This window comes from Megalobrama amblycephala, linkage group LG24 (genome assembly GCF_018812025.1).
Source record: "Megalobrama amblycephala isolate DHTTF-2021 linkage group LG24, ASM1881202v1, whole genome shotgun sequence".
NCBI lineage: Eukaryota > Metazoa > Chordata > Actinopteri > Cypriniformes > Xenocyprididae > Megalobrama > Megalobrama amblycephala.
Genome location: NC_063067.1, coordinates 35,158,984 through 35,228,719, shown reverse-complemented (window position 1 = coordinate 35,228,719; position 69,736 = coordinate 35,158,984). Strand labels below are relative to the sequence as shown.

The window sequence follows — 69,736 nt, the reverse complement described above, 5'->3', positions numbered from 1 at the left end:
GTATTGTAAAGCAGACAGAGGGGAAATTCATTATTAATGAACTGTGCCTACTGATTGCACCATTTAACTTTACATGCTGCCTGTGTTGTTTTAGCGGCTAATTCACTACATGCCCAATTATGTGAATCATATACAATGGGTTTCAATCAGCTCCCTGCAGTCAGGACACTTGTGGAGTCGGCCATTGTAAGGACTGTCTCAATTGCAAAATCCTTCCAGTGCACTGAAACATTTGCTCCCTAAAAAGTCCCATGCACCATGTAAACCAGGGAGCAACAATGCTCACTATATATTCCCTTAATGGAAATTGCAAAACATAAATTATGCGAGCCAACTCAGTACATATAACAACACACGATAGATGTTTTGAAAATATTAACGTCTCGGTTACGTATGTAACCCTCGTTCCCTGAAGGAGGGAACGGAGACGTACGTCAGTAGTGACCGACGAATTGGGATATCGCTAGAGAGCCCTATCAGCTTCGAGTGAACTAAAACAAGCCAATGGAATTGGCGTGCGATATTTGCATAATGCGCACCGCCTCCGACAGGTGTATATAAATAGGAAGCAGATGCAGTCGCACTCTGTTTTTCGCTGAGGAGACAACTGGTGTCCGCACAACAGCGAGGGTACAGAAACTGTGGCGACGGGACGTACGTCTCCGTTCCCTCCTTCAGGGAACGAGGGTTACATACGTAACCGAGACGTTCCCTTTCAGTCGGTCACGTTCGACGTACGTCAGTAGTGACCGACGAATTGGGATCCCAAATAAAGCGCCACAGTTACGAAACCCCTTCCAGAGCCCAGTGCAAGCTCTAGCCACCCGTCGCACCAATTGGACGGTTAAGGGGGCGAGCTTACGCCGAGAGAGTCTACTGCTGTTCCGACATACCCACTAAGTAAACTAGACTACACTGGGGAAGCGAACCCGTAGGGGACGCTGCGGAGGCCACTACCTACCCAATGGGGGAGGAGTTTACGTGGAGAATACACATATGGACTGGCCCGGGGGGCAGTACGCATATGGAGTCCCTGGGATGGCTCCACCTGGGTAGGGGGAGACTCATCTGACAGGTGACAGCAGAGCTGGCTCTGCTAAGGGAAAGACACGGGCTCGCCGTAGGGAGTTTAAACCCGTGGACAATTACACATATGGGACCGCTCACGTAGAGGAGTCACGACATATGGAACCCAGCCAACAGACATCCGCCCGGGGGGCGGGAATGGCATTGCAAGCCGACACTTAGAGCGGGTTCAACGCGTCTACCGGCTAGTGGAAGCGAGTACACGGGAAGATACCGGCTCTACACGTAGGCTATAAAACCTAGCGAACGTGTTAGGTGTCGCCCAGCCCGCAGCTCTACAGATATCTGTCAGCGAGGCGCCCTGAGCCAGCGCCCAGGAAGAGGCCACTCCTCTGGTGGAGTGGGCTCTCAACCCAAGCGGGCAAGGCACGCCTTGGGAATCGTACGCCAAGGCAATGGCATCCACTATCCAGTGGGCCATCCTCTGCTTGGAGACAGCCTTTCCCTTCTGCTGGCCTCCGTAACAGACGAAGAGCTGATCTGAGGTCCTGAAGCTTCGCGTTCTGTCCACGTACACACGCAGAGCGCGGACAGGACAGAGCAAAGCTAGGGCTGGGTCTGCCTCCTCCGAAGGCAGCGCTTGCAGGTTCACTACCTGATCTCTGAAGGGAGTGGTAGGAACCTTGGGCACATATCCAGGCCGGGGTCTCAGGATGACGTGAGAATCACCGGGCCCGAATTCTAGGCACGCTTCGTCGACCGAAAATGCATGCAGATCCCCTACCCTCTTAAGGGAAGCCAATGCAACCAGAAGAACCGTTTTAAGAGACATTAGTTTCAGGTTGACTGATTGCAAGGCTCAAAGGGATGACCCCGGAGAGCTGTGAGAACCAGGGTCAGATCCCAAGAGGGTACGGAGGAAGGGCGAGGATTCAGTCTCCTTGCCCCCCTCAGGAACCTGACGATCAGATCGTGTTTCCCCAGGGACTTACCCTCAACTGCGTGGTGATGTGCAGCGATAGCGGCAACATACACCTTCAGGGTGGAGGGAGACAGCCTTCGCTCCAGCCCTTCTTGCAGGAAGGAAAGCACGGATCTGACCGAGCATAATCGGGGGTCCTCTCGGCGAGAGGCGCACCATTCAACGAATAGGTTCCACTTCAGCGCATAGAGGCTCCGAGTAGAGGGAGCTCTAGCGGAAGTGATGGTGTCTACGACCGCTTGCGGGAGATCACTCAGAACCTCCGCATCCCGTCCAGGGACCACACGTGGAGGTTCCACAGGTCGGGATGCGGGTGCCATAGGGTGCCCCGTCTCTGAGTCAGGAGGTCCTTCCTCAGAGGAATCGGCCAGGGAGGGGCTGTCGCGAGGAGTGTGAGGTCCGAGAACCAGGTCCGAGTGGGCCAGTACGGCGCCACTAACAAGACCTGCTCCCCGTCCTCCCTGACCTTGCACAAGAGTTGTGCGAGAAGGCTCACTGGGGGAAACGCATATTTGCGCAGACCCTGGGGCCAGCTGTGTGCCAGGGCATCCGTGCCGAGCGTGCCGCCGGTCAGGGAATAGAACCACTGGCAGTGGGCAGTTTCTGGGGAGGCAAACAGGTCTACCTGGGCCTCGCCGAAATGCTGCCAAATCAGCTGAACCGCCTGGGGGTGGAGCCGCCAAGACAAGAGATCCTCTGCCCGGGGGAGAGTTGCTCTTGTCCCAGTTGACCCGAAGCCCCAACCGGCTGAGGTGAGCTAAAACCATATCCCTGTGTTCGCACAACTGCGCTCGCGAGCTGGCCAGGATGAACCAGTCGTCGAGGTAGTTGAGAATACGAACGCCTTGTTCCTTGAGGGGAACAATGGCCGCCTCCGCAACCTTCGTGAAGACGCGGGGCGACAGGGCCAGCCCGAAGGGTAGGACTTTGTACTGATATGCTCGACCCTCGAACACAAACCGTAGAAAGGGTCTGTGGCGAGACAGAATCGCGACATGAAAGTACGTGTCCTTCAGGTCGATCGGTGCAAACCAATCCCGGGGACGGACGCATTTGAAAACTGAGTGTGGTCAGACTCTGCGAGGCAGCAGTGCGTATGGGAGACGGCGCACGGGGCGCGGCCTGCACCATCACACTGCCACCTGCTGGCGATGTGAGGGGGGGCTGCGCGTGACAAGGCAGGGCCTCGCACGCTGACAGCCGCAAGCAGAGTACGGGGACTTGACTCGGACGGCATGGGAGCGGCCCGGAGTGTGGTCAGACTCTGCGAGGTAGCAGTGTGAATGGGAGACGGCACATGGGGTGCGGCCTGAACCACCACACTGGAACCTGCTGGTGAAGTGAGAGAGGGCTGAGAGTGGCAAGGGGGGGCCTTGCACACTACCAGCCACACCCTCTTGGGACCTGGAGGATCAGATAACAGTTCTATTCGTGGGTACCGCTGGACTCCGGAGAGCCAGCGGCGGAACAGACCAGAAATCTCCACCCGGCCCTCCTCCGGGGAAAGAACTGTTTACTTCAGCTTCAGGTCACCATATCCCCAGGACCGCCTCCTGCTAACCAACTGGGTTGGCTGCAGGGAGAGCGGGCTGGGTTTTAGGCCAGCTTGTGAGATGAGCACATCGAGAAAGCGTACTTGACGATGACACATCCCAGCAAGACTAGCCAGGGGTGTTTCCGGACCACCATGGTGGACATTGTCTGGCCAGAGGCCTGCGCTATGACCTGCATCATGCGTAGCTCAACCCTGACTCAGAACTACCCACATGCAATGAGCGCTTTGGCCTACCACGGACTTGCCGGGGGCCAAGACCCATGCAGGGCAGAGGTGGTGTGCCCGTAGCACTGCGACCCCACCCTAAAGGGTAGTGAGAGAGAAAAAACTTGTAATGCAGATTATGGCCCCCTTGGCGTTCCATATTTAACACCAAAGAGGCTACAAAACTGCCAAGTTTTTCCATGCACGTCCGGGCACAGGGGGCGGGGCAAGGCGAGTGCGCGTCACACAACGCCCCCAGGGGCCCGGGAAAGCATGGTTGTCAAGTCTGAATCTGATTCAGCATGAGCACATCACGACTGTGGGACGCTCAGCTTCATCTTCATTTTCAGAGCCCAACAATACTCTCTCCAATGTAGCAGTCGACATCTGATCCTCTGCTGGAGCTCCGACTAAGACGCTAGGTCCCTCATGAGAAGGACCAGCAATCCAAGCAGAAGCTACCAGCCATGTTGGACAGTGAACGTGGCCGTCCAACTGGACGACACACGGCGCACTGGGCGCCGACGTGGCCATGTTTTATTAAACATGAACCACCCACGGACATAGTCACAACATGTTTGTGATGCACTAGAGGAGTAGGGGGGGGCCACGGAGAATGGCTCGGCGGGTATAGCCCCACTGTGATCCTCTGGTCACCCAGGCTTATTAACCAAAGTAGTATTTTTCTTATTCAGAAAAATAAACTAGATCGGGGAATAAGTGAGGGGACTCCACCTCATTAAAGGCGCTCGAGTCTCGACCGTGCATCTAGAGCGCCAGACAACGCGCAGGGTTGCCATGGCAACGTGCGCTGTCAGCCGGCAGCTCAACGGCACACGGCGCGCTGAACGCTCAAGCCCTTACGAGAAAGGCGAGACAAACAACGCGCCGACGTGGGCATATTCTCATAAGAGAATATGAACCACCCACAAACACAGTCTCAGCACGCTAAGCAGACATGAGAGAAAGTGATTGTGGCCGTCAGTGAGGATAGGAAACGACTGCCTCCAGAAACGCACAGACAGAATGACGTCTTGAAAAAGACGCAGTGTCTGTCTGTGAAGCTCTTTTAGAAGGGGAAGAGTCAGCTCTCTCGTGCTGAAGCACACAGGGAGTGACGCGATGTGTTCAGGTACACCACTCCCCGAACACACCGGGAGGAACCAGCCCAAATCGCAACAGACAACTGCGTTTTATATGGGAATTCAGTTGCTGTTAAAACAGCAGTTGAGAGCTTAAGCTCAGGCTCCCCGGGAAGCTCGCGACCTCGCTGTTGTGCCTTAACACCAACACAAACAGACACTGAATCTCCAAGGCTGTTTAGTTTCACTCTTGTGAAGTCTGAAGCTGGACACCAACTGTTGGCTCCGAAGCGAAAGACAGAGTGCGATTGCATCTGCTTCCTATTTATATACACCTGTCGGAGGCGGTGCGCATTATGCAAATATCGCACGCCAATTCCATTGGCTTGTTTTAGTTCACTCGAAGCTGATAGGGCTCTCTAGCGATATCCCAATTCGTCGGTCACTACTGACGTACGTCGAACGTGACCGACTGAAAGGGAACCATTGTTTAATTATATTTCAGTATAAACACACATTGTTGGACAGGTACAAGCTAACATTTTTAATTAATTTACAGCTAAATGTTTACAGCTAAAAAAATGTCAGAAAAATATCGGTTCTGCTGTTGTTCATTATGTTGCACTATGCTAATGCATAATTGAATATGTGGGAAAAGACCTGTGAAAAATCAATACAGAAACGTTCTTCATATTAAAATGCTACATTGGGCTGTATTTTTATGGACTTTTTTATACTTTAGAGTTTTGTGAATATAGTGGAATATATACTGCAATGAGCCTAATTTACACATAAATGAGGCGTGTTTACTCAAACAAAATGGACACTTTTCAAAGATATATTTTGCATTTAAACTCATGTTTTTTTCCTGATGTGTGATATATTAATTTTTTATGGGCTTTTTCGGGCTTTATCAGATAAAACAGTGGAAAACAGGAGGCACCCCGAATGGACTCTCATGAGCACAGCAGCAATGCACAATTTCCTAAATTTGCAGTATATTTTCATTGACATGGGAAACCTTCAGCTTCCATTTACCTAAATTTTTTCCACTTAAATTGTGACTATAAAATGTCAACAGCATTTTTCATTTATAAAGTCACCACAGGGGTTAGACTCAAAGCACCATAATGAAGTCTCAGGTATTGTGAATTTGAATGTGAATTAAAACATGTCAATTTGCCACTGTTTCATGCCAGTTACAAATCAAACCCAGACCCTTTCTGTCCACTGCCAGCAACCAAAATAGCCTCATCCTCAGAAAATAGCCCTCTTTCATTTCACTCCCCTTTGTTTCTCATGGCAGTGCAAGAGCCTATTTTCAAATCTATAATTTCTCAGGGCAATTTGCGATGTGCATTAATGCAGCACGTACTGTCGACGCACTTTGATTAGTGTTGGGGTTTTTTGCAGCTCCTTTCACAGTGGTGTGATTAGACACACGAGGGATGAAGTACTTCTGTTCTATCTGCTCTAATTCCCTCTCTCCTTCATGCATGCTTTTGAAGGGTCCTTTGAGACCCCGGGGCCACAATAGAATCATAAACATTTCTCCTTTGGTAGTGTGGGCTTATGTGTGCGCTTGTGTAGCCCAGGGTATAATGGAAAGAAATGGAAGATGGAGTTAACATGCTGATGTCAGGAGGCTTGGGGTCTTGACTGCTCTGTGATATGGTCGGTGATATAGTCGGTAATTGGTATTTCTCTCAGGTGTATGAAGCAGCAGGAGGTCAGCTGTCTTTGCTTTCAGAGAAAGTGGCCCTCAGATGACCCAGAGGCTAAATGAGCTTTTGAACATTCGGTACATGTGTGCCGGTAATGAGGTGGGAATCTGCAGTGAACTAGGTCAAGATGTCCATTGCTTATGGATTGTTATTATAATTCAAGTTTTGTGTTTTATGATCTGTGTCTAAGTTTGTTAAAAAAAGTTTTCATATCCCAGATTCAGTGTTTATTTTTGTTTTTTAGTTACAGTTTTGTTTTGTTTTTTAAGAGAATATATTTAGTCAATATTTTGTTATGTTATACATTTTCAGGCAATTTTACTCTGAATTTTAGTTGACGAAAAATACTGTTTAGTTTAAAGAGCAAAATTATATATTCAATATTCTATATACTGAATATTCAAACATTTTATAACATCTATCAAAAAACAACATGCAAGTTGTAAGAAAACTGGAGAAAACAATTGTTAGAGCAATGTTATTTCCATCATATTTTTGTCAACAGTAGAAATTGAAATCATTTTTTGTCCGGTCTACGTTATTGTCATATATGTCATGTGACTAATCGCTCTGGAGGAAAATGATGACATGATGACATCATAACATGATGACAACATTGATTGGCTTAAATTATTGAGAGAGAAAAAAAAAATCAAGCACTGCCAAAACATGCCAAACTGTTTGTTAAAGGGTTAATTTGCCCAAAATGAAATGTCAAGTACCTTCGTAAGACCTTTGTTCATTTTCAGAACACAAGTTAAGATATTTTTGATGAAATCCAAGGGTATCTGAACCACACATAGACAGCAACATCACTGCACATTTTGAGGTCCAGAAAGGTATTAAAGACATTGTTAAAGGTGCTAAAGAGGTTCTTTTTGTCAACTGAGTTTTTGAAATGAGCGCATGGGTAAGAACAACCCCCTCCTTCCCAGCTCATTTAGAGGGAATGCCTCCCAAAACTCGTGCACGAGTACACGAGTGTTTACCACCGGCATTCGCTGTGTTATTAAGCCGGGCACACTAGTCGTTAACTAGCTAAAACATTCTGACTGTGCTCAACATACAGCGATTGTTTTCTGCTCCTGAAACAGATTTATATACTTTCACATGGAATTTGAACACCGACTGTAATCGCAGACTGAAATCAACTGGCTCTGACTGGATGCGTTTGAGCGCGATCAGTCATAAGTATCAATTTACATTCATAATCGGCCTTACAATCGTTAAGTGTGTGCGTGACTTAAAGCCGCGCACACACTTAGTGGATTCATTATGTCGGACTCACCGCAGGTGACTCATAATCTGCAGTTGTTACTCCTGTCTCCTGACAAAAACATTGCATGCGGCGCCTGTGGAGTGTGGAAAGTTACTGGAGCGCGCAGCCGCGCGTCTCTCACATGGATCGTGATGGCAGTGATTGACAAGCCAGAGGGCCAATCCGCGCACGTCTCTCACAAGGAACGTAATGGCAGTGATTGACAAGCCAGAGGGCCAATCTGCGCACGTCTCTCACAAGGAACGTAATGGCAGTGATTGACAAGCCAGAGGGCCAATCGTTTACGCGATGATCGCGTAAACGATTGGCTGATGTTTTTAAGGCCCTACCTCGTGCACAGATGATGTATATTAATATTATTACTTTCAGTGCACCTAATAAATAGTCTTTTATCATTTAGTAAAGACAATTTCAAGTAATATTGCAAAAATGTATAAAACAAAACATCCTCTTTAGCACCTTTAATATAGTCCATATAGTGACTACAGTGGTTTAACCGGCCAATAATGAATTGGTGTTCGGACGTAAACACGGAAGCCTGCACTGCTTTCTCTACTTCAATTATGACAACAGTTCAATTTGTTAATTGTTTTGTTTTTGCGCACAAAAGTATTCTCATTACTTGATAGCAATAAGGTTGAACCACTGCAGTCACGTTGACTATTTTAACAATATTTTTAACTACCTTTCTGGACCTCAAAAGGTGCAATAACGATGCTGCCTATGTGTGGTTCAGATACCCTCGTATTTCATCTGTGTTCTGAAGATGAACGAAGGTCTTACAGGTTTGGAACAACATGAGGGTGAGTAATTATTTATAATTTTATTTTTGGGTGAACTAACCCTTTAAACAATGAAAGAAGAGGGTATGTTTGGAAAACCTGTTTGAAAATAGTCATTATTTAAGGCAACTTTGTTTGGTGAAAAAAAAATTAAGACTAGTTCTCCCTCTAATTTTTTTTATTTTTTTTTCTGTCTGTCCCTTTTTTAACTTCACAAGTTTTTTCCCAGGTGCTCTTCTCAACAGTGCAATAATAAGTGATATCTCTGGAGAATAAGCTGGAATTCTTGGAATCCTTCTTTAACACTCATCTTTAAATCATAGAGCCCAACTCCTCCTGTCGCCTCCAATCTCGTATGTCCACCTGACTGGACACTAGCTCATCCATCTGCCTCCGCTGCATCCCACTGATCATTCATCACTGTTTTACTTTCACACCTCTAAGCTTTAAAGAGATAGAGAGCTGAGGAGATGGAGAGATAGGTGGTGATAAAACTAAAAATCCCCCCAACATAATCTTGTACAGGGCCTCAGATTTTTTTTTATTTTTTTATTGTATTTATTTATTTATTTTCTGCTGGCGGGGTTTATTGGGCCCCTCACATCACAGGTTCAATACTGTCAAACATTTTTTTTTTCTTTTGTCTGAAAATATGTTCTTTATGTGGAAACATCTAACTAATTTTATTCAATTAAGTAGCCTATTATTATTTTATTATTATAATTATTAAATAATACTAAATCAACCTAAAAAAAAGTCATTCTAAGATTCAGTAAAACTGAGGTTCATGTTTTAGATGCATTTTCTCTAAATTAATAAACCAATTGCTTAATGCCCTATTAGATTCAATCACTTGCAAGTCGCCTAAAACAATAATGATACAGGTAAATTTAGTAAATTTTTGAGTGGTTGTCCCCCACTTCCTCTGACGTTGGCCCGGGTGTGATCCCAGCGAGACATGTCACCCATGATGGTGTGTTGCATATTTGCTGCTTTCATGCTGTTATAACTGATGACCATGGCATTTGATAACATTTTGTCTCTGCAGATAAAAAGCTGAAAATCAGACCAAATCACATCATCATCATTGAGCATGTGTGGATGTTTGTAAATAATCGAACAAATCCTTTTTTTCCCATTGAGTTTATGGTTTCTCAGTTCTTTATGTTATAGCAACTATGTTTTAGGGCCATGTGGATTTGCCATGGTGTTAAGAACTGCTTACAGGTTTAATAAATAGTTTGTCTTGTCTGTTAGGAGGGAGATGAAGAGGATATACAGTATTTGCTATTCAGCAGTGTACACAGGAAAACAAATGAAGTGTAGCGAACATTTTTTTTTTTTTAAATTACTTACCAGTGAACAAAGCCAAGGCTGAGTGAGACTCATGTCTGCTCATATTTTTCATCTCAGCAGTGGTAAGATTTTTCTTTTTAATTTCCCTTTTCAGTTTTATCAGTCAAATACACATACTGTTCATTCTAGTATCAGTTTGAGATGTCACTGGAAAGTAGACTTGAGATTCAGTTAATTTGAATCCAAATATTTGCTTATGTTTAAATTATTGTTTCATTATTCAAGGACTTTGGCAACAACATAGACATACTTTATTTCTTTTGTACTTTTTTTTTTTACACTTAAGAAATTGTGTTTGGGTATAAATTAATAACAAAACGTGCAAAAATTGTGAAGATGTTTGGTTGTTCTGACTATATTCCAAAGGGACATGACCCGAGCCGTGTGGAGCAGAATATAGATGTGGTGGTTCTAGAGAATACAACTGATCTCTGAACATCATTAATAAGAGTTTTGAAGAGAACTCTCACATGCAGCTCCAACATCCTGCAACTCCTTCCGCTGTAACGTCTGAAAGTAAAATGTCTTTTTTGGTCTCATTGGTGTCACTGTACAGTATTCTGCTGAAGGAGAATATGTTGAGGACACTGGACGAATTACAGGCATGAGGACACTCATGGGGACGTTCATTTGAAGGCATGTGCCAACCAACTGCCAGGTGTCTTCATTGACAATATTCCTGCTGTCAAAAATGACTTTAATTCATTATTTTTTTGTTGTTGCAATAAATAAATAAATTAAATTAAATTGATTTTTTTTTTTTAATCCTTAAATCTTGACAAATTAACTGGAGAAGCAACACTGCATGAGTTTTTATGTTTTCATCTTATCCTATCTTGAATATGACTGATTTTTGACTCATTCTGTACTGACAGATTTTTACTTTTTTAACAGACAAAATATAGTTTTCTCTGAAAAGTCTTTAGTAAACTTGCTTCTCAAGTTAATTTATCTGGATTCAAGGATTGTTAGATAACCAGAAAAAAGTCACCCTAACTTCATGCTAAAAAAAGAATAGCAGTGCCTTTTCTTTCTCCACAAAAGGCTTTGCAAGCTAAACAATATCCTGGCCAACTTCAACAACTGGTTTTATCACAGCTTCTTAAGGCAGATGCTTCATTCTGAAATGCAAATTGTAGCAGATTCTGCCAAACACCCAGGACATCTTCTTGATGCAATAAAGATTAGATCATTCCCCCATTCACCCATCACAGACTCTTTTCACTCTAACCATCTGGCAAATAATATCAGAACATCCAATCGAGAACCAGCATATTGTGAAACCACTTCTGGAAGCAAGCCCCAGCTATAGTATACCATCACTGATTAATGCAAAAATATTAAATAAATAAATAAATAAATTATATGGCTATTCAAGTCTGTTCATGTTGAATTTGATCTTTTAGCTCTTAGTGTGAGTGTTTTAGGGTTGGGTCCCATTCTCATAGACATTTTCTGATTTTAAAGGGTTAGTTCACCCAGAAATGAAATTTCTGTCATTAATTACTCTCCCTCATGTCATTCCACACCCGTAAGACCTTCATTCATCTTCAGAACACAAATTGAGATATTTTTGATGAAATCCGAGATGTATTTGAAATCCGAGATGTATATGACTTGTCCATAGACAGCAATATAATCAACACTTTCAAGGTCCAGAAAGGTACTAACAGAGGTGTCAAGTAACGAAGTACAAATACTTCATTACCTTAACTAAGCAGAAATTTCAGGTATCTATACTTTACTGGATGATGCGAAAACTTAAGACTGGAGTAATTATTTTTAAGTCGACTTTTTACTTCTACTCCTTACATTTTCATGCAATTATCTGTACTTTATACTCCTTACATTTTAAAAATAGCCTCGTTACTCCTATTTCATTTCGGCCTGTTTTCATTCCGGTTTGAAAAAAACAAACAAACAAACAAAAACTATCCAGATAAATCACGACACCCGAGGGCCGTTTCATAAAACAAGATTAGAAAACAAGCCAGGCTTATTTTACTTAGTCAAACTTGTTGTCAGTGAATTCTGTTTCATAAAACAAACTTAAATTAGTTCAAACTCAGTTACTCTGGCAAGTTATACTGGGAAACTAGCCTGGTCTGGAGCAGGCTAACTGTCAGGCTAAGCTGAGCTCCTCTAACACTGACCAATAGGAATGCAATGATATTACAGCTGACTCTCTCACATACAATTATTTGACTTTATTAAGCATTTTTTTTTTTTATTAAAAGGTAAGTATGATGAAACAAAACATTTAAAGAGAAGACATTTCTTAAAAATTAAGTGTTATATAGTCCACTGAATCATTCTCAGACTTAATGCTGACAACAATGGAAGCACTAGAGAACTGTCAGGAGACTTATTTCTCAGCACAAAAGAGGACAATAGTACAAGAGGATTACCAAATCATTGTGTTAAGTGTGAAAATATAGCAAAATTAACACAGAAATTAAAAGTCAATAGACCTGTGACAAGGCCCCTGAAACAATCAGGCCTTCATTTTTAAGCTTTCATTAAGTGATGGGTGATTTTTTGCTAGACAAAGAGCAGGAGAAATACCAAATGAGTGTTCCAGAGCCAGCAAAAGCTATGAAAAGAATGACAGAGTAAGATGCAGCCTGCGGAAGTGACATTTACGGTTGTTGTCCACACTGGAACTATACTGTAGTCAAAGCACAATAAAGTCAGCTAGCCTTTTCCAAGGCCCATTTTTAATCTATACTCTGGTCTTATACAGTGGCATGAAAAAGTATGTGAACCCCTTGCAGAATCTGTGAAAATGAGAATTATTTTAATAAAATAAGAGGGATAATACAAAAATGCATGTTATTTTTTGTTTAGTACTGTCCTGAGTAGGATATTTTACATAAAAGATGTTTGCATTTAGTTCACAAGACAAAAAAAAATAGCTGAATTTATTAAAATGGCCCCATTCAAAAGTATGTGAAAATTGATTCTCAATACTGTGTGTGGTTACCTGATGATCCACGACTGTTTGTTTGTTTTGTGATGGTTGTTCATGAGTCTCTTGTTTGTTCTGAGCAGTTAAACTGAGCTCTGTTCTTCAGAAAAATCCTCCAGCTCCTGCAGATTCATCGGTTTTCCAGCATCTTCTGCATATTTGAACCCTTTTCAGCAGTGACTGCAGGATTTTGAGATCGTCTTTTCACACTGAGGACAACTGAGGGACTCAAACTCAACTATTAAAAAAGGTTCAAACATTCACTGATGCTCCAGAAGGAAACACAACGCATTAAGAGTCGGGGGGTGAAAACCCCTTTTTGCAATGAACTAGTCATCATATCTTCCGCTCCATGAAACACGTTAATGCTCAGTAGTAAACATATATGGTGCTTTAATGTATTTGCATTGTACTAAAATGTACTAACATTGTACTAACATTTTAATATAACATTATAGTCATTAGGTCTGTCACGATATTAGATTTTTCACACCACGGTTATTGTGGCCAAAAAATATCACAATATTGATATATCGCGATATTTATAGAATCCTTTGGGGAAATTTATCAGTCTAAATAATTTTTACTTTGTTTATTTCGTTTTTCTCTTTTAGGGTTGCTGCACATTTTTTAAAGTCAAATTTAAGACCTTTTAAGACCTGAAGAAATAAAAATTAATACTAGCATAGTAACCTTTACATTATGGCTGTTACCAGTCAAATTAAATCATTATCAACAAAATCCATCTTTGCAATACAGAGTAGTGATGGGAAGTTCGGATCATTTTACCGACTCTGACTTTTGAGTCTCATTCAGCAAAATGAACGAATCTTTTTTTGAGTCATTTCGTTCATTTTAGCAAAATGTAATTAAAATGTTATGTGTTACTTCCCCAACACGTATACTACATATGCAAACGTTGATCACACTACAAACAATACAAAACTACAATGCTATAAGATTCGGAAATTATTAATTCATTCTTTACCTGGGTCTTCAGTTTATGACAAGCTGATTAAGCTCACCTCACCTCTTGTCTGACAAGTCTTCGGGTTTAAGTCATTTCTTAATCACGTGACAGACCCATACGCTAAACCAATGCATACTGAGCCGGAAAGAGAATTGATTAGTTCATTTCATGAGTCTTTCGGGTTTTGAGTCGTTCCTTAATCACGTGACAGACCCATACGCTATTTCTGACATTTCTGTCACTATGATTTTGTTACTGTTTCTTGAGGATCTGTGGTGTGTTATTATTTTATAAATAAATAAAGCCCTTTTATAAATAAAATATTGATTAATTTATCTTTTTGACTGTCTATCTGTAAATAAACACTAGGCTATATAATAATATAATAATCCAAGCCTACAATACAAAGTATTTATAGCCTAGTTTGTTCATTTTTACTCCAATTTTGAGTTTGTTGGTATAATAATTGCTTTTCCTAGGCAGACTTGACATATTGGTCTAATATATGTATAAGAAGATTGCTCAAAAAGGACATAATGACATGAATTAAAAGAAAATAACATTTTGAATTTTAATTATTAATGTTAGTTTAAAACATTAAGGTTATGATAACTTCAGCTTAACAGTTGTAACCCAAACTGAAATAAAACTGGAGAGTTAAAGTTATTTACTTAGAATTATAATGTGCTTGGGTCACACAGCCTGACTGTATTGACTGCATTGGTTTAGCGTATGGGTCTGTCACGTGATTAAGGAACGACTCAAAAACCCGAAAGACTCACGAAAAGAACTAATCAATTCTCTTTCCGCCTCAGGCTGCATTGACTGAAACAGGTGAACTACTACTAGCAGTACAGAACCTATAGAATATTGCGCATGCGCGACTGAACGAATCACCCCGCGAGACGACTCGTTCTTCCCGAGTCACATTAAAGATTCATTCAAAATGAACGAATCGTTCAAGAACGACACATCACTAATACAGAGATGACACAGAAAGAGAAGTGGCATTAATATATTTACACAGAATTTACAATTTGTCTACATAAATTTTATTCAATATTTAAATATTTAAATAAATTTTTCTAATTTTAACTTTTTAATTAAAATGTCCCTTAAATATGAAACTAAACTAAACTGCCAGTAGGTGGCAGCAAGTCACTGTCTTAATGAGTGAGTGAGTCAATGCAAAATGACTGATTCATTCAGGAGCGAAGCTCGGATTCATTCGTTCTAAACGTGGATTCAGTCAGAATAACAAAAACATTTCTGTTGCACGGGGGCTCTGTTCTGCTGTTCATCATTTTGAAATTTTCTTTGGCGAAATAAAGGGAAAAAAACAATATTAACAATACTGTGTCTAAAATGTAACTCACATTGTTCATTTAACAAGTTAAATGAACATTGCATTTGTGCTGATTTGGGGAAAACGGCACTTTTGCTCGTGTGATATTGTAAAACAACTACATCTTATAATATGATATAATGACAAAAAATTGTCGGGGCAAAAACTGCCTGTGTATCTTGAATTTTGAGGGCAAATAACTGCATGCATAGCTACATCAGGCTGAAGAAGACGAGTAAAGAAAACGAGGTACTTATTAAAGTAATCACCCTTTATTTAAATATATGAAGTATGAACACAGAAAATCGCTGTTAACAGGTAAATATAACATTTCCCATTCCATGACTAGTAAAATAATCACAACTTACTCTCTGTAAAATGGCGTAATCCACAGGGTGATGGACATGGAGGTGGGTAAGAGGTTGGTGGTGTTGCCACCCTTCGCACTGACTGTAGCTAGGCAAATCCTGCGGATTGGGCTGTCTAAGGAGCCGAAAAACTCCCATACTGTCGAGCTTACAGGTGCTGGTCATATAATTAGAATATCATGAAAAAGTTCATTTTTTAATTGTAAATTATTTAAAAAAATGAAACTTTCATTTATACTTGATTCCCTACATGTAAAGTAAAACATTTCAAAAGTCTTTTTTTAATTTTTTTTTTTTATTTGTTGATTAGAGCGTACACCTAATGAAAGTCCAAAATCCAGTATCTCAAAATATTAGAATATTTACATTTGAGTTTCATTAAATGACCATCCCTACAGTATAAATTCCGGGTATCTTTTGTTCTTTGAAACCACACTAATGGGCAGTGGGAAGACTGCTGACTTGGCAATGGTCCAGGAGACAATCATTGACACCCTCCACAAACAGAGTAAGTCACAGAAGGTCATTACCGAATGTGGTGGCTGTTTACAGAGTGATGTATCAAAGCATATTAAATGCAAAGTTGACTAGAAGGAAGAAATTGGGTAGGCAAAGGTGCACAAGCAACAGGGATGACCACAAGCTTGAGAATACTGTCAAGTAAAGCCGATTCAAACACTTGGGAGAGCTTCACAATGAGTCGAATGAAGCCGGAGTCAGCGCTTCAAGAGTCACCACACTCAGACATCTTCAGGAAAAGGACTACCAAGCCACTTCTGAAACAGAAACAACGTCAGAAGCATCTTACCTGGGCTAAGGAGAAAAAGAACTGGACAGTGAACAGTGGTCGAAAGTCCTCTTTTCAGATAAAAGAAATTTTGCATTTCATGTTGAAATCATGGTCCCAGAGTCTGAAGGAAGATTGGAGAGGCGCAGAATCCAAGCTGCTTGAAGTCTAGTGGGCAGTTTCTGAAGTCAGTAATGATTTGGGGGGGCCATGACATCTGCTGGTGTTGGTCCATTGTGTTTTTGTCACGGTTGTAGATCCGCAGTCTCATTCTGTCGTCTGTGTTTACGTTGTGCTGTCACGTTAATTGTTTCATGTGGGCGTCGCCGCTGATTGTGTGATCAGCGGCAGCTGTTTCCTATCTCTGTCAGCCTATATAACGCCTTGTCTTTCGTTTCATGTTTGTCAGATCGTTGCTTGGAGTCTCCGGTTTATGTCCTGTTGTTTCTTCGTGTGTGCTTCCGTTGGATTAAGAGTCTTCGTGTTCATGTTCCAGTTGTTGTTCTTCATTGGATTCTTCATGTCTTCACTCACTACCACGGACCCCAGCACGATCATCTAGCACTTGGACTTTCTGACACTTCCGTCTTCACTTCAGGCCCATCAAAGTCCCTGTGTCGCCGTCTCCCTGCTGCTGGTTACCTGTTGCTTTTGTTTACCTGGTGTGAAGCTCAATAAATGAGATTTTCTGACTTGCGATTGCATCTATCCTTATTTCACGTAACAGTTTTATCAAGTGCAAAGTCAATGCAGCCATCTTCTAGGAGATTTTGGAGCACTTTATGCTTCCATCTGCTGACAAGCTTTATGGAGATGCTGATTTCCTTTTCCAGCAGGACTTTAGCACCTGCCCACAGTGCAAAAACCACTTCCAAGTGGTTTGCTGACCATGATATTACTGTGTTTTGTTGGCCAGCCAACATGCCTGACCCCTGAATCTATGGGATATTTTCAAGAGAAAGATGAGAAACAGTCGATCCAACAATATACAGATGATCTGAAGGCTCAATAGTGCCTCAGCAGTGCCACAGGCTGATCACTTCCATGCCACACTTCACTGATGCTGTAATTTGTGCTAGGAGCAAGTCATTTGCTGTAATATGTGCTGCCGACCAAGTATTGAGTGTACAAATGAACATACTTTAAAGAACTTGAACTTTTCTGTTTTGAAAATCCATTTTTTGATTGATCTTAGGAAATATTCTAATATTTTGAGATACTGGATTTTGGACTTTCATGAGCTGTACACTCTAATCATCAAAATTTAAAAAAAAAAAAAAAAAACTTTTGAAATGTTTTACTTTACATGTAGGGAATCTAGAATATATGAAAGTTTCATTTTTAAAAATAATTTGGACTTAAAAATTAACTTTCACGATATTCTAATTATATGACCAGCACCTGTATTTACTTTTTTCAGGTGTGGACAGAGCCTCTCACTCTTACGTTTGGAATAGCTGCGCGCTGCGTCGTCTTCTTGTTTGACAGATGTCAGCGTTAAGGTGCAATACTGCCACCTGAGAGCTCAACCAGGTACTGGCGCTGGAGTATTTACATGTCAGGATATCTTAAGCATCCTATTCATTTTAAATATTGTGGTTATCGTCAATACCGGTATAAAGTCACACCCTAAATTAACACGATATCAATATTTCATGCTTTGAATATCACGGTTATTGTCAATACCGGTATATTGCGACACCCCTAATAGTCATTATGGCCTTTAGAAATTTTTTTTTTTGAAGAGGTGGGGTAGTGCACAATAGGCCCCTGTGGTGCGGTTTAAGCTTTTGTCCTTAATGGCATTTTTTTTCCCTGCATTACTTTTACTTTTATACTTTAAGTAGTTTTGAAACCAGTACTTTTACACTTTTACTTGAGTAAAAAGCTTGAGTTGATACTTCAACTTCTACAGAAGTATTTTTAAACCCTAGTATCTATACTTCTGCTTGAGTAATGAATGTGAATACTTTTGACACCAGTGGGTACTAAAGACATTGAGTGCATTTACATGCACGTTCTTAAGCCGGTTATGCTTAATAAGACGACAATGAACGTGGTCATGTAAACGCAGTAACCCATTTTCTTTTATCGGACTAAGGTCATAAACGGTTTAAGAATAAACCGGTCGGAACAGGTAGTTTTTTGCTGCTTACACCGAATTCGCATGGAAAGTAAACGCATTAACCTGCTTTCTGTCGGCTTATTGAAGTGCGCATGTGTGATACGTGACAGAAATGCATCTTTAGTGCAGATTTAAACGCATCCAGACAGAGCGAGCATTTTGCGGAAAAGGATTAAGGAAATATCACAAATGCAGACTCTTTCAAGACCCAGAAATTTGTAAAAATGTGTTCTCATCTCTTGTGCAGCAGAAGTAGAAGTGGTTCAGTCAAAACGCTGCATCTGTAACTGCATGAGAGAATAATTTGCTGTAAGTTTCCTGCTGACATGTTGCAAGCTGTATTTAACATCTTAACTGACATATGGAATACATATGGAGTCAGATGCGCAAATGATTATTTTTTGACGTCACTACAGGGAAATAACCCAATTTATTAATAAAGTCGTGTAAACGTGGTTTACTTGCGTTGTCAGGTTACTGGTTTGCATGTAAACGGGAAAGGCTGGTGCAGCAAATTAGCTCAAAATAAATATGAATAATTAATCATAACTAGTTATAATTAATTATTAATATTTTAATCAGTTAATAAAATTAACTTAATGTAATAAAATTAATATTACAATCAATTAACCTGTTGTTCAATGAACACACAGTGTTAATTGTTTATTAATCCTAAGAAATGTTCATTTCCAGGTTATGGGAAATAACAATCTTATTCTACTAAAAGCCTGTAGTCAGGACCGACATGAAAAGGGACTCCCGTGTATGAGCGCAAAACACAGACAACCTTACGTGTGACATGAACAAGACTTTATTAACTAGACTAAACACTTAAACTACTCTAACATTCACACACATACATGCATACAGTTTACCAAGAGAGAGAGGGCTAAATCAGAGTACAGGAAGCAAGAGGTTACAGCATTGTTGTACATTTCAGCAGATCAACAGCCTTGAGGAAACCATCAGTTTAGTTTTAACAGGCCCTTCTTTCAAAGGGTGTAAGGATACTCAATGTATCCGATAATGAGACTAAGTTTGAAACTTGCATGTCTCTCCAAGTTGAATTAAAACTGTCCTGATGCAATTTGTGGAGGCTCCCGTTGAATCTTTGCTGATATTGTCTTGATGAAAGAGAACCAGTTGGATTCAGAGGATCTTTGGTGAATGGAAGGTCTAGGCCGAGGCCTGGCACAAGCTTGGGGTTCCTTAGAAGCTTCTAGCTTCTTACAGCATCATCTTGACGTCAGCACTTGTCAGTAAAAGAAAAGAAGAGGAGGACGAGCAGGAAGAGAGGGGGTTCCTTGTGATCAGTGAATATAAGGGGTGAAGATGTCACACCCTCTTGAGGTGTCTGAGCCAATAAGGAGTTCCCCTTTCAGAGGGAAGTTTTACGAGTCTTTGTTCTGTAGCAAGATATTAGCATAAGACACTGGATTGGATGAATGAGAGGATAACCTTCTAGCTTCCTATAATTCTAACATGTCACAGAGTTAGTAACATGTAACATAAATTACCAAATAGGAAATTAAAGTTGGAGTCCGTAGATACCAAACATGCTGCCAATGTGATCTCAGTTAACTATACATTTGCAACTATGGAACATTAATACCAAAATAGTTCAAAAGAGAGAATTAATACATAGAATAAAGCCTATAAAAGGAAAGTCATGAGATGGGAAAATTGGATACATGTTTATACATTTCCCAAGTGGTTATATAGAGAATACATAGGATTAAGAGAGTTTATTTGTCCTTCTCAGGAAGAATGAGTCACTAGTCTCTCCAGAATTCTTCTGGATCATAAAAGTACCATATAACTGTAACAGGACACCTAGGTTGGCCTGTGTGCTAGCAACATTGGGATGCTGGTTACAGTTTTAGGGGGATGAGTTCAGAGAACTTTGATAGTGAGAGTGAGTTTATGGGTAATTCATTAAATACAATGAATAATTGTGTGGCTGATTGGTCCAGACGTTACATCCCCCCTTTCGGTCGTTGTTGTTCTTTCTATGGACAACAGCGAGCGACGTTGAAGGTGTAGAAAGATCAGACACACCACTGGCACACAAGGCTGGAAGGCTACCTCTGTGCTTGGCTGGGGGAGGTTCTTCTGCTGACTCCATGCGGTGAAGTGAGATGTTTCTCCTGCAGTCGTTCTGTTTGCTGCAGGTAAGAGAGTCTTAGTTCTCTTTTCTTCTGTGTCTCTATTCTGTCAGGGTCCTTGTGTCTGTCCCGAGCCTCCATCTCTAGCTGGTCTATGTGGCTTTTAGCATGCATCAGCTCCTTGTGAGTCTCTGTGATCTGGAGTTTGAGGTTGTTCACCTCCTGTTTCAAAACAGTGAGGATGTGGGCCAGGAAGAAGTTGACTTCAGTCAGATCATTGTGACCATACCTCTGGTTTGAGTCATCTGCCTTTACTTCTCTTCCATCTTTGTCCAGTTGCTTTGGCTCTGGTGCTATAATGGATCAGCAGCACTGGTTAGGAGGGTGTTCCTCACGACACCTAACCAGTCCTTTTGGTCTGCCATCTGGGCAGTTAGGCTGAGCATCTGCAACATTTAGGCACGCTTGTGGTGAGAGTAAGGGCAAGAGACTACTGCAAGATCAAACAGAATTTAGGGCTAAAGGCACAGTGAGCAGCCAGGTGTATAAAATACAGCTAGGTTTAACAAATGACTTAAGATGGTTCTTGTGGTCAAATTATTTCTTAGTATTTCTTACTGATGGCTCACGACAGGCTTGACCTCTGAACAAATGGAAAAGAGAAAGAGAGAGGAAGAGGAGAGCTTTCCTATTAGATTGTGCTTATTAGTGGTGCTCAAAACTATGCCATAGCAATCATTCAGATTCCTTTGTAACTGGCTCATAAAATTGAAGCAACTGTTGTAAATAAACAAAATCAAGAAGGAGAGTATGTCTAGTTGCTTGTGGTTATATTGGGAAATTAAACCACACAAGACTAAAAAGGAAGATGTAAATAAATCACAAAGATGAAAGAAATAATACTAGTAAAAATTAATAGCTGACTGCTATTGTAATTAAAATCAATAAAAAGATTTAAAGAAGTGACTAAAACAGCAGAATGGGTTTAGATCAGTTCACACTGCATACACACAAGCTGTAGTTAAAGGCTTCACGTAAATGATGCTAACCGCTTACTGTAGAAGCTATTAGTTAGCTTAGCCTGAGCGGAAGGGCTGCTAGGTGGGGTTAGCTTAGCCACCTAGCCTGGTTTGTTTACACCATGGCGTCACAAGGTGACGAGTTAGCACTTCCTGTGACAAGTCGTTGTCATGGGAACCAATGCACACCACAGCAATTCAAACTAGTTACGTACAGAGTTAAAATGTGACGCTTATACTTTCAGATTTTCAAAAACTTGATATTACATTCAGTAAAATGCAAATATTTTGGAATTTGCAAATTTTACTCATGTAAACCTTTCTCTCTACTTTAAACAACGTCTTGTACTTGTTTAAAGAATAATTACACAGTTTGCTGTAAGTCAAAGCTTGTTTAAGCATATATAGTTAAGTCCGTCTTGTGCATGAATACTGATATTCCTTTCAGCGAGTGAAACACAGTTTTGGTCAAAAGGTAGCTATGCTTGTAGATGCAGCCAAAGTTTAGATGAATGACATCAATCTTAACTATAAAAGGGGAGCATTACCCAAATCTACATTTATATAACACTGTACTGAGATTCATTCATCAGAAACAGGTTAAGCAATACTGCAATTGGTATTTCTCCAACCAAAGCAGAATAATCAATTCTGGTACAGTTTACATGCCGCTGAGCTGAGATTCCTTCGTCAACACAGGTTTACGCTCTAATACTGAGATTAGGATTTCTTCGCTAAAATCAGATTAACTTTACACTGATACCATTTGAACATATGCTAAAATGTGTCAAGAGTAGACTCTTTCAGTTACAGTAGAGATATCAATTCAAGCTATCACTTTTTCAGCATCTAACAAGCCAGCAATTAGTGACCAAAATGCGCATTGTCTGTCATATTCTGACTGGAATTATCAAATGCACACTTTTAAGTTGACAGTGGTTTAAGCTCATAACCTTTGTTTATTCATGCCCCAAATTCTCCACCATTTAAATGTAGCGATGTACAGTTATTAATCAATTTATGGATGACATATGAATATCATAATTCAGAAAGCTTTATGACGTTCATATATCGACCCAACGGGGAATTAAACATATATGGTGAATTAACTACAACGAATTATAATCAATCACATATATTATTAGTTCTGGTTTAATTATTATGTGGAAAACTATCAGTTCGTCCACCGAAACGGAAAATTATCCACAGATTATCACGACAGAAATGTTATTCTCGGGCCGGGAGACTAACTTTCTATCATAGCCTCCAAATATAGAGCAAGGATATTAGAATCAGAACGTTAAAGTGACTCGGTTGTTGCTAAAATGAGCAAGTGAACAAAAAAGCATGGATATAATGAGTTTAATATACGAAACGGGTAATACACAGGTTATACGGCTAAATGGACACAAGTAAATACAAATACATACAAAGTAGAAGGAAAGGCAGAAACGAAAGAGATGATCAAAGCAGGTCAAATTGCAACAGTTCACCTTTAAGAGCCAGCAAGGAAACTCAGTATTTAAAATCGTAAAAACGTTATACTTGCATAGGTTAGTCAGGGTGCTTGGAGTTTCGGAGCGCTCGGTTTGATAGTTGCTTCTTCTTCCGGAGGTTGTTTCGGCGAAGTTTCAAACGAAGGTTTAACTGTTGTAATATGACCGGAAAATAAAGAAGAGAGTCCGTCTTGACGGCAGGAACTCGTGCAGAAAACTTGTGCCTCGAAAATACGTGTGTCATGGTATTTTAAGGACAACAGGCCAGAACGCCTTCTTGATAACGTCCTCCAATGATAGCGTTGCAATTTGGCGGTTTTCCACATCCCTTTGTCCTATCCAACGAGTTAATTTATGGTATGTTGAATCAGTGCATTTTCTTCATAGTATTATTAAACATTGAACGATGCATTTGACAGAAATGTAACGTACATGAGTGAATAGCTCGGATTCACAGCTTTACGGAGAGATCAAACTCGACAGGTGTCTCTCGTCATATAAAGAAGATACACTTTCTACTCTAATACTATCGTTTAACATGAAAACTAACCTACTACAGTCAATTCTACGATTCTACATTAGCAACACATACATGCAACAAGCACCATAGTGGCAGATACATTCATATTTGCAGGTATAATATTTGTGTATACAGTCTTTATGTAGGGCTTTGTATGTGTGTGTGTGTGTGTGTGTGTGTGTCTGTGGGTGCGTGCGTGTATTTTCTTTTTATGACCGTTTGGAATTCGGCCCTGTCTCCTCGAAACCTGATCCGTGGTGTTCGCATCTCCTTTGAAGTCACAGAGGATAGTTTTGGGACTTATCGAAATAGTCATAAAAAGAGTCTCGTGATCCATTAGTGTCTGCCGGGCCGGATGAGATGTAAGATTTACAAACCGAAGTTCCGTGAATTGGGACTTAAACACAGTTTATGGTGGGACCTGCTCATCTTTGAGACTGTGCAGACCCTACACTGGTTATTTCAATAAGCTGATATTTGTGAGTTATCAGCTTACTGATGTGCATGTAAACGTGCTCATTGTTAAAACAGTCATGTGACTGCAGTGGTTCAAACTTGATGTTATGACGAGACAAGAATAATTTTTGTGTGCAAAAAAAAAAAAAAAAAATAACAACTTTACTCAACAATCTCTTCACTTCACTGTCATTATCTTACATAGGTGACGCAGTAAGGACAGTGAAGCTTTTTACGTCCAAATGCCAGCTCAGTATTGGCCAAAGCTGGTCACGTGATCTTCGCGAAGCCTGCGTGTGATGCTGACACAGGAGCCATCCAATAATGAGTCGCCGTTCTGACGATGAACCTGGAAGCGCTGGACATAAACAACTATGAGAATGACACAGAAGAGAGGAAATTGTTGAATAAAGTCGTTATTTTTGTTTTGCTTTTGCGCACAAAAAGTATTCTCGTCTCTTCATAACATTAAAGTTGAACCACTGTAGTCACATAGATTGCTGTCTATGGACGAGTCATATACCTCTCGGATTTCATCAAAAATATCTTAATTTGTGTTCTGAAGATGAACAAAGGTCTTACGGGTGTGGATCGAAATGAGGAATCAAAATCATTTTTGGGTGAACTAACTCTTTAAAATGCCTCCATTATTACTACAACAGGAGTAATAATAACAGTAACTGTCTCACTCTCAACAGCATCTTCAAATACAGAGTTTACTAGTAAAGGCTTGATCAAGACCCTGTGAATGATATATGAATGTTGATTATCTGAGTGTTTACAGATGATCTCTATTGTTCTTCATTAAGAATACTTAATACAATCACATTTGCCCTGATGGCATCTTCAACTTTAAGCAGGAAAATACACAGCCTAAATGAGCCTGCTGAGCTTTGTCAGCAATAACTGCAATGACTTAATAGTTGGAGAACGACGCATGTACAGAGAGGAAAACAACTGTTCACATGTCAAGCATTAAATACTGTAGTTGCAATTAAGATACAACTGCGTACACAACTGTGGTCATATTGTCTCATGAGTTTCAGTCTGCTGCATCATGCATGGCTTTGTAAACAGTAACTGGATTTCAAATGGCCCTTATCTTCAGAGTAAAGCATTGCAATTTATTTATTTATTTTTTTTAATTTTCCCCAGTTTCTTTTACATTGAACTTATATTGTTTATATTTGATGACATTTCATAACTACCAGAGTCTGGGTCACAATGCCACCACAGCACTGCTGCACATTAACAAAAGGGAGAAGGTTAATATATGCAGGTCAATACAAAAGGCATGTCCCTAGAAATGTATAACGGATTCCAGATTTATTCCAACAGCAGAATAAATATTTATGGAATAAATTACTCTAGAATGATCTGCTATATCTGTTATTGTAATGGATCCACTGGTAGCAAGTGACAATTATTGTAACATTCTGTTTCTTGTTTTGAAAGGCAGTTATTCTGATTAGTCTTGAATTATGGTTGAAATTTTCTTTTAGAGTCAAAACTTGTGCTCAATGTAATTTCCAGTGAAATTCTGTAATTCAGTAATTTAGTATAAATTACCCTTAACTACTTTTTTTCCTTCAAACTTGTATCTGTAACAGGTGGTGGCTGTACGAATAAAAGAACCAACTACAAAAGAAACTACAGCTGGTCCAAAACGCAGCAGCTAGAGTTCTTATTAGAACCAGGAAGTATGACCATATTAGCCCAGTTCTGTCAACACTGCATTGACTCCCTGTTAAACATGGTATAGATTTTAAAATCTTGCTACTTACCTATAAAGCACTAAATGGTTTAGCTCCCCAGTACCTGAGCGAGCTCTTAATGCATTATAGTCCTTCATTATAGTCCTATTGCGATCTCAGAATTCAGGCCAGTTGATAATACCTAGAATATCAAAATCAACCGCAGGCGGTATATATATATATATATATATATATATATATATATATATATATATATATATATATATATATATATATATATGGATATATATATATATATATATATATATATATATATATATATATATATATGGATACTGCACTGCACGTCCTGATATTGCGGAGTTAGATGCGTTCCTGGGTCAACATATTTTGTTGATCATGGAACAACATTCTAGTCTGAAAATTTAGTCTTAACCCTATTTCTACCCCTAAACCTAACCCTACCCATAAGTTATCCCAAAAATCAGAGGGAAATGATAGATGATTAACACTGATGTAGAAGCACCAATTCATGTTTTAAGCCTAAACTTGACATAATCTGTAAACTTGTCCCTCAAATCTGATTGGTTGATTTGAATGTTGTTCCAGGATCAACAAAAATGTTGACCCAGGAACATGTTGAACTCAGCAAAATCAGGTTATGCTACTGCACTTCAGAATCACAGATTCTACTTCTTGAAAGAATGACCAATATAAGAATTTTCACTGGAAAATATCATCTGAACAAGTAAGTAACATGTCTGCCACTTTTGTTCTGACCAACTGAGGAAAAAAGCATTAGGCCTACAATAAATCGTGCTGACAATGATGATTAAATCTAATGATCATTTAGCTCGGATCATGCCAAACTGTGCAAATTATTATTAATGTTATACTTTGTTCTCAAATCGTTAATGTTAACAACATCAGCATTGCGTGACTTTGTATATTTAGTGTGTATTAGCGTTACCTGTAGATTTCAATTTCTGTATCCACTCCACAGTCCAAAGTCTTTTGCTTTTTGACTACGGCTGAATCTCCAGTTGTCACTGATGATTGTCATTTGGATCTTTCTGGATTACAATCCGCCATCAAAATGATACATTTAATTATTTCAGCTGCTGTGAGAAAAGGCTATAAATGATCCGCTACCAGCAGTGTCCTCACGTGATAACGCCGACTAGCCTGGACTTCTTCCTTTCTGTTTACAGACGTGACGTAATGACGCAAAGACGAACTGCTGCATGCTTGAATTTCCCGCAAGAATGGTCGCTCTTATTATAAAACATTATTACAAGCTTACCTTTGTGAATCGAGCTAAGATAATGAGATAGTTTTGAACACTGGCTGGATATGTACTTGTTCAAAAATTGATTTTGGATCATTTTTAACCAAAAAAAGTTATGGACTGCAGCTTTAAGGTAAAGATGATGACATCAGATGAATGATTCTGTTAAGCAACATTTCCAGCAAGAGATTTCTGCCAGTTCCTGTTCTCTTTATTGCATGTCTAATGAGTCAGATTACTGAGATTCTCACCTTGTGTCTTTAATGGCTCTTGGAGCCCCTGTCCCATTTATTGAATAGTTATACTGATTGGTTTAGCACCTATGCATTTGGACATCACTGTTATACTGATTAGATCAGGGCTGGGGAAATGCCGGGAACGGGCTGATTCCTGCACTGCATTTGCATGCTTTGTTTAGATTGTCTCCACTTCTGTATGCATCCCTCCCCCTTGAATGTATATAAACTACAATGTACACTGCCTTAGTTAGACTTGGATGACTACAGCGACGCACAGCGCATTTCTCAAGATATCCCAACGTCTCCTGGTCTCTGCTTCGACGAGGAAAATGGTTCCTAATTTTACGCTAATATTAGTCTGTTTATCCTGAGGTTTTCCGTAGTCTGACAGATCCAGGCTGTATCCAGATGAGATGAAGGACATAATGACAACACAGCCCCGCAAACAAGCCTGCACTGGCCCTTTACGGGCCCATTTAGAGCTAGTGTTAGGGCCCCCAGCAGGCTGCCAGTGCTGGGCCCCCGAGAATTTGCTCATTGGCAAAACGTTGGCCCCTTAGCGCTGGCCCTGCACGGGCAGCCCTCACTTAACCCCCAGGAATCCCTCACTGGGCCCATACAGGGCCACACTATTAATCTACAACTATAAATCTGGCAGCACAGGGTGCCACACATTTACCATTAATGAACGGTTAATAATTGTTAAAAAATAAATGGTAAATGACTGGCAGGGGCATCTGCCACTCAAATATTCTCTAAATCATACTCTGTAATAGAGTTTGGGTATTCGGATTCGAGTCCAATTTTCAATGAACTCGGACTTGTCACGCACTCAGGTGAATTTGTACTCGGACATGACATGGACTTGGACATTTTGGACTCGGAAAATGTATACAGTACAGTCCAAAAGTTTGGAACCACTAAGATTTTTAATGTTTTTAAAAGAAGTTTCGTCTGCTCACCAAGGCTACATTTATTTAATTAAAGGTCCCGTTTTTCGTGTTTTTTTGAAGATTTGATTGTGTTAATAGTGTGCAATATAACATGTGTTCATGTTTCGCGTGTAAAAAAAACACAGTATTTTTCACATAATTTACTTATCTGTATACCGCTGTTTCCACTGTCATAAAAACGGGCTGATGACTTCCTTGTTCTATGAAGTCCCTCCTTCAGAAATACGTAACGAGTTCTGATTGTGCCAGCGGTTCCTGTGTTGTGATTCGACAGCAGTTTAGCGCATCTTGCCCGGAAAGGTCACGCCTCTTACCATAACGTGGAGATGCACGCGCTCAGTGTTATTGTAAACATGTCTTTAATTTTACCCTATCAATTTGAGCCGGAATCAGACCCGGTGATTGGACTGCGGGATGAAAATAACAGCGTTTCGACGACATGGCGACAAACACACTCTACAAACGCAACTCTTGTGTATTCCTGTGGGCGGAGGTTAGTCCAAAAACTGTTTTAGTGACGTCATTAAAGAAGGAAGTAGAGGGATGTAGTCCAAACTGGCCGTTCGATGTAGGCGACTTCTGTTAAATAAAATATCTCGCTTGGCATTGAACTTTGAGCTTTAAAATTTTACAGATTTTATTTATACTCTAACAACAACATTACACACTAACTAAAGTTTGAAACATGGGATCACGAAGAACGGGACCTTTAAAAATACAGTAAAAACAGTAATATTGTGAACTATTATTACAATTTAAAATAACTGTGTACTATTTGAATATATTTCACAAAGTAATTTATTCCTGTGATCAAAGCTGAATTTTCAGCATCATTACTCCAGTCTTCAGTGTCACATGATCCTTCAGAAATCATTCTAATATGCTGATTTGCTGCTCAAGAAACATTTAATGTATACAATATTTTTTTTCAGGATTATTTGATGAATAGAAAGTTCAAAAGAACAGTGTTTATCTGAAATCTAATCTTTTGTAACATTATAAATGTCTTTACTGCCACTTTTGATTGATTTAATGCATCCTTGCTGAATAAAAGTATTAATTTCTTTAATTTCTTTAAAAAAAAATAAAAATAAAAATTCTTACTGCCCCTAAACTTTTGAACGGTAGTGTATAATGCTACAGAAGCTTTGTATTTCAGATAAATGCTGTTCTTTTGAACTTTCTATTCATCAAGGAATCCTGAAAAAAAAAGTACACAACTGTTTTCAACATTGAAAATAATCATAAATGTTTATTGAGCAGCAAATCAGCATATTAGAATGATTTCTGAAGGATCATGTGACACTGAAGACTGGAGTAATGATGCTGAAAATTCAGCTTTGCATCACAGGAATAAATTATAATATAATTTAAATATATTTAAATAGTACACAGTTATTTTAAATTGTAATAATATTTCACAATATTACTGTTTTTTACTGTATTTTTAATTAAATAAATGTAGCCTTGGTGAGCAGACGAAACTTCTTTTAAAAACATTAAAAATCTTAGTGGTTCCAAACTTTTGGACTGTACTGTATATATATATATATATATAATATATATATATATATATATATATATATATATATATATATATCATTGATTTTATATCATTGTTTTTATTTAGTACTGCCCTGGGGCCCGTTTCAATAAGGATGTTCAACCAACTCTGAGTTAAAACATGAACTCTGAGTTGACTTACCCTGAAATGGGAAACTCTGAGTTTTCAGTTTCAGAAAAGCTGAATTGAGTTAGTTCAGTCGACTCTGAGTAGGTTGACTTGGAGTTAAGCGCGTGCACCACGACTATGAAAAGCCATCATCAATGGAGCTCCAATATTACGATTCACCATGGCAACAGCACGTGACAAAATGACGTCTGCATACTTCTGAGTCAATGCAAGTTTAATTCTTATCACTGTTATAATATCAAAGGTGAAAACTGGCAGAACGGTAAGTTATTGAACTAATATTTATTTTCATGGTATCCCACATGCAAAAAAATAAGAACAAAATAATAATTTAGGTGCATTTTTTTTTAAATTATTTTGCAAATTATGTTCTATTTATCATGTAGGCTAAAAGTAGCAGTTCTTAGCAGTTACATAGTAATTAGATGCTATTTATATTTTATACTGGCAGATATATATGTCACAGAACCCTTGTTTCCCTGGACTTCAATTCCCAAGATCCTCCTGTTCTCCACACCTGCACTCACTTCCCTCGTCAGTTCCTCATCATCACGGATCACCTGCACCTGGACTCTATTATCTGCACTCCCTTTATAATGCACTCACTCCCTTCACTCCTTGTCCGTTCTGAATGTTGTTTATATGTGTATGTTGGCGTTCCTTGCCCTTGTTTGATTAAAGTGTTATATTATTGTGGAAATCCGTATCTGCCTCATCTCTACACCACCATACCGTAACAGAAGAACGGACCCAAAGAACAACCGGATTTTCCACAGGAAAAAAAAAAGGATGGAAGCTTCCTTCTTCTCCCGGGCTCCAACTTCTCCCATGCCTCTCTCATCCTGGACGGCTAGTGAGCGGCTCATTGGACTCTTACAGGTGGGTCGTTCGCTGGAGAGGTATGTGGAGGAGTTCGCTGAACTTGCCTTTTTGTCTGACTGGCCTGAAGCACGTTTGATCGCCCTGTTTCTGGATGGTCTGGACGACAACACTGTCCGTTTAAACGAACCTGATTTTCGTCTCTCCTTAAGCGAAACTATCAATTTAATTTTGTTTTTGAATGAGTCCAAATTTTTCGTGGAACAGGTTCAGGATGTGTGTTTGTCTCCAGGCCATCCAGAAACACGGTTGGCCGGGCCAGTCAGTCAGCCTCCGTCCTCCTCCGCATACCCCTCCAGCGAAGGTTTCCCCTGTGTCCTGCCGGGCCCACAAATCTCCGCTGGGTCCGGTAAACCTAAGAGGAGGAAGAGGAAGAAGGGCGAGCGCTCTCCAGTCTCCTGCGAGCCAGTCTCTCCAGTCTCCTGCGAGCCAGTCTCTCCAGTCTCCTGCGAGCCAGTCTCTCCAGTCTCCTGCGAGCCAGTCTCTCCAGTCTCCTGCGAGCCAGTCTCTCCAGTCTCCTGCGAGCCAGTCTCTCCAGTCTCCTGCGAGCCAGTCTCTCCAGTCTCCTGCGAGCCAGTCTCTCCAGTCTCCTGCGAGCCAGTCTCTCCAGTCTCCTGCGAGCCAGTCTCTCCAGTCTCCTGCGGGCCAGTATCTCCAGAGCCCGCTCCAGTATCTCCAGAGCCCGCTCCAGTATCTCCAGAGCCTGCTCCAACCCTGTGCGAGCCACCTAGTGAGGTGGCCTGGCTTATAGACTTTTGGACAGAGCCAAGCTCTCCAGTCTCCGCCGAGCCAAGCTCTCCAGTCTCCGCCGAGCCAAGCTCTCCAGTCTCCGCCGAGCCAAGCTCTCCAGTCTCCGCCGAGCAAGCCGCTCCAGTCTCCGCCGAGCAAGCCGCTCCAGTCTCCGCCGAGCCAAGTGCTCCAGTCTCCGCCGAGCAAGCCGCTCCAGTCTCCGCCGAGCCAAGTGCTCCAGTCTCCGCCGAGCAAGCCGCTCCAGTCTCCGCCGAGCAAGCCGCTCCAGTCTCCGCCGAGCAAGCCGCTCCAGTCTCCGCCGAGCAAGCCGCTCCAGTCTCCGCCGAGCAAGCCGCGCCAGTCTCCGCCGCCGGGCAAGCAGCGCCAGTCTCCGCCGCCGGGCAAGCAGCGCCAGTCTCCGCCGCCGAGCAAGCAGCGCCAGTCTCCGCCGCCGAGCAAGCAGCGCCAGTCTCCGCCGCCGAGCAAGCAGCGCCAGTCTCCGCCGCCGAGCAAGCAGCGCCAGTCTCCGCCACCGAGCCCTTCATTATGAACTTTGTAAAGACTGTTTTCCCTCCCTGCCTCCCTCTCCCGCCTCCTCCAAGTCATGTCTATACTGCACCTCCACCTCAAGCCCCCTCGCCCAGATCTCCACCTTGGACCTCTGGGCGATTACCTTCACCCCGGCTCCAACCTCCCTCTGCTCCACCGTTGCCCTTCAGTCCTCCAGCTTCACCAGTATCCATCCTGCCTCCACTCACACCTTGGTCATTCATCAGCCTGCCCTCCCCTCTGGACTTCACTCCTCCGTCTCCGCTCCGTCACTCCGTCCCTCGGATTCAGTTGGCCTCCTCACTCCCCCCAGTGTTCGTTTTGTTGGCTGTCCTCCTGCTTTCACTGCGGCCTTCTGGAGCCCCGGCTGCGCTTCGGTCGGCGGTTCCGCCATCACCCGCCAGTCCTTCAGCGACGCCTGGGCTCAACGCCTCGAAGGCTTCGGCTCCTGACCCGCCATGGCTGCCCGCTGCACCTGACCCGCCATGTATGCCCGCTGCATGTCTGCCCGCTGCACCTGACCCGCCATGGCTGCCCGCTGCACCTGACCCGCCATGGCTGCCTTCAGCCCCTGACCCGCCATGGCTGCCTTCAGCCCCTGACCCGCCATGGCTGCCTTCAGCCCCTGACCCGCCATGGCTGCCTTCAGCCCCTGACCCGCCATGGCTGCCTTCAGCCCCTGACCCGCCATGGCTGCCTTCAGCCCCTGACCCGCCATGGCTGCCTTCAGCCCCTGACCCGCCATGGCTGCCTTCAGCCCCTGACCTGCCATGGCTTTTGAACCTGCCCTGGAGACCTCCACTCCAGTTTGCTCCTCCCCCTGCACCAGCTTGAGGTCTCCAGGGCGCCCGCCCCCCTCCCGGTTGTTTCATCTACGGCGCGAGGACGCGCCTACCGGGAGGGGGGGGTAATGTCACAGAACCCTTGTTTCCCTGGACTTCAATTCCCAAGATCCTCCTGTTCTCCACACCTGCACTCACTTCCCTCGTCAGTTCCTCATCATCACGGATCACCTGCACCTGGACTCTATTATCTGCACTCCCTTTATAATGCACTCACTCCCTTCACTCCTTGTCCGTTCTGAATGTTGTTTATATGTGTATGTTGGCGTTCCTTGCCCTTGTTTGATTAAAGTGTTATATTATTGTGGAAATCCGTATCTGCCTCATCTCTACACCACCATACCGTAACAATATACTGTTTGCACCTCAGTAGGCCTATAAATTATCAGGATGCAATAATATCAGAGTGTAAATTATTTTATCATTATTAAACACTCATTAGGCAATTTACTTCCACTTTTAGAACATTTTTTTCATTTTTATTGAAAATAAATGCCTTTCTGATGTGATAGGAAAAGGGAGAATAACGAGTTCAGCACATGGCGGATTCGAACCCAGTAAATCGCATCACAAGTTAATTCTCCTCACCCAACACATTACTGCCTACACCACCGGAGACACAAGAATATGCATTGATTTTAACCTGGTCTGACATTGGTGGGTGGCACTACTGTAAAAGTGCACTTAGTAATAGATACTCCGAATAAACTTGTTTTCCATTTGATTAAGATTATTTTAATTATCACACTGGCAGATATTGATAATTTTACTTAAGTAAAATGCACTTAAAGGGACAGTTCACCCAAAAATGAAAATTTGATGTTTATCTGCTTACCCCCAGCGCATCCAAAATGTAGGTGTCTTTGTTTCTTCGGTAGAACACAAATGATGAATTTTAACTCCAACCGTTGCCGTCTGTCAGTCAAATAATGGGAGTAAATGGGAACTTGGATCAATAAGAGTCGAAAAACCTTGCATAGACAAATACAAATTAAACCCTGCGGCTCGTGACGACACATTGATGTCCTAAGACACGAAACGATTGGTTTGTGCGAGAAACTGAACAGTATTTATATAATTTTTTACCTCTAATACACCTATGTCCAACTGCGTTCAGCACTCGCTTAGTGAGGTCTGATCGCGCTCTGACAGCAGCAGTGATCTCTCGCGCATATACTTTAATGAGCGCTAGACATCACTGCTGTTGTCAGTTCTGATGTTCATTCATGTTAAATTTGTGCTATAACTAGAAGAGATGATCAGTTCACATGCTGCTTGAACTTGCTTGAAGGTGCAACACATTAAACTGCCACAAAACTGTATTCATTCTTTGAATTTCTTAAAAATGACAAAATTTAAAAGCTAAAAGTAACCTGCTCTGTCTTGTATGTTGGTGCTTTGTCAGTGTCCTCTTTGCTTTGCAATGTATTTTTCACTGTTGAGAACATGATGTGTGGCGTGAGAGCGGCATGGCTTATCGGACTTAGCAACAGTAACTAAGAGGGGAGGGTCTTTGCAAAAAGTTAATTGCAATTTCAAATCATTTAAATCTTTCTGGACTCGGCCGGACTCGACTCGGTCTCGAGTCTGACTCTGCCCCTTTTGGATTTGAACTTGATTGGTTAAGGACTTGGACTCAAATCGGACACAACAAAGGTGGACTCTGACCCAACACTTCTCTGTAAAATGTAAATCTCTTTGATTTTGACCACTACATGATGATTGAATCATCAATAAGTAATCAATTTCGTCTAACCAAAATTTCTTTTGCTATTTTTGCTAAAACAAATGTGCTTCAGAAACAAACAGTTCCAGCTGCCAGAGAAACATTAAAATAAAGAAGTCAAGGGTCAAGCGCCCAACTAAAGCAAACGCTCACCTCCATAACAGTGACTTCAAAATTTACTATTGTCAATAAAACATCAACATCTAAAAGTTTTGTATGAAAGAAATAGTCAAACTGGTTTGGAATAAGTAAAGATGCTGAGATCTAGACAGATCTGTTAGCATTTAATGTTCTGTTGTTGCTGGTCATGTTACAGTGTTTTCAGCTTATTTAAATAAGGAAATTTTACTTTACTGCCAGTCATTTGACCATTTTATCATCTGATTTGTATTAATTACAGATTATTTTTGTAATTTTACATACATTTGCTACATTTACAGAAAATACTGTATATAAATAGAGCCAAACAGAGAATGGGAAACAAAAGTGGGCTGCTTACACAAAACCTGCTCTGGGCCTGAACGGGCTAACCCACACTGGGCCATCATGGGCTTAAAGGGTCATGAAACCCCTGGCCAGAACACATTTTTTGAGCTGTGAACATATATGTATAGGCTGCACATCAGTGAAAACACTAAAGGTCTAAATAAAAAAATCAGTTTATGTCTGTTATTAATTAAGAAGAATTCTCAGAGAATCATGAAAAAAAAAAAAAAACTGTCTAACACTGCATTATTATCGTTAATTACAGTTTTTCTTGATTGTTTACACACATTTTCTGAAAGCATGCCTCATACTCTCAGAACTCTACACACAAATCAAAAAACACACACACAATGGGCAAAACCCCTAAATTCTCCTGCAAAATGAAACTTTACATTCAAAACAATGTTCTTTCTTCTCAAAATGGTATTTTGTTTTCAAATGACACACACAAACCATCATATGAATAGACATTTATAAGAACCAGTTGAACACTGATGTGCTCTATGTAAAACACTATGGTGAATGGAAAACACTTCTCCATTCATCATAATGACTTTGGTCTTTATTTGGTTCAGAGTTACACTTACTACAGACAGTACATACATAAGTGTGTTGTAAAATATTTGTAGTATATATATATATATATATATATATATATATATATATATATATATATATATATATATATATATATATATATATATATATATATATATATATATATATATATATATATATATATATATATATATATATATATATATATATATATATATATATATATACACACACACATATATATATATATATATATATATATATATATACATACATACATACATACATGTAATTGTAAAAATGTGTGACAGGTGTTTGCCCATGTGATGAGTCAGTGTGCATATTTGAATGGCAGTGTGTTCCTTGTGAAAACAAGTGATTTTTCTGCCCGAAAATTGTGCCAAATGCAGAGAATTGTGTGTAGTGTTTTGAAAAAAGTGTGTTTTAGAACTGCAATGTGAGTGTAAAGCAGGAATTGTGCTTGTAGTTTAGCAGAATTGGTTCAGGGGGTTGGTGCATGAGTTACATGTTGTGGTCATTGTGTCTCAAGTACCAATAATTTGTGTGTAAACAATTGAGAAAAACTGTAAAAGACAGTTCATGGTATAATGGATAGCCCAGCATTGTATTGAATATGAATCTTCAATTGAGATACATAATAGGTAGAATGTGTGCCAATTATTCATCAAGAGAGGCTTACAGGTAGGGACTGGTTTAATCAAGCTTAGCCTTGTTTTAAAATTGTCCATGTTGGTTCACTTCTCCACATGGTATTTGGTAATGTAGCTTTGCTTCGGAAGATCCAGTGGCGCAATCGGTAAGCGCGCGGTACTTATAAGGCATTACGTAGCAGAGCAATGCCGAGATTGTGAGTTCGAGCCTGACCTGGAGCATGGTTTTAGAAAGCAAGGGCTAACTTGAAAGATTGTTATTACAAAGAATCAACCTCATGTTTATAACGCTAGTAGGTATAATACCCACATGGTTGTTGGAAGTTGACACTGTTTCAGAAGCTCCAGTGGCGCAACTGGTCAGCGCGCGGTACTTATAAGGCAGTACGTAGCAGAGCAATGCCGAGGTTGTGAGTTCGAGCCTCACCTGGAGCATGGTTTTAGAAAGCAAATGACAATGTAGTAGCAAAAGCGTTCAAAGACTGACTTGAAAAATCGGCAGAACATTGCTTTGATGTCATTAATTAGAAGAATAATTAGCGAATGTTGCAAAAGACCTTTTTAACATTAGATGACTATCTTAAAGAAGTAGAATATTCAAGGACTAACTTGAAAGATTGTTTTGACACAGAGTCAACCTCATGATTATAGCGCTAGTAGGTATAATGCCCACATGGTTGTTGGAAGTTGACTCTGTTTCAGAAGCTCCTGTGGTGCAATCGGTCAGCGTGTGGTACTTATTAGGCAGTATGTAGCAGAGCAATGCCGAGGTTGTGAGTTTGAGCCTCACCTGGAGCATGGTTTTAGAAAGCAAGGTCTAACTTGAAAGATTGTTATTACAAAGAATAAACCTCATCTTTATAGCGTTAGTAGTTGTAATACCCACATGGTTGTTGGAAGTTGACGCTGTTACAGAATCTCCAGTGGGGCAATGGGTCAGCGCGCGGTTCTTATAAGGCAGTACGTAGCAGAGCAATGCCGAGGTTGTGAGTTCGAGCCTCACCTGGAGCATGGTTTTAGAAAGCAAATGATAATGTAGTAGCAAAAGCGTTCAAAGACTAACTTGAAAAATCGGCTGAACATTGCTTTGATGTCACCTGGAGCCTGGAGCATGCTTTTAGAAAGCAAAGGCTAACTTGAAAGATTGCTATTACAAAGAATCAACCTCATGTTTATAACGCTAGTAGGTATAATACCCACATGGTTGTTGGAAGTTGCCTCTGGTTCAGAAGCTCCAGTGGCGCAATCGGTCCGCGCGCGGTACTTATAAGGCAGTACGTAGCAGAGCAATGCCGAGGTTGTGAGTTCGAGCCTCACCTGGAGCATGGTTTTAGAAAGCAAGGGCTAACTTGAAAGATTGTTATTACAAAGAATCAACCTCATCTTTATAGCGCTAGTACTTATAATACCCACATGGTTGTTGGAAGTTGACGCTGTTACAGAAGCTCCAGTGGGGCAATTGGTCAGCGCGCGGTTCTTATAAGGCAGTACGTAGCAGAGCAATGCTGAGGTTGTGAGTTTGAGCCTCACCTGGAGCATTGTTTTAGAAAGCAAATGATAATATAGTAGCAAAAGCATTCAAAGACTGACTTGAAAGATTGGCTGAACATTGCTTTGATGTCATTAATTAGAAAAATAATTAGGGAATGTTGCAAAAGACCTTTTTAATATTGGATGACTATATTAAAGAAGTAGAATTTTCAAGGACTAACTTGAAACATTGTTTTGACACAGAGTCAACCTCATGATTATAGCGCTAGTAGGTATAATGGCCACATGGTTGTTGGAAGTTGACTCTGTTTCAGAAGCTCCAGTGGTGCAATCGCTCAGCGCGCGGTATTTATAAGGCAGTACGTGGCAGAGCAATGCCGAGGTTGTGAGTTCGAGCCTCACATGGAGCATGGTTTTAGAAAGCAAGGGCTAACTTCAAAGATTATTATTACAAAGAATAAAACTCATCTTTATAGTGCTAATAGGTATAATACCCACATGGTTATTGGAAGTTGACACTGTTTCTGAAGCTCCAGTGGCGCAATCGGTCAGTGCGCGGTACTTATAAGGCAGTACATAGCAGAGCAATGCCGAGGTTGTGAGCTCGAGCCTCACCTGGAGCATGGTTTTAGAAAGCAAATGAAAACATAGTAGCAAAAGCGTTCAAAGACTGACTTGAAAGATCGGCTGAACATTGCTTTGATGTCATTAATTAGAAGAATAATTAGGGAATGTTGCAAAAGACCTTTTTAACATTAGATGACTATCTTAAAGAAGTAGAATATTCAAGGACTAACTTGAAAGATTGTTATTACAAAGAATCAACCTCATGTTTATAACGCTAGTAGGTATAATATCCACATGGTTGTTGGAAGTTGACTCGGTTTCAGAAGCTCCAGTGGCGCAATCGGTCAGTGCGCGGTACTTATAAGGCAGTACGTAGCAGAGCAATGCCGAGGTTGTGAGTTCGAGCCTCACCTGGAGCATGGTTTTAGAAAGCAAGGGCTAACTTGAAAGATTGTTATTACAAAGAATCAACCTTATCTTTATAGCGCTAGTACTTATAATACCCACATGGTTGTTGGAAGTTGACGCTGTTACAGAAGCTCCAGTGGGGCAATTGGTCAGCGCACGGTTCTTATAAGGCAGTACGTAGCAGAGCAATGCTGAGGTTGTGAGTTCGAGCCTCACCTGGAGCATGGTTTTAGAAAGCAAATGATAACATATTAGCAAAAGCATTCAAAGACTGACTTGAAAGATCGGCTGAACATTGCTTTGATGTCATTAATTAGAAGAATAATTAGGGAATGTTGCAAAAGACCTTTTTAACATTAGATGACTATCTTAAAGAAGTAGAATATTCAAGGACTAACTTGAAAGATTGTTTTGACACAGAATCAACCTCATGATTATAACGCTAGTAGGTATAATGCCCACATGGTTATTAGTATTTGTCTTTGCTTCAGAAGCTCCAGCGACACAATATTTCAGCGCATGGTACTTATAAGGCAGTACGTAGCAGAGCAATGCTGAGGTTGTGAGTTCGAGCCTCACCTGGAGCATGGTTTTAGAAAGCAAGGGCTAACTTGAAAGATTGTTATTACAAGGAATCAACCTCATCTTCATAGCGCTAGTACTTATAATACCCACATGGTTGTTGGAAGTTGACGCTGTTACAGAAGCTCCAGTGGGGCAATTGGTCAGCGCACGGTTCTTATAAGGCAGTACGTAGCAGAGCAATGCTGAGGTTGTGAGTTCGAGCCTCACCTGGAGCATGGTTTTAGAAAGCAAATGATAACATATTAGCAAAAGCGTTCAAAGACTGACTTGAAAGATCGGCTGAACATTGCTTTGATGTCATTAATTAGAAGAATAATTAGGGAATGTTGCAAAAGACCTTTTTAACATTAGATGACTATCTTAAAGAAGTAGAATATTCAAGGACTAACTTGAAAGATTGTTTTGACACAGAATCAACCTCATGATTATAACGCTAGTAGGTATAATGCCCACATGGTTATTGGTATTTGTCTTTGCTTCAGAAGCTCCAGCGACACAATATTTCAGCGCATGGTACTTATAAGGCAGTACGTAGCAGAGCAATGCTGAGGTTGGGAGTTCGAGCCTCACCTGGAGCATGGTTTTAGAAAGCAAATGATAATATAGTAGCAAAAGCATTCAAAGACTGACTTGAAAGATTGGCTGAACATTGCTTTGATGACATTAATTAGAAAAATAATTAGGGAATGTTGCAAAAGACCTTTTTAATATTGGATGACTCTCTTAAAGAAGTAGAATTTTCAAGGACTAACTTGAAAGATTGTTTTTACACAGCGTCAACCTCATGATTATAGCGCTAGTAGGTATAATGCCCACATGGTTGTTGGAAGTTGACTCTGTTTCAGAAGCTCCAGTGGCGCAATCGGTCAGTGCGCGGTACTTATAAGGCAGTACGTAGCAGAGCAATGCCGAGGTTGTGAGTTCGAGCCTCACCTGGAGCATGTTTTTAGAAAGCAAGGTCTAACTTGAAAGATTGTTATTACAAAGAATCAACCTCATTGTTATAGCGCTAGTAGGTATAATGTCCACATGGTTGTTGGAAGTTGACACTGTTAAAGAAGCTCCAGTGGCGCAATCGGTCAGCGCGCGGTACTTATAAGGCAGTACGTAGCAGAGCAATGCCGAGGTTGTGAGTTCGAGCTTCACCTGGAGCATCTTTTTAGAAAGCAAGGGCTAACTTGAAAGATTGTTATTACAAAGAATCAACCTCATTGTTATAGCGCTAGTAGGTATCATGTCCGCATGGTTGTTGGAAGTTGATGCTGTTACAGAAGCTCCAGTGGCGTAATCGGTCAGCGCGCGGTACTTATAAGGCAGTACGTAGCAGAGCAATGCCGAGGTTGTGAGTTCGAGCCTCACCTGGAGCATGGTTTTAGAAAGAAAGGGCTAACTTGAAAGATTGTTATTACAAGGAATCAACCTCATCTTCATAGCGCTAGTACTTATAATACCCACATGGTTGTTGGAAGTTGACGCTGTTACAGAAGCTCCAGTGGGGAAATTGGTCAGCGCGCGGTTCTTATAAGGCAGTACGTAGCAGAGCAATGCTGAGGTTGTGAGTTCGAGCCTCACCTGGAGCATGATTTTAGAAAGCAAATGACAATATAGTAGCAAAAGCGTTCAAAGACTGACTTGAAAGATTGGCTGAACATTGCTTTGATGTCATTAATTAAAAAAATAATTAGGGAATGTTGCAAAAGACCTTTTTAAGATTGGTTGACTATCTTAAAGAAGTAGAATTTTCAAGGACTAACTTGAAAGATTGTTATTACAAAGAATCAACCTCATGTTTATAACGCTAGTAGGTATAATATCCACATGGTTGTTGGAAGTTGACTCGGTTTCAGAAGCTCCAGTGGCGCAATCGGTCAGCGCGCGGTACTTATAAGGCAGTACGTAGCAGAGCAATGCCGAGGTTGTGAGTTCGAGCCTCACCTGGAGCATGGTTTTAGAAAGCAAGGGCTAACTTGAAAGATTGTTATTACAAAGAATCAACCTTATCTTTATAGCGCTAGTACTTATAATACCCACATGGTTGTTGGAAGTTGACGCTGTTACAGAAGCTCCAGTGGGGCAATTGGTCAGCGCGCGGTTCTTATAAGGCAGTACGTAGCAGAGCAATGCTGAGGTTGTGAGTTCGAGCCTCACCTGGAGCATGGTTTTAGAAAGCAAATGATAATATAGTAGCAAAAGCATTCAAAGACTGACTTGAAAGATTGGCTGAACATTGCTTTGATGTCATTAATTAGAAAAATAATTAGGGAATGTTGCAAAAGACCTTTTTAATATTGGATGACTATCTTAAAGAAGTAGAATTTTCAAGGACTAACTTGAAAGATTGTTTTTACACAGCGTCAACCTCATGATTATAGCGCTAGTAGGTATAATGCCCACATGGTTGTTGGAAGTTGACTCTGTTTCAGAAGCTCCAGTGGCGCAATCGGTCAGCGCGCGGTACTTATAAGGCAGTACGTAGCAGAGCAATGCCGAGGTTGTGAGTTCGAGCCTCACCTGGAGCATGTTTTTAGAAAGCAAGGGCTAACTTGAAAGATTGTTATTACAAAGAATCAACCTCATTGTTATAGCGCTAGTAGGTATAATGTCCACATGGTTGTTGGAAGTTGACACTGTTAAAGAAGCTCCAGTGGCGCAATCGGTCAGCGCGCGGTACTTATAAGGCAGTACGTAGCAGAGCAATGCCGAAGTTGTGAGTTCGAGCCTCACCTGGAGCATGGTTTTAGAAAGCAAGGGCTAACTTGAAAGATTGTTATTACAAAGAATCAACCTTATCTTTATAGCGCTAGTACTTATAATACCCACATGGTTGTTGGAAGTTGACGCTGTTACAGAAGCTCCAGTGGGGCAATTGGTCAGCGTGCGGTTCTTATAAGGCAGTACGTAGCAGAGCAATGCTGAGGTTGTGAGTTCGAGCCTCACCTGGAGCATGGTTTTAGAAAGCAAATGATAATATAGTAGCAAAAGCATTCAAAGACTGACTTGAAAGATTGGCTGAACATTGCTTTGATGTCATTAATTAGAAAAATAATTAGGGAATGTTGCAAAAGACCTTTTTAATATTGGATGACTATCTTAAAGAAGTAGAATTTTCAAGGACTAACTTGAAAGATTGTTTTTACACAGAGTCAACCTCATGATTATAGCGCTAGTAGGTATAATGCCCACATGGTTGTTGGAAGTTGACTCTGTTTCAGAAGCTCCAGTGGCGCAATCGGTCAGCGCGCGGTACTTATAAGGCAGTACGTAGCAGAGCAATGCCGAGGTTGTGAGTTCGAGCCTCACCTGGAGCATGTTTTTAGAAAGCAAGGGCTAACTTGAAAGATTGTTATTACAAAGAGTCAACCTCATTGTTATAGCGCTAGTAGGTATAATGTCCACATGGTTGTTGGAAGTTGATACTGTCAAAGAAGCTCCAGTGGCGCAATCGGTCAGCGCGCGGTACTTATAAGGCAGTACGTAGCAGAGCAATGCCGAGGTTGTGAGTTCGAGCCTCACCTGGAGCATGTTTTTAGAAAGCAAGGGCTAACTTGAAAGATTGTTATTACAAAGAATCAACCTCATTGTTATAGTGCTAGTAGGTATAATGTCCACATGGTTGTTGGAAGTTGACACTGTTAAAGAAGCTCCAGTGGCGCAATCGGTCAGCGCGCGGTACTTATAAGGCAGTACGTAGCAGAGCAATGTCGAGGTTGTGAGTTCGAGCCTCACCTGGAGCATGGTTTTAGAAAGCAAGGGCTAACTTGAAAGATTGTTATTACAAAGAATCAACCTTATCTTTATAGCGCTAGTACTTATAATACCCACATGGTTGTTGGAAGTTGACGCTGTTACAGAAGCTCCAGTGGGGCAATTGGTCAGCGCGCGGTTCTTATAAGGCAGTACGTAGCAGAGCAATGCTGAGGTTGTGAGTTCGAGCCTCACTTGGAGCATGGTTTTAGAAAGCAAATGATAATATAGTAGCAAAAGCATTCAAAGACTGACTTGAAAGATTGGCTGAACATTGCTTTGATGTCATTAATTAGAAAAATAATTAGGGAATGTTGCAAAAGACCTTTTTAATATTGGATGACTATCTTAAAGAAGTAGAATTTTCAAGGACTAACTTGAAAGATTGTTTTTACACAGAGTCAACCTCATGATTATAGCGCTAGTAGGTATAATGCCCACATGGTTGTTGGAAGTTGACTCTGTTTCAGAAGCTCCAGTGGCGCAATCGGTCAGCGCGCGGTACTTATAAGGCAGTACGTAGCAGAGCAATGCCGAGGTTGTGAGTTCGAGCCTCACCTGGAGCATGTTTTAGAAAGCAAGGGCTAACTTGAAAGATTGTTATTACAAAGAGTCAACCTCATTGTTATAGCGCTAGTAGGTATAATGTCCACATGGTTGTTGGAAGTTGATACTGTCAAAGAAGCTCCAGTGGCGCAATCGGTCAGCGCGCGGTACTTATAAGGCAGTACGTAGCAGAGCAATGCCGAGGTTGTGAGTTCGAGCCTCACCTGGAGCATGGTTTTAGAAAGCAAGGGCTAACTTGAAAGATTGTTATTACAAAGAATCAACCTCATTGTTATAGCGCTAGTAGGTATCATGTCCGCATGGTTGTTGGAAGTTGATGCTGTTACAGAAGCTCCAGTGGCGCAATCGGTCAGCGCGCGGTACTTATAAGGCAGTACGTAGCAGAGCAATGCCGAGGTTGTGAGTTCGAGCCTCACCTGGAGCATGGTTTTAGAAAGCAAGGGCTAACTTGAAAGATTGTTATTACAAGGAATCAACCTCATCTTCATAGCGCTAGTACTTATAATACCCACATGGTTGTTGGAAGTTGACGCTGTTACAGAAGCTCCAGTGGGGCAATTGGTCAGCGCACGGTTCTTATAAGGCAGTACGTAGCAGAGCAATGCTGAGGTTGTGAGTTCGAGCCTCACCTGGAGCATGATTTTAGAAAGCAAATGACAATATAGTAGCAAAAGCGTTCAAAGACTGACTTGAAAGATTGGCTGAACATTGCTTTGATGTCATTAATTAAAAAAATAATTAGGGAATGTTGCAAAAGACCTTTTTAAGAGTGGTTGACTATCTTAAAGAAGTAGAATTTTCAAGGACTAACTTGAAAGATTGTTATTACAAAGAATCAACCTCATGTTTATAACGCTAGTAGGTATAATATCCACATGGTTGTTGGAAGTTGACTTGGTTTCAGAAGCTCCAGTGGCGCAATCGGTCAGCGCGCGGTACTTATAAGGCAGTACGTAGCAGAGCAATGCCGAGGTTGTGAGTTCGAGCCTCACCTGGAGCATGGTTTTAGAAAGCAAGGGCTAACTTGAAAGATTGTTATTACAAAGAATCAACCTTATCTTTATAGCGCTAGTACTTATAATACCCACATGGTTGTTGGAAGTTGACGCTGTTACAGAAGCTCCAGTGGGGCAATTGGTCAGCGCGCGGTTCTTATAAGGCAGTACGTAGCAGAGCAATGCTGAGGTTGTGAGTTCGAGCCTCACCTGGAGCATGGTTTTAGAAAGCAAATGATAATATAGTAGCAAAAGCATTCAAAGACTGACTTGAAAGATTGGCTGAACATTCCTTTGATGTCATTAATTAGAAAAATAATTAGGGAATGTTGCAAAAGACCTTTTTAATATTGGATGACTATCTTAAAGAAGTAGAATTTTCAAGGACTAACTTGAAAGATTGTTTTTACACAGAGTCAACCTCATGATTATAGCGCAAGTAGGTATAATGCCCACATGGTTGTTGGAAGTTGACTCTGTTTCAGAAGCTCCAGTGGCGCAATCGGTCAGCGCGCGGTACTTATAAGGCAGTACGTAGCAGAGCAATGCCGAGGTTGTGAGTTCGAGCCTCACCTGGAGCATGTTTTTAGAAAGCAAGGGCTAACTTGAAAGATTGTTATTACAAAGAATCAACCTCATTGTTATAGCGCTAGTAGGTATAATGTCCACATGGTTGTTGGAAGTCGACACTGTTAAAGAAGCTCCAGTGGCGCAATCGGTCAGCGCGCGGTACTTATAAGGCAGTACGTAGCAGAGCAATGCCGAGGTTGTGAGTTCGAGCCTCACCTGGAGCATGGTTTTAGAAAGCAAGGGCTAACTTGAAAGATTGTTATTACAAGGAATCAACCTCATCTTCATAGCGCTAGTACTTATAATACCCACATGGTTGTTGGAAGTTGACGCTGTTACAGAAGCTCCAGTGGGGCAATTGGTCAGCGCACGGTTCTTATAAGGCAGTACGTAGCAGAGCAATGCTGAGGTTGTGAGTTCGAGCCTCACCTGGAGCATGATTTTAGAAAGCAAATGACAATATAGTAGCAAAAGCGTTCAAAGACTGACTTGAAAGATTGGCTGAACATTGCTTTGATGTCATTAATTAAAAAAATAATTAGGGAATGTTGCAAAAGACCTTTTTAAGATTGGTTGACTATCTTAAAGAAGTAGAATTTTCAAGGACTAACTTGAAAGATTGTTATTACAAAGAATGAACCTCATGTTTATAACGCTAGTAGGTATAATATCCACATGGTTGTTGGAAGTTGACTCGGTTTCAGAAGCTCCAGTGGCGCAATCGGTCAGCGCGCGGTACTTATAAGGAAGTACGTAGCAGAGCAATGCCGAGGTTGTGAGTTCGAGCCTCACCTGGAGCATGGTTTTAGAAAGCAAGGGCTAACTTCAAAGATTGTTATTACAAAGAATAAAACTCATCTTTATAGCGCTAATAGTTATAATACCCACATGGTTATTGGAAGTTGACACTGTTTCTGAAGCTCCAGTGGCGCAATCGGTCAGCGCGCGGTACTTATAAGGCAGTACGTAGCAGAGCAATGCCGAGGTTGTGAGTTCGAGCCTCACCTGGAGCATGTTTTTAGAAAGCAATTTCTAACTTGAAAGATTGTCATTACAAAGAATCAACCTGACGTTTATAGCGCTAGTAGGTATAATACCCACATGGTTGTTGGAAGTTGACACTGTTAAAGAAGCTCCAGTGGCGCAATCGGTCAGCGCGCGGTACTTGTAAGGCAGTACGTAGCAGAGCAATGCCGAGGTTGTGAGTTCGAGCCTCACCTGGAGCGTGGTTTTAGAAAGCAAGGGCTAACTTCAAAGATTGTTATTACAAAGAATAAAACTCATCTTTATAGCGCTAATAGTTATAATACCCACATGGTTATTGGAAGTTGACACTGTTTCTGAAGCTCCAGTGGCGCAATTGGTCAGTGCGCGGTACTTATAAGGCAGTACATAGCAGAGCAATGCTGAGGTTGTGAGTTCGAGCCTCACCTGGAGCATGGTTTTAGAAAGCAAATGATAACATATTAGCAAAAGCGTTCAAAGACTGACTTGAAAGATCGGCTGAACATTGCTTTGATGTCATTAATTAGAAGAATAATTAGGGAATGTTGCAAAAGACCTTTTTAATTTTGGATGACTATCTTAAAGAAGTAGAATATTCAAGGACTAACTTGAAAGATTGTTTTGACACAGAAAAATGCCCACATGGTTATTGGTATTTGTCTTTGCTTCAGAAGCTCCAGCGACACAATATTTCAGCGCATGGTACTTATAAGGCAGTACGTAGCAGAGCAATGCTGAGGTTGTGAGTTCGAGCCTCACCTGGAGCATGTTTTTAGAAAGCAAGGTCTAACTTGAAAATTGGTATTACAAAGAAACAACCTCATGGTTATAGCACTAGTAGGTATAATGCCCACATGGTTGTTGGAAGGTGGCTCTGTTTCAGAAGCTCCAGTGGCGCAATCGGTCAGCGCGCGGTACTTATAAGGCAGTACGTAGCAGAGCAATGCCGAGGTTGTTAGTTCGAGCCTCACCTGGAGCATGCTTTTAGAAAGCAAGGGCTAACTTGAAAGATTGTTATTACAAAGAATAACTCATCTTTATAGCGCTAGTACTTATAATACCACATGGTTGTTGGAAGTTGACACTGTTAAAGAAGCTCCAGTGGCGCAATCGGTCAGCGCGCGGTACTTATAAGGCAGTACGTAGCAGAGCAATGCCGAGGTTGTGAGTTCGAGCCTCACCTGGAGCGTGGTTTTAGAAAGCAAGGGCTAACTTCAAAGATTGTTATTACAAAGAATAAAACTCATCTTTATAGCGCTAATAGTTATAATACCCACATGGTTATTGGAAGTTGACACTGTTTCTGAAGCTCCAGTGGCGCAATTGGTCAGTGCGCGGTACTTATAAGGCAGTACATAGCAGAGCAATGCTGAGGTTGTGAGTTCGAGCCTCACCTGGAGCATGGTTTTTAGAAAGCAATTGCTAACTTGAAAGATTGTCATTACAAAGAATCAACCTCATTGTTATAGCGCTAGTAGGTATCATGTCCGCATGGTTGTTGGAAGTTGATGCTGTTACAGAAGCTCCAGTGGCGCAATCGGTCAGCGCGCGGTACTTATAAGGCAGTACGTAGCAGAGCAATGCTGAGGTTGTGAGTTCGAGCCTCACCTGGAGCATGTTTTTAGAAAGCAAGGTCTAACTTGAAAAATTGGTATTACAAAGAAACAACCTCATGGTTATAGCACTAGTAGGTATAATGTCCACATGGTTGTTGGAAGTTGGCTCTGTTTCAGAAGCTCCAGTGGCGCAATCGGTCAGCGCGCGGTACTTATAAGGCAGTACGTAGCAGAGCAATGCCGAGGTTGTGAGTTCGAGCCTCACCTGGAGCATGTTTTTTAGAAAGCAATTGCTAACTTGAAAGATTGTCATTACAAAGAATCAACCTGATGTTTATAGCGCTAGTAGGTATAATACCCACATGGTTGTTGGAAGTTCACTCTGTTTCAGAAGCTCCAGTGGCGCAATCGGTCAGCGCGCGGTACTTATAAGGCAGTACGTAGCAGAGCAATGCCGAGGTTGTGAGTTCGAGCCTCACCTGGAGCATGGTTTTAGAAAGCAAGGGCTAACTTGAAAGATTGTTATTACAAAGAATCAACCTTATCTTTATAGCGCTAGTACTTATAATACCCACATGGTTGTTGGAAGTTGACGCTGTAACAGAAGCTCCAGTGGGGCAATTGGTCAGCGCGCGGTTCTTATAAGGCAGTACGTAGCAGAGCAATGCTGAGGTTGTGAGTTCGAGCCTCACCTGGAGCATGGTTTTAGAAAGCAAATGATAATGTAGTAGCAAAAGCATTCAAAGACTGACTTGAAAGATTGGCTGAACATTGCTTTGATGTCATTAATTAGAAAAATAATTAGGGAATGTTGCAAAAGACCTTTTTAATATTGGATGACTATCTTAAAGAAGTAGAATTTTCAAGGACTAACTTGAAAGATTGTTTTTACACAGAGTCAACCTCATGATTATAGCGCTAGTAGGTATAATGCCCACATGGTTGTTGGAAGTTGGCTCTGTTTCAGAAGCTCCAGTGGCGCAATCGGTCAGCGCGCGGTACTTATAAGGCAGTACGTAGCAGAGCAATGCCGAGGTTGTGAGTTCGAGCCTCACCTGGAGCATGTTTTTAGAAAGCAAGGGCTAACTTGAAAGATTGTTATTACAAAGAATCAACCTCATTGTTATAGCGCTAGTACTTATAATACCCACATGGTTGTTGGAAGTTGACACTGTTAAAGAAGCTCCAGTGGCGCAATCGGTCAGCGCGCGGTACTTATAAGGCAGTACGTAGCAGAGCAATGCCGAGGTTGTGAGTTCGAGCCTCACCTGGAGCGTGGTTTTAGAAAGCAAGGGCTAACTTCAAAGATTGTTATTACAAAGAATAAAACTCATCTTTATAGCGCTAATAGTTATAATACCCACATGGTTATTGGAAGTTGACACTGTTTCTGAAGCTCCAGTGGCGCAATTGGTCAGTGCGCGGTACTTATAAGGCAGTACATAGCAGAGCAATGCTGAGGTTGTGAGTTCGAGCCTCACCTGGAGCATGGTTTTAGAAAGCAATTGCTAACTTGAAAGATTGTCATTACAAAGAATCAACCTCATTGTTATAGCGCTAGTAGGTATCATGTCCGCATGGTTGTTGGAAGTTGATGCTGTTACAGAAGCTCCAGTGGCGCAATCGGTCAGCGCGCGGTACTTATAAGGCAGTACGTAGCAGAGCAATGCTGAGGTTGTGAGTTCGAGCCTCACCTGGAGCATGTTTTTAGAAAGCAAGGTCTAACTTGAAAAATTGGTATTACAAAGAAACAACCTCATGGTTATAGCACTAGTAGGTATAATGTCCACATGGTTGTTGGAAGTTGGCTCTGTTTCAGAAGCTCCAGTGGCGCAATCGGTCAGCGCGCGGTACTTATAAGGCAGTACGTAGCAGAGCAATGCCGAGGTTGTGAGTTCGAGCCTCACCTGGAGCATGTTTTTAGAAAGCAATTGCTAACTTGAAAGATTGTCATTACAAAGAATCAACCTGATGTTTATAGCGCTAGTAGGTATAATACCCACATGGTTGTTGGAAGTTGACTCTGTTTCAGAAGCTCCAGTGGCGCAATCGGTCAGCGCGCGGTACTTATAAGGCAGTACGTAGCAGAGCAATGCCGAGGTTGTGAGTTCGAGCCTCACCTGGAGCATGGTTTTAGAAAGCAAGGGCTAACTTGAAAGATTGTTATTACAAAGAATCAACCTTATCTTTATAGCGCTAGTACTTATAATACCCACATGGTTGTTGGAAGTTGACGCTGTTACAGAAGCTCCAGTGGGGCAATTGGTCAGCGTGCGGTTCTTATAAGGCAGTACGCAGCAGAGCAATGCTGAGGTTGTGAGTTCGAGCCTCACCTGGAGCATGGTTTTAGAAAGCAAATGATAATATAGTAGCAAAAGCATTCAAAGACTGACTTGAAAGATTGGCTGAACATTGCTTTGATGTCATTAATTAGAAAAATAATTAGGGAATGTTGCAAAAGACCTTTTTAATATTGGATGACTATCTTAAAGAAGTAGAATTTTCAAGGACTAACTTGAAAGATTGTTTTTACACAGAGTCAACCTCATGATTATAGCGCTAGTAGGTATAATGCCCACATGGTTGTTGGAAGTTGACTCTGTTTCAGAAGCTCCAGTGGCGCAATCGGTCAGCGCGCGGTACTTATAAGGCAGTACGTAGCAGAGCAATGCCGAGGTTGTGAGTTCGAGCCTCACCTGGAGCATGTTTTTAGAAAGCAAGGGCTAACTTGAAAGATTGTTATTACAAAGAATCAACCTCATTGTTATAGCGCTAGTAGGTATAATGTCCACATGGTTGTTGGAAGTTGACACTGTTAAAGAAGCTCCAGTGGCGCAATTGGTCAGCGCGCGGTACTTATAAGGCAGTACGTAGCAGAGCAATGCCGAGGTTGTGAGTTCGAGCCTCACCTGGAGCATGGTTTTAGAAAGCAAGGGCTAACTTCAAAGATTGTTATTACAAAGAATAAAACTCATCTTTATAGCGCTAATAGTTATAATACCCACATGGTTATTGGAAGTTGACACTGTTTCTGAAGCTCCAGTGGCGCAATTGGTCAGTGTGCGGTACTTATAAGGCAGTACATAGCAGAGCAATGCTGAGGTTGTGAGTTCGAGCCTCACCTGGAGCATGGTTTTAGAAAGCAAATGATAACATATTAGCAAAAGCGTTCAAAGACTGACTTGAAAGATTGGCTGAACATTGCTTTGATGTCATTAATTAGAAGAATAATTAGGGAATGTTGCAAAAGACCTTTTTAATATTGGATGACTATCTTAAAGAAGTAGAATATTCAAGGACTAACTTGAAAGATTGTTTTGACACAGAATCAACCTCATGATTATAACGCTAGTAGGTATAATGCCCACATGGTTATTGGTATTTGTCTTTGCTTCAGAAGCTCCAGCGACACAATATTTCAGCGCATGGTACTTATAAGGCAGTACGTAGCAGAGCAATGCTGAGGTTGTGAGTTCGAGCCTCACCTGGAGCATGTTTTTAGAAAGCAAGGTCTAACTTGAAAAATTGGTATTACAAAGAAACAACCTCATGGTTATAGCACTAGTAGGTATAATGCCCACATGGTTGTTGGAAGTTGGCTCTGTTTCAGAAGCTCCAGTGGCGCAATCGGTCAGCGCGCGGTACTTATAAGGCAGTACGTAGCAGAGCAATGCCGAGGTTGTTAGTTCGAGCCTCACCTGGAGCATGCTTTTAGAAAGCAAGGGCTAACTTGAAAGATTGTTATTACAAAGAATCAACCTCATTGTTATAGCGCTAGTAGGTATAATGTCCACATGGTTGTTGGACATTGACACTGTTAAAGAAGCTCCATTGGCGCAATCGGTCAGCGCGCGGTACTTATAAGGCAGTACGTAGCAGAGCAATGCCGAGGTTGTGAGTTCGAGCCTCACATGGAGCATGTTTTTAGAAAGCAAGGGCTAACTTGAAAGATTGTTATTACAAAGAATCAACCTCATTGTTATAGCGCTAGTAGGTATCATGTCCGCATGGTTGTTGGAAGTTGATGCTGTTACAGAAGCTCCAGTGGCGCAATCGGTCAGCGCGCGGTACTTATAAGGCAGTACGTAGCAGAGCAATGCTGAGGTTGTGAGTTCGAGCCTCACCTGGAGCATGTTTTTAGAAAGCAAGGTCTAACTTGAAAAATTGGTATTACAAAGAAACAACCTCATGGTTATAGCACTAGTAGGTATAATGTCCACATGGTTGTTGGAAGTTGGCTCTGTTTCAGAAGCTCCAGTGGCGCAATCGGTCAGCGCGCGGTACTTATAAGGCAGTACGTAGCAGAGCAATGCCGAGGTTGTGAGTTCGAGCCTCAGCTGGAGCATGTTTTTAGAAAGCAATTGCTAACTTGAAAGATTGTCATTACAAAGAATCAACCTGATGTTTATAGCGCTAGTAGGTATAATACCCACATGGTTGTTGGAAGTTGACTCTGTTTCAGAAGCTCCAGTGGCGCAATCGGTCAGCGCGCGGTACTTATAAGGCAGTACGTAGCAGAGCAATGCCGAGGTTGTGAGTTCGAGCCTCACCTGGAGCATGGTTTTAGAAAGCAAGGGCTAACTTGAAAGATTGTTATTACAAAGAATCAACCTTATCTTTATAGCGCTAGTACTTATAATACCCACATGGTTGTTGGAAGTTGACGCTGTTACAGAAGCTCCAGTGGGGCAATTGGTCAGCGTGCGGTTCTTATAAGGCAGTACGTAGCAGAGCAATGCTGAGGTTGTGAGTTCGAGCCTCACCTGGAGCATGGTTTTAGAAAGCAAATGATAATATAGTAGCAAAAGCATTCAAAGACTGACTTGAAAGATTGGCTGAACATTGCTTTGATGTCATTAATTAGAAAAATAATTAGGGAATGTTGCAAAAGACCTTTTTAATATTGGATGACTATCTTAAAGAAGTAGAATTTTCAAGGACTAACTTGAAAGATTGTTTTTACACAGAGTCAACCTCATGATTATAGCGCTAGTAGGTATAATGCCCACATGGTTGTTGGAAGTTGACTCTGTTTCAGAAGCTCCAGTGGCGCAATCGGTCAGCGCGCGGTACTTATAAGGCAGTACGTAGCAGAGCAATGCCGAGGTTGTGAGTTCGAGCCTCACCTGGAGCATGTTTTTAGAAAGCAAGGGCTAACTTGTAAGATTGTTATTACAAAGAATGAACCTCATTGTTATAGCGCTAGTAGGTATAATGTCCACATGGTTGTTGGAAGTTGACGCTGTTTCAGAAGCTCCAGTGGCGCAATCGGTCAGCGCGCGGTCCTTATAAGGCAGTACGTAGCAGAGCAATGCCGAGGTTGTGAGTTCGAGACTCACCTGGAGCATGTTTTTAGAAAGCAAGGGGTAACTTGAAAGATTGTTATTACAAGGAATCAACCTCATCTTCATAGCGCTAGTACTTATAATACCCACATGGTTGTTGGAAGTTGACGCTGTTACAGAATCTCCAGTGGGGCAATTGGTCAGCGCGCGGTTCTTGTAAGGCAGTACGTAGCAGAGCAATGCTGAGGTTGTGAGTTCGAGCCTCACCTGGAGCATGGTTTTAGAAAGCAAATGACAATATAGTAGCAAAAGCGTTCAAAGACTGACTTGAAAGATTGGCTGAACATTGCTTTGATGTCATTAATTAAAAAAATAATTAGGGAATGTTGCAAAAGACCTTTTTAAGATTGGATGACTATCTTAAAGAAGTAGAATTTTCAAGGACTAACTTGAAAGATTGTTATTACAAAGAATCAACCTCATGTTTATAACGCTAGTAGGTATAATATCCACATGGTTGTTGGAAGTTGATTCGGTTTCAGAAGCTCCAGTGGCGCAATCGGTTAGCGCGCGGTACTTATAAGGCAGTACGTAGCAGAGCAATGCCGAGGCTGTGAGTTCGAGCCTCACCTGGAGCGTGGTTTTAGAAAGCAAGGGCTAACTTGAAAGATTGTTATTACAAAGAATCAACCTCATCTTTATAGCGCTAGTACTTATAATACCCACATGGTTGTTGGAAGTTGACGCTGTTACAGAAGCTCCAGTGGGGCAATTGGTCAGCGCGCGGTTCTTATAAGGCAGTACGTAGCAGAGCAATGCTGAGGTTGTGAGTTCAAGCCTCACCTGGAGCATGGTTTTAGAAAGCAAATGATAATATAGTAGCAAAAGCATTCAAAGACTGACTTGAAAGATTGGCTGAACATTGCTTTGATGTCATTAATTAGAAAAATAATTAGGGAATGTTGCAAAAGACCTTTTTAATATTGGATGACTATCTTAAAGAAGTAGAATTTTCAAGGGCTAACTTGAAAGATTGTTTTGACACAGAGTCAACCTCATGATTATAGCGCTAGTAGGTATAATGCCCACATGGTTGTTGGAAGTTGACTCTGTTTCAGAAGCTCCTGTGGCGCAATCTGTCAGCGCGCGGTACTTATAAGAGAATCTTTCTGTACTTTCTCAGAGAATCATGCAAAAGACCTGTCTAACACTGCATGGTTATCATTAATTAAAAGAAAGTTCAAGGTATAATGGATAGCCCAGTATTGTATTGAATATGAATCTTCAATTGAGGTACATAATAGGTAGAATGTGTGCCAATTATTCATCAAGAGAGCCTTTCATGTAGGGACTGGTGTAATCAAGCTTAGCCTTGTTTTAAAATAGTCCATTTTGGTTTGCTTCTCCACATGGTATTTGGTAATGTAGCTTTGCTTCAGAAGCTCCAGTGGTGCAATCGGTCAGCGCGCAGTGCTTGGGCTTTAAGAAGAATTCTCAGAGAATCATGCAAAAGATCTGTCTAACACTGCGTGATTATCGTTAATTAAAAGTGAGCCTATAGCATTCAAGGGCTATTCAATTCAATTCAATTCACATTTACTTGTATAACGCTTTTCACGATACATATCATTTCAAAGCAGCTTTACAGAGAATGCATGTCAACATTACAGTTTAAAGAATGCAGTTAGCAAATAATGTAATAATTTAGGCAATTAATTTACAATCACTGTTAGCAGTTCAACTGAACGTAGAAGCAATGAGCTCCTGAAAAATGAATTCTATTAACCATAATTAGGATATAGAATTTTGGGAATGTGCATGTTGATCCAGATGATTGCGTCTTCTGAAGTCCTCGCAGGAGTTGGCACCGTCTCTTCATAGGAGTTGGTCATCTGAGGTCTTCTTAAGAGGCTGGATCCAAACTGAAGCTGAAGTCCTCTCTAGTCACCTCGGGACGGGTGTCCCGAGGCAAAACAGAAAAGCAAATGGAGAATAATTAGCGTAGCTGCTGTTCATAACATTAAGCAAAGATAGTCATGTGCAATTGATCTGATATGAGATGCATTATGTGAATGCTTGGCTAAAGAGATGTGTCTTTAATCTAGATTTAAACTGGGTGAGCGAGTCTGAGCCCCGAACATTATCAGGAAGGCTATTCCAGAGTTTCGGAGCCAAATGTGAAAACGTTCTCCCTCCTTTAGTGGACTTAGCTATCCTAGGTACAACCAGAAGTCCAGAGTTTTGTGATCTTAAAGAGCGTGAAGGATTGTAGGGTGATAGAAGATCGGTTAAGTACACAGGAGCTAAACCTTTTAGAGCCTTATAGGTCATTAGCAATACTTTATAATCAATACAGAGCTTAATAGGTAACCAGTGTAGAGATGATAAAATTGGTGTTATATGATCATATTTTCTTGACCTGGTAAGAACTCTAGCAGCTGCATTTTGTACTAATTGTAGCTTATTTATTGAGGAAGCAGGACAACCAGCTAATAATGCATTACAGTAATCTAGTCGAGATGTCATGAAACTAACTTTTCTGCATCAGAAATAGATAACATATTCCGAATCTTAGCAATGTTTCTGAGGTGGAAGAAGGCTGTTTTTGTAACATATGAAATATGATTTTCAAAGGACAAGTTGCTGTCTAATAAAACACCCAGGTCTTTAACTGTCGAGGATGGAGTAACAGTACATCCTTCTAAATGCAGATTGTAGTCTGAGAGATTCTGTGTACAGGTTTTTGGCCCAATAAGTAATAATTCAGTCTTATCTGAATTTAATAGAAGAAAATTACTAGTCATCCAATGTTTTACTTCTTTAATACATTCTGTCAGATTGGATAATTTAGAGATTTCATCTGGTTGTGTTGAAATATATAACTGAGTATCATCGGCATAGCAGTGGAAACTAATTCCATGTTTTCTTATAATATTGCCGAGTGGCAGCATGTAGATTGAAAATAGCAGAGGGCCTAACACTGATCCTTGCGGCACGCCATAGTTTACTATCGTGATCTTAGATTTTTCCCCGTTTATATAAACAAAATTGTGACGGTCTGATAGGTACGATCTAAACCACCGCAATGCCTGTCCCTGAATACCAGTGTAATTTTGTAGTCGATCTAGGAGTATTTTATGATCTATAGTGTCGAACGCAGCACTGAGATCAAGTAACACTAGTATTGAGACACAGCCCTGGTCAGAAGCTAGAAGTAAGTCGTTTGTAATTTTAACGAGCGCAGTTTCTGTGCTATGATGAGATCTGAATCCTGACTGAAATTTTTCATAGATAGCGTTTTTTTGCAAGAAGGAGCATAATTGGACCGACACTACTTTTTCTAGTATTTTAGACATAAATGGAAGATTTGAGATGGGTCTGTAATTTGCTAATACGTTTGGATCTAATTGTGGTTTCTTAATGAGAGGCTTAATAACTGCTAGCTTGAACGGTCGTGGGACGTGACCTAGAGATAGAGACGAGTTGATAATATTGAGAAGAGGCTGTTCTGCTACAGTTAACAATTCTTTCAGTAGTTTAGTGGGTATTGGATCTAATAAACATGTTGTTGGTTTAGACGCAGTGATAAGTTTATTTAGCTCTTCCTGTCCTATAGTTGTAAAGCACTGCAACTGTTCTTGAGGGGCGATAATTGAGGCTGAATCATAAAAATCTGTCAAAGGTTGTACATTTACAATTGTATTTCTGATACTTTCGATTTTCTCAGTAAAGAAATTCATAAAGTCATCACTACTAAATTGTAATGAAACATTTTGTTCTGGTGATATCTGTTTATTTGTTAATCTAGCTACTGTACTAAATAAGAACCGTGGATTGTTTTGGTTATTCTCTATGAGTTTGCGGAGATGCTCGGCTCTGGGTGCTTTTAGAGTCTTTCTATAACGAGACGAACTTTCTTTCCACGCGATTCTGAAGACCTCTAAACAAGTTTGTCTCCATTTGCATTCTAGATTGCGAGTTTCTTTTTTGATAGCGCGAGTAATACTGTTGTACCAAGGTACAGTATTTTTCTCTCTAACCTTTTTTAATCTCATCGGTGCAACAGTATCTAATGTACTAGTGAAAATGGTGCACATGCTGCTAGTCATTTTCTCGAGATCATTTGTGTGTTTAGGTACAATTAGCAGCTGAGACAGATCAGGCAGTTTATTTGTGAATTTATCTATAGTTGTCGGGAGAATTGTTCTGCCTAGTCGATATTGCGGAGCAATTTGACAAATATCATCAGTATGCAGTACGCATGTTACAAGGTAGTGATCAGAGACGTCATCACTTTGCGGTAGAATTTTTTTGTACAATCACGTAGTTTCCATTAAATTACATTAAATTTGTCCCAAATTGTTAGGGTACATGATGTCTTCGGAAAGAGTGTGTATAGACAAGAAGAGTGTATATAGACATTTTTCAATTATGTATTTGTCTCTCGATTTGCGGATTGAACATGCTTGATATAGAAAGATATAATAATTTATACAACAGTTCATTCTGGTTCTCAAATGTGATTGGGTTAGAGCCTTTCCAGCCATGCTATATTCTACCAGTATCACCATGGAACCGTTTCACCGTTTGTATCACTCCGTTTGCAGCATTTCTCACAGTGAGTGTCATGGCAGACGAGCAAATCCATCCATAATTTTACAAATACTACTGTTTTTGTGTCACATAATGTACTTTTAAGAGTTGTTTTTAGGTAAGAATGTAATTTATTAGACCTCAAATATGCAACTTATATATAAACACAGCGCCTATTTGACAATTTGCTTAGACGTTTTTTTTTAGATGTGAACTCCTGGCCGTCATCAAGCGCTCATCTACACACCAAGAACAGCTTTATCTTGTCCAGTCCTTCAGGAATTTGCCACTGGTTCTTATGCAGATAGTGTTTAAACATGAGGTGTAATTCATTTTGGGTATATCAAACACGCAATCTTTGGTCTTATTAATCTATTACTTGCTCCAGAGCTAATAGATTTGGCTAAGTTAAGTTAAGTTTCATAATTTTATATTTTTATTTAAAGGCAGGGTAGGCGATTTATTCCAGAAACATTTTTGTTATGGTGGTTGAAATTCTCTTCACTTCCTGATAACAACAATCACTAAGTGGTCTAAATGTCTTTATATGTATATTGTCTGTGGAAGGCGGAGGACCATAAAATGTGTGCCCAATCATTGCATTCGGTCTGAATGTCATCACTGCGTATTTAAGTACCTGTCTGTGTTCTGTTCTTGGTCCAGTATTGTTTGTGTTCATTGATACATGCTCAAGTGTTAGCTGTCTATTTAGATTTATCTAATAAACCTAGTGTTATACTATCTTCATTTTTGTCTTCCTTTGGGATTTAAGCATTAAAAACGGTCAGTTGAACAACACAATCAACTCTCACAAAGATGTGTTCTGTGTCCTTTCGGGTTCTTTCAAGGTAGCCTGGCAAGACCGGTCTCCACGAGAATGCAAGTCCGTTTTTTTTTCCCTTTTAATTTTTAAATTGAGAAACAGCCTGGGAGTTATCTTGGACATGTACATGCTCAGTGCATTATGGGTATTAAAGTTTTCCTACCCATTTGGCAAAAAAAAGCCCCTTTTCTCTGTTTTCTCTAATCAGTTAACACCGATTTAAATTTATTTTTTTTTATTTTTCGTTGCATTTACACCACACAAGCAGCCAAGTTTTATTGAAAGTCCATTTTGGCAGCTGTGAACTGCCCCTTTAAGAAACAATTTAGCTCAAGCCGTGTTGTTCTGTGGCTTTGGTAGAGAATGGACTTCTGAGAAGAGCTCCTCAAATGTTGTATTTCCAGAATCAATCTTCCAACACATATAAATCAAAGTTGTTGTTCTTTTTCGCCTATATTTCTGCTTGTGCTTTCTAACTTTGAAACTTTGTATTACAACATTTTCTGTTTTACTTTTTCCTTATGAATTGATTATGCTGTAGTATTCCTCATTCATGATTTGTTGATAAAATCATGTGCTAAATGAATGCATCTAAATGTTACATGCACACACTCATGGACATACAGCAGATGAAATTAAAAGCAAGTTAGTAAAACTTTGCAAGAAGACCGTTCATGTATTTAACTGCCCTGCTCTGGCAGCTCTTTGTACGACACGTATGAACCCCCAATACATCATGCTGCACACAGATATCGATGGATAAACATTGTTGAACTCTTCAGGTCACGTTGAGCACATATATACAATTTAGTTCACAGACCATGTCCCTTGTCCATATCTCATGTAAAGTTAATGCTTGCAACACACTTTACTTTTAGCTTTTTTCCAAGTGGATCGAATCTTGGGCGGGACTTGATTTTATCCATTGGGATTTGATTGGATGGTGAAACAGTGCATACAGTAAACTGTATTTGGCTATTGACTAATGTTATCTAAAAGGGTCCATTTTGGTTTGATGTTGGCTTCAAGGGCTGTCTCAGTCAAACTTGATGTTGCGATTTCCCACTTGACTGTGATTTCATGCTGAATCTTTTGCTTCCAAAACTGAAAATGTTAGATTCAAGCAGCTGTTTACATGTCACTCAAAATTTTTCAGTGACACACTGGGGTCTGCTGAGGACGATGAAAAAAGCAAAACAACAGTTGCCTCAGTTATTTGAGTCATAAAACTGTCTGGATGGATCGAGACAGATGCTTCCTCAGTGATAACAAGTTTACAAACAAGACTGTGTTGTTTAAATTATTGGATTACAATACAAATGACCATGATGATTACTACACAGTCCTGGTGTGGATTAAGACAAACTATGTTAATATAACATACAGTTCAGTGCTTCAAGAGATGGAAATTTTTGTTCATATTTGCATAATATAATTGGTTGAAAGAGAGTGGAAGAAATTAGACAATTAATGAATTGTAGGCAGGCAATAGGTCAGTGTAAGAGTCACAGCACAGTTTCATGCATCATTTAATATCAGTAAACAAATGATGAGATCTGCTATACACATGCTGTTGTTGTTTCAAATGAAATATGGTGTATTCCATTTTGAGTTAATGGGAAAAATTCAGGTAGGATATGAGATAAATCACTTTCTTTGCTAGTATTAAATTAAGAATGTGCGTTGGTCTTGTTGTTGAAGGGCTTTGATAGGACCATTGCGATGCAGGTGGGAAGCTAAGAACAAGTATTGATCCGAGCTGACAGATTGCTTCCTTGTGACACATTGCTGCATCCTATCACCCTTAGGGAGACAAGTGCGAACACACACACACACACACACACACACACACACACGCACACACGCACACACACACGCACACACACACACACACACACACACACACACACGCACACACACACACACACACACACACACACACACACACACACACACACACACACACACACACACAGGCTGAGACAATGAAATGGCCTCCTGCTTACAGCTCTACATATGGCACACTCCATGAATAGAGTACAAATGAAGGCCTTAACAATTCTTTACTGTTTTTAAACAAATAGTCAAGAAAAGGATGTTTTTAACCTTATGGAACACAGTTAAATATATATGTTTTTTATTATTTAAAAATAGTTAATAATTTAAAAAATATAAATATACGAATTAACTAAAGTATTATTAACTAAAGTATTAACTAATATAATTGTAATAATTCAAATGTACCATTCAATAACAATTCAACAAAAGATTTTAATGCTTTTAACCGATGTATTATTATTACTTTCATGTTCATGTCATTACAAATTTAAGACAGCGTATGGGCATTTAATGTCAAATATTCTGTATTTAATCATATCAAAATTAACTTTTAATACAAAGCCTTGAACATGTAGAAAATATTTTCTCATAATTGACTGAGCACATGAACAGACTCAACAGAACAAATTCAAACTTTATACAACAACAAAATAATAAACAGTTGACTCTTAAGTATTTTTTTTTTCAAGGCATACCTGCAGAAAGAACTCTGTCATTCCTGAAAACTTCAACTTCAACTTCAACTTTATTCATTTATATAGCACATTTCACTGCAATTTCAATTGCCCAAAGTGCTTCACAATATCACAAAGACATAAAGCAATATATATCAAACCAATTAATACAATTAAAACAATATTAATTAATATTAGTATTATGTACATAATATGTATGGTGATGCTTCTTCCAGTCAAATGTCTGTGGGGTAAAGCAGTGCTGTTTATCATATTAGATACATTTGAATGTGTTGAAAATGATCTTCTAATGTTACTCTGTGCACTTGTGACATTTGTTGCACACTGCAGTAAGCTAGATCGATATTTGAATATCATAATAATAAATGCTGGATGGCTTGTGTTGATAAATGGCATGAAATTCATTTGATAACATTGTATGATGGAGAAAATGCTGTATTACTGTTACTAAAAATAAAGCTGCATCTGATTATGCTATGTTAGCTAAAAGACAAAACAATTGTTTTTATTTATTTTTTATTTAATTTTTTATTATAGTCTGTGTGAACCAGACCAAGTTTCCAAGTGAAATTGAATATTGAATGAGAAAAATAGAGAGTATGGCTTGTTTTTTCCCTCTGGGAATTGATTGGATCTAGAAAAGCAGCTAGTTTTCAAAGCTCGCAGCAGACTGACAGATGGAGGCGATGTTCTACCCAAGCCATCAAACTGATGGCCATTCCAGAGGGGAAGTACATTTTCAGATTTTGATTAAAGATTACGAAGACAATTTTTTATTTTTTGTCGAATAACTAGCACAGATGAATTGTACTTTGATTTCATGCCAACTTTATTCACATATGTACTTTAATTCCATGCCGACGCAGAACTAAAGAAAACAACATTACATAAAAACATGCGCGAGTCAGTAAGTCAAGAGGTAGGAAATGAAGTGAAATTTGAAATTTAGAAACTTATGATGTATCATAACTTATCATTTTGATCAGGGTTGCCAAGTCTGCACAACAAAACCCTCCCAATTGCTAATCGAAACTAGCCCAATCATGGCCTAATCGCGTTCCCAGTGTGAGGGGGTCACTTCAATCCGCGGACAACAAAAACTACCCGTGGCCTTGTTTGCCTAAATCACTGGTTCCAACAATCACTAACTTAAAGGTGCCCTCGAATGAAAAATTGAATTTATCTTGCCATAGTTAAATAATAAAGTTCAGTACATGGAAATGACATACAGTGAGTCTCAAACTCCATTGTTTCCTCCTTCTTATATAAATCTCATTTGTTTAAAAGACCTCCGAAGAACAGGCGAATCTCAACATAACACCGACTGTTACGTAACAGTCGGGATCATTACAGTTTTTTTCAATCGCTAACAAGCACTAAACCATACATCAGATACTTTTTCTAAACTCTTAACACAAACCCACACCTACAAAACACAATTGGCCAAATGGATAATTTTCTTCTCAAAAACACATTTTGTTAAATATATACTAAATCTTCATTTCAAAATAGAACACATCTTTCTCTGCACACACTAACTTTACCAAAACACTGGAAATCTGACTCAAAATTAAATTATTCTGTCAAAGAATAACACTTGTTTTCGCCTCACAAGGTACATGCAGTCAATCAAAGTACACCAGGTTTCAAAATACTGGCTATTGTTGACATTACAAAAACTGCATAGACTTTTAGGTTTCAGTTTTACAGGTATTTGCATGCAAAACATCCACCGTTTTACACTAAATTTCTTGGTTAGGTACTGTATGTCCAAATGTACAGTAATGTTCACATTCAAAAGCATTCCAGTAAAAAGCAATTTTTTTCCTTTACTGTTTACTGTTTTCACCCTCCTGATCCTGCTCTGGAACCAGGCGCTGGTGGAGATCATTGAGAAAGGCAAGGAGGCGCTCGGTATTATAGGGTCCAACCTGACATCTGTGAAGGAGTAATCCTGCATTTGCAATTGCTGCACACATGGTAATGTTTGCCCCTCTCTGTCCTGGCACATCAACTGTGGCCCTTTTTCCAATTACATTTCGTCCACGTCAACGCCTTTTGGCCAGATTGAATCCTGCCTCATCTATGTATATGAATTCATGAGGGGCCTGGTTGGCCTCCAATTCCATAACTCTCTGAAACAAAGTTTATGTAAATCATGTCACTACTATATACCATACTGTACTGTAACCTATTATTGTATAGGTTACCTACTTGCAAAGTGCAAAGCTTATAGAACTGGACATTGAATTGAATATACACTATACCTGGACATATTGTTGTCGTAGCTCCTTGACTCTCTCACTGTTCCTCTCAAAGGGAACAGTGTAGAGCTGCTTCATCCGCACTCTGTGTTTGGACAATGTCCGCGTAATCGTTGTGAGGCTGATGCTATCGATATTGTCAAATATCTCATGGTCCTCTACAATTCTAGTTTGAATTTCATGCAGTTTTATTGCATTATTTGCAACAACCATTTCTACAATGGCAAGCTCTTGATCATTATTTAGGAGCTTTCCTCTTCCCCCAGAGGGTGGAAGACGTTGCATTCTTTAGAGGGACAAAAAATTCGACATATGCATTACTGTATGACCTTATTGACATGTCAAGTGAGAATAGAAACAATCCATATAAAATGCAATACTTACCTGTTGGTTTGTTGAAAGATGCGTATAATGGAGGCAACCGTTGACCGTCTCAAATTGGGCTGCACTCTTTCACCAGCCTCTCTTAGTGAAAGACCGTGGTTGATTACATGGTCAATGATAGTGGCACGAATTTCATCACTGACTATTGTTCTTGCAGCCCTTGGAATGCCACCACCACGCATTCTTACACCTCTACCTTGCCCTCTCCTTGGCCCTGCTCCTCTCACTGCTCCTGCACCTCTCACTGCTCCTCTCACTGCTCCTGCACCTCTCACTGCATCTCTCACTGCTCCTGCACCTCTCACTGCATCTCTCACTGCTCCTGCACCTCTCACTGCATCTCTCACTGCTCCTGCACCTCTCACTGCTCCTCTCACTGCTCCTGCATCTCTCACTGCTCCTGCACCTCTCACTGCTCCTCTCACTGCTCCTGCACCTCTCACTGCATCTCTCACTGCTCCTGCACCTCTCACTGCATCTCTCACTGCTCCTGCACCTCTCACTGCATCTCTCACTGGTCCTGCACCTCTCACTGCATCTCTCACTGGTCCTGCACCTCTCACTGCATCTCTCACTGGTCCTGCACCTCTCACTGCTCCTCTCACTGCTCCTGCACCTCTCACTGCATCTCTCACTGCTCCTGCACCTCTCACTGCATCTCTCACTGCTCCTGCACCTCTCACTGCTCCTCTCACTGCTCCTGCACCTCTCACTGCATCTCTCACTGCTCCTGCACCTCTCACTGCATCTCTCACTGCTCCTGCACCTCTCACTGCATCTCTCACTGGTCCTGCACCTCTCACTGCTCCTCTCACTGCTCCTGCACCTCTCACTGCATCTCTCACTGCTCCTGCACCTCTCACTGCATCTCTCACTGCTCCTGCACCTCTCACTGCATCTCTCACTGCTCCTGCACCTCTCACTGCATCTCTCACTGGTCCTGCACCTCTCACTGCATCTCTCACTGGTCCTGCACCTCTCACTGCATCTCTCACTGCTCCTGCACCTCTCACTGCATCTCTCACTGGTCCTGCACCTCTCACTGCATCTCTCACTGCTCCTGCACCTCTCACTGCATCTCTCACTGCTCCTGCACCTCTCACTGCATCTCTCACTGCTCCTGCACCTCTCACTGCATCTCTCACTGGTCCTGCACCTCTCACTGCATCTCTCACTGGTCCTGCACCTCTCACTGCATCTCTCACTGGGCCTGCTCTTCTCGCTGGGCCCCTTGCTCTTACTCTTCCTCGTCCAGACATTACAGTGTTTGTCTTTTTCTGTTTCTGTTTCCAAAAACATCACTCCTCAAAGTCCTCCTTTTATTGTATAAGTGTCAATATAATAGAAAAAAATAACCCCTGCCATTGAGTCTAAGCCAGACTGGAATCAGCTGTGGTTGGCCCAATTTACACAACATAAATCAGCTGTGTGTCAATTAATCAATTGTTTGTTTATTATCAGCTAAGATATATTGTTTTTGAACTGATATCATTGCAGAAGCAGAGGTTTTTATACTGTATCTAAGGTTTGGAATATTGTTTTTGCTATTGTGGGATGTTGTGTGTTAACATTCGTAAATACTACAAAAATAATCCATAATTTTGTTGGGAGGTATAGCTTGTCTGTTAAGAAAATGTAAGCATTGTGGAAATGTGTTCAATGACTCCATATTGTGTGAAAACGACATGAAATGTGTGAATGGTATGGCCACAATAGACTGATGCTGTGCTAATTGTGTTTAGAGTTTTGAAAATGTGACAACTGCTTGGACAAACGCTTGTTAGTGACTGAAAAAAACTGTAATATGTACGCCCCCAATATTTGCATATGCCAGCCCACGGTCCCAACATTATCATTATGAAACGCATTAGACAAGGGCAAAACGTCTGGATCAACGTCTGAATCAACAGACTAGGTAAGCAAGCAAGAACAACAGCGAAAAATGGCAGATGGAGCAATAATAACTGACATGATCCATGATAACATGATATTTTTAGTGATATTTGTAAATTGTCTTTCTAAATGTTTCGTTAGCATGTTGCTAATGTACTGTTAAATGTGGTTAAAGTTACCATCGTTTCTTACTGTATTCACGGAGACAAGAGCCGTCGCTATTTTCATTTTTAAACACTTGCAGTCTGTATAATTCATAAACACAACTTCATTCTTTATAAATCTCTCCAACAGTGTAGCATTAGCCGTTAGCCACGGATCACAGCCTCAAACTCATTCAGAATCAATGTAAACAATATAACAGTATACAATACTCACATAATCCGACGCATGCATGCAGTATGCATGACGAACACTTTGTAAAGATCCATTTTGAGGGTTATATTAGCTGTGTAAACTTTGTTACGGCACTGTTTAAGGCAAGCGCGAGCTCTGTGGGAGGAGAGCGCGCGATTTAAAGGGGCCGCAGCATAAATCGGCGCGTTTATAATGATGCCCCAAAATAGGCCGTTAAAAAATGAATAAAAAAAAATCTATGGGGTATTTTGAGCTGAAACTTCACAGACACATTCAGGGGACACCTTAGACTTATATTACATCTTTTAAAAACATAATCTAGGGCACCTTTAAAGTACATGAAGAACAGCAATGCTAACGTTAGCCAAAGAATTACTGAATGCATCTTTAAAAATAAACCAAAAAATAAACCACAAAAGTGTACCCTATATCAAGCCTATGTCTCATAACTAACTGCAGTTGTCAGTAATGAAAAAGACCAGGGGAAAACTAGATCAAGGTGAGATGTTTTCCATCATCATCCTCCATCATCATCCTTTCAGAAAAATAAAAATAAAAATCCTAAGGGATTTGATACAGCAACACACTTCAGTTGTCATGTTCTGGTCATGATTTTGTTATTTATTCATTCATATCTTTTCCCCTCTTTCTCTGTCTTTTTAACCTTTTGGGGATGCCAGCTGGGGAGAGTTTGCTGCCAGAGCATCACAATCCCAAAGGAATTAGTGCTCAGGCAAAGCCAGGGTGCATTTTGATTTGACCGGTGTGTGCTCAAAATACCAAAAGTCTAGTGCGCACACACACACACACACACACACACACACACACACACACACACACACACACACACACACACACACACACACACACACACACACACACACACACACATTCTGAAATGCACAAAATGACTTGTAACCTAACAATTTTTATTGAATTACATTTATTACCATAAAAAGAACAACCACAATGAAAAGGTAATTGAAGGTTAAACCATTGTTTTGGTTAACAGAATCTATTGCTCAACAAATGCAGGGTACTAAATATCACTAAAAGTGACTTTTAATCACACATTGTATAATATATATATATATATATATATATATATATAATATTTAAATACAGGGGAAAATATATATTTAAATAATATTTAAATACAGGGGAAAATATTAGTAAAATCAGTTAGTAATGCACTATGCATTAATTCATGCAAGTCATGACGTAATGATACATTTGCAAATCATTAGCTAATGATTAATTAAAGCAGACAATTTTAAGTTGAAGTACATGGCTTCAAACCATTGTGGTAATTAATGTGATAATTAATTTACACTATTAGTGTAATATAAAATATGTTATTAAGGAATTAATACATTATGACACATTTAATTAATAACAATTCATATATTACTTAATCTATTAATCATATAGACTCTTTATTACATATGCTGTGTGTCCTACCCTTCCCTATTTTACTTACGGAAAAACTGGCGCCGCGTTCGTTCCAATAGTTGAATAGGGGAGGATAGGACATACAGCGTAGGCTTTTTGAAGAAAACGACAAGCGGAAGCACGTGCAAGTCAATCATTTGTGTTTATAAAGCATACATTTGTTTTGGGTTTTTTTTTAGAAAATTTGGATTTATCTGTTGTTGTTTTTTTGTTTTTTTTACTTTATATAGATTTATGTTACATTGCCATGCATTATATGACTGACAGACCGCAACGGCTGGAGTTAAAATTCATCATTTGTGTTCTACTGAAGAAACAAAGTCACCTACATCTTGGATGCCCTGGGGGTAAGCAGATAAACATCAAATTTTCATTTTTGGGTGAACTATCCCTTTAATTAATGGTTTAGTTCTTCATGAGTCATACATTAACACATAATTATCTGTGCATTATTTAAGCATGAATTAATGTATATTAGTGCAACCATTTTGTAAAATGTTACCATAAAATCTCACAATCCATAACATATCTGTATTAATATATATATATGTGTGTGTGTGTGTGTGTGTGTAATATATATATATATATAATCTTTTTGGAAAAAGTAAAAAAATACAAAAGTTAAATATTACTTTAATTTTTTTAATTGTATTTGATTTAATTGTATTTTTTTAATTGTACAGTTTTTTTTTTTTTTTTTTTGCAGTTGCTAACAAGCATTGTTCAATACCGAAACCACATTTTCAAAACTCTTCACACAGTCTGCATTACCAGCATGAATGTTGTTCATCTCACCTACAAAACTCACTCAGACCAACATAACACCAGAAACAATTCTCATTCAGAAAACACACATTTCATTCACAACACACTGACCTAAAAAACACTAACAACAGGAAGCATTACATAATTGATGAACTTTTCTTTTTTAAAGTTTCAATGATTTTCCACATAAATCAGTTCTTCATATAGAATACTGTAACACAATTTCACTTTATTGAAAGCATTTGTAACACAAATGAATAAAAAATTAATCAAAATTTCATTTTTTTATATGAATATAGTACTTGAAAATTATAACCAAAAGGTGAAAAAAGAGGGAAAAAAACTCTAGGGCAGCAATGATAATAAAAAAATAATAAATAAAATACATTCTACACATTACTGTAACAACATGTGTAGTTGTTCATTATAGTAAATTACAGTGATGTAGTGAGGCAGAACACCTGGGTGGAATTTCAGCTGAAATTGCAATTAGCTTGTAATGATTATTTTTTTTAATTTTTGGTTATAAAATTGAGAATATTTTAAAATAATTACTGCATAAATACTTGGAATTTGCCATCATTCTGTTTTGAATGTGTTTTTAATCATTTTGAATGCAATGTGTTAGCATTAGAAAAATGTGCTGAAAATACATAGTATTTTGCATGTTGTGGAGTACGAATGGGAAAAGAGTTCCTGAATTTTGAAAAGTGTGGTCACTGAATGCATTTTGTCTGAAAGCAATGAAAAATGGTTCACAGTTTGGTCTGCATTGACTTCTGTTTCGCTGACCGTGTGAAGAGTATTCGGTATGGTTTTGGTATTGAACAATGCTTGTTAGCAACTGAAAAAAACTGTAAAATAATACATATAAAAATAAAAGTATAAATATAAAATTATGTTAGAAATATAAAATATAAATTATATTTTCCAACAAGATTATAAAACAGATTAATTACAATAATGATTTATATTTAACATTTTTATTTAACACTGTAAAATATAAATCACATGTGTTAACTTCTGCTCTGATTATAATCTAAAATCATTTATATTTTTGACTTTTGCTTCTTAAAACATGTCAGGTGGTGTTACTATGTTCACATTGTTAGTAAACGGCTACTGCAACATGTGACGCAAAAGAATTCACAGCAATATTTCAATTTCTAACAGGTGTTTGAAGCTAACATACAAAATCTGCAAAAGAAAAACAAGATTTTACTCAATTGATCATTTGACTCTAAACCTGAGATCTTTATGAAAACTTTCTTGTTTGAAAATGATGCAAGATGCTTATGAGCAGGGTTGGGGAGTTACGAAATACATGTAACTTAGTTACGTATTTAAAATACAAAAATTGAGTAACTGTATTTCAATAGTTACATTTTAAATGGGTGGTAATCAAATTACAGTTACATCTG

General features: G+C 40.3%; 32 non-coding genes across 32 annotated transcripts; all 32 read left to right on the top strand.

Annotated features, from left to right (window-relative positions):
• The first annotated feature begins 36,818 nt into the window (after window positions 1-36,818).
• trnai-uau lies at window positions 36,819-36,912 on the top strand. The gene is made up of 2 exons: window positions 36,819-36,856; window positions 36,877-36,912. It is a non-coding gene; the product is annotated as a tRNA-Ile (tRNA).
• A 3,889-nt stretch (window positions 36,913-40,801) lies between these two features.
• On the top strand, window positions 40,802-40,895 carry trnai-uau. The gene is made up of 2 exons: window positions 40,802-40,839; window positions 40,860-40,895. It is a non-coding gene; the product is annotated as a tRNA-Ile (tRNA).
• A 482-nt stretch (window positions 40,896-41,377) lies between these two features.
• Window positions 41,378-41,471, top strand: trnai-uau. Its single transcript has 2 exons — window positions 41,378-41,415; window positions 41,436-41,471. It is a non-coding gene; the product is annotated as a tRNA-Ile (tRNA).
• Window positions 41,472-41,953: 482 nt separating this feature from the next.
• On the top strand, window positions 41,954-42,047 carry trnai-uau. Its single transcript has 2 exons — window positions 41,954-41,991; window positions 42,012-42,047. It is a non-coding gene; the product is annotated as a tRNA-Ile (tRNA).
• Window positions 42,048-42,742: 695 nt separating this feature from the next.
• Window positions 42,743-42,836, top strand: trnai-uau. The gene is made up of 2 exons: window positions 42,743-42,780; window positions 42,801-42,836. It is a non-coding gene; the product is annotated as a tRNA-Ile (tRNA).
• Window positions 42,837-42,955: 119 nt separating this feature from the next.
• trnai-uau lies at window positions 42,956-43,049 on the top strand. The gene is made up of 2 exons: window positions 42,956-42,993; window positions 43,014-43,049. It is a non-coding gene; the product is annotated as a tRNA-Ile (tRNA).
• Window positions 43,050-43,168: 119 nt separating this feature from the next.
• trnai-uau lies at window positions 43,169-43,262 on the top strand. Its single transcript has 2 exons — window positions 43,169-43,206; window positions 43,227-43,262. It is a non-coding gene; the product is annotated as a tRNA-Ile (tRNA).
• Window positions 43,263-43,744: 482 nt separating this feature from the next.
• On the top strand, window positions 43,745-43,838 carry trnai-uau. The gene is made up of 2 exons: window positions 43,745-43,782; window positions 43,803-43,838. It is a non-coding gene; the product is annotated as a tRNA-Ile (tRNA).
• Window positions 43,839-43,956: 118 nt separating this feature from the next.
• On the top strand, window positions 43,957-44,050 carry trnai-uau. The gene is made up of 2 exons: window positions 43,957-43,994; window positions 44,015-44,050. It is a non-coding gene; the product is annotated as a tRNA-Ile (tRNA).
• A 119-nt stretch (window positions 44,051-44,169) lies between these two features.
• Window positions 44,170-44,263, top strand: trnai-uau. Its single transcript has 2 exons — window positions 44,170-44,207; window positions 44,228-44,263. It is a non-coding gene; the product is annotated as a tRNA-Ile (tRNA).
• A 482-nt stretch (window positions 44,264-44,745) lies between these two features.
• Window positions 44,746-44,839, top strand: trnai-uau. Its single transcript has 2 exons — window positions 44,746-44,783; window positions 44,804-44,839. It is a non-coding gene; the product is annotated as a tRNA-Ile (tRNA).
• Window positions 44,840-45,321: 482 nt separating this feature from the next.
• On the top strand, window positions 45,322-45,415 carry trnai-uau. Its single transcript has 2 exons — window positions 45,322-45,359; window positions 45,380-45,415. It is a non-coding gene; the product is annotated as a tRNA-Ile (tRNA).
• Window positions 45,416-45,534: 119 nt separating this feature from the next.
• Window positions 45,535-45,628, top strand: trnai-uau. Its single transcript has 2 exons — window positions 45,535-45,572; window positions 45,593-45,628. It is a non-coding gene; the product is annotated as a tRNA-Ile (tRNA).
• Window positions 45,629-46,110: 482 nt separating this feature from the next.
• Window positions 46,111-46,204, top strand: trnai-uau. The gene is made up of 2 exons: window positions 46,111-46,148; window positions 46,169-46,204. It is a non-coding gene; the product is annotated as a tRNA-Ile (tRNA).
• Window positions 46,205-46,323: 119 nt separating this feature from the next.
• trnai-uau lies at window positions 46,324-46,417 on the top strand. The gene is made up of 2 exons: window positions 46,324-46,361; window positions 46,382-46,417. It is a non-coding gene; the product is annotated as a tRNA-Ile (tRNA).
• Window positions 46,418-46,536: 119 nt separating this feature from the next.
• On the top strand, window positions 46,537-46,630 carry trnat-ugu. The gene is made up of 2 exons: window positions 46,537-46,574; window positions 46,595-46,630. It is a non-coding gene; the product is annotated as a tRNA-Thr (tRNA).
• An 874-nt stretch (window positions 46,631-47,504) lies between these two features.
• Window positions 47,505-47,598, top strand: trnai-uau. The gene is made up of 2 exons: window positions 47,505-47,542; window positions 47,563-47,598. It is a non-coding gene; the product is annotated as a tRNA-Ile (tRNA).
• Window positions 47,599-47,931: 333 nt separating this feature from the next.
• trnai-uau lies at window positions 47,932-48,025 on the top strand. The gene is made up of 2 exons: window positions 47,932-47,969; window positions 47,990-48,025. It is a non-coding gene; the product is annotated as a tRNA-Ile (tRNA).
• A 119-nt stretch (window positions 48,026-48,144) lies between these two features.
• Window positions 48,145-48,238, top strand: trnai-uau. Its single transcript has 2 exons — window positions 48,145-48,182; window positions 48,203-48,238. It is a non-coding gene; the product is annotated as a tRNA-Ile (tRNA).
• Window positions 48,239-48,358: 120 nt separating this feature from the next.
• Window positions 48,359-48,452, top strand: trnai-uau. Its single transcript has 2 exons — window positions 48,359-48,396; window positions 48,417-48,452. It is a non-coding gene; the product is annotated as a tRNA-Ile (tRNA).
• A 482-nt stretch (window positions 48,453-48,934) lies between these two features.
• On the top strand, window positions 48,935-49,028 carry trnai-uau. Its single transcript has 2 exons — window positions 48,935-48,972; window positions 48,993-49,028. It is a non-coding gene; the product is annotated as a tRNA-Ile (tRNA).
• Window positions 49,029-49,147: 119 nt separating this feature from the next.
• Window positions 49,148-49,241, top strand: trnai-uau. Its single transcript has 2 exons — window positions 49,148-49,185; window positions 49,206-49,241. It is a non-coding gene; the product is annotated as a tRNA-Ile (tRNA).
• Window positions 49,242-49,573: 332 nt separating this feature from the next.
• On the top strand, window positions 49,574-49,667 carry trnai-uau. Its single transcript has 2 exons — window positions 49,574-49,611; window positions 49,632-49,667. It is a non-coding gene; the product is annotated as a tRNA-Ile (tRNA).
• A 119-nt stretch (window positions 49,668-49,786) lies between these two features.
• Window positions 49,787-49,880, top strand: trnai-uau. Its single transcript has 2 exons — window positions 49,787-49,824; window positions 49,845-49,880. It is a non-coding gene; the product is annotated as a tRNA-Ile (tRNA).
• Window positions 49,881-49,999: 119 nt separating this feature from the next.
• On the top strand, window positions 50,000-50,093 carry trnai-uau. The gene is made up of 2 exons: window positions 50,000-50,037; window positions 50,058-50,093. It is a non-coding gene; the product is annotated as a tRNA-Ile (tRNA).
• Window positions 50,094-50,575: 482 nt separating this feature from the next.
• On the top strand, window positions 50,576-50,669 carry trnai-uau. Its single transcript has 2 exons — window positions 50,576-50,613; window positions 50,634-50,669. It is a non-coding gene; the product is annotated as a tRNA-Ile (tRNA).
• Window positions 50,670-50,788: 119 nt separating this feature from the next.
• Window positions 50,789-50,882, top strand: trnai-uau. The gene is made up of 2 exons: window positions 50,789-50,826; window positions 50,847-50,882. It is a non-coding gene; the product is annotated as a tRNA-Ile (tRNA).
• Window positions 50,883-51,790: 908 nt separating this feature from the next.
• trnai-uau lies at window positions 51,791-51,884 on the top strand. The gene is made up of 2 exons: window positions 51,791-51,828; window positions 51,849-51,884. It is a non-coding gene; the product is annotated as a tRNA-Ile (tRNA).
• A 119-nt stretch (window positions 51,885-52,003) lies between these two features.
• On the top strand, window positions 52,004-52,097 carry trnai-uau. Its single transcript has 2 exons — window positions 52,004-52,041; window positions 52,062-52,097. It is a non-coding gene; the product is annotated as a tRNA-Ile (tRNA).
• A 332-nt stretch (window positions 52,098-52,429) lies between these two features.
• Window positions 52,430-52,523, top strand: trnai-uau. Its single transcript has 2 exons — window positions 52,430-52,467; window positions 52,488-52,523. It is a non-coding gene; the product is annotated as a tRNA-Ile (tRNA).
• A 482-nt stretch (window positions 52,524-53,005) lies between these two features.
• On the top strand, window positions 53,006-53,099 carry trnai-uau. Its single transcript has 2 exons — window positions 53,006-53,043; window positions 53,064-53,099. It is a non-coding gene; the product is annotated as a tRNA-Ile (tRNA).
• A 695-nt stretch (window positions 53,100-53,794) lies between these two features.
• trnai-uau lies at window positions 53,795-53,888 on the top strand. The gene is made up of 2 exons: window positions 53,795-53,832; window positions 53,853-53,888. It is a non-coding gene; the product is annotated as a tRNA-Ile (tRNA).
• The last annotated feature ends 15,848 nt before the right edge of the window (window positions 53,889-69,736 follow it).